This window comes from Adiantum capillus-veneris, chromosome 26 (genome assembly GCF_014529385.1).
Source record: "Adiantum capillus-veneris isolate H3 chromosome 26, ASM1452938v2, whole genome shotgun sequence".
Classification (NCBI taxonomy): domain Eukaryota; kingdom Viridiplantae; phylum Streptophyta; class Polypodiopsida; order Polypodiales; family Pteridaceae; genus Adiantum; species Adiantum capillus-veneris.
In genome coordinates this window covers 130,534,754-130,606,842 of record NC_140956.1, presented here as the reverse complement: position 1 = coordinate 130,606,842, position 72,089 = coordinate 130,534,754, and the positions used below count along the sequence as shown (strand labels likewise).

The window sequence follows — 72,089 nt, the reverse complement described above, 5'->3', positions numbered from 1 at the left end:
GACGTGTCACGCGACCTCCTGATAGGTTTGTTCCATCTATGAACTATGTCATGTTGACTGATTGCAATGAGCCTTCATGTTACAAGGAAGCAGTGCAAATGAAGGACTCCGGGAATTGGCAATTGGCCATGCAGTCAGAGATGATAGCTCTGCATAAAAACTAGACATGGAAGCTAGTTAAATTACCACGGGGCAAAAAGGCTCTACCTTGTAAATGGGTTTACAAGTATAAGATCACCGCTCATGATAGTCATCCAATGTACAAAGCAAAGCTTGTTGCCAAGGGCTTTAAGCAAGAACAAGGCATTGACTTTGATGAAGTCTTCTCTCCGGTGGTCAAGATGACTACATTGAGATGCTTTCTTGCATTGGTTGCCATATTAGATTTGGTGTTGCACCAAATGGATGTCAGGACAGCGTTCTTGCATGGTGATTTAGATGTGGAAATTTACATGCAGCAGCCAGAAGGGTTTGTTGAGAAAGGCAAGGAAGATTGGGTATGCCAGTTGTTAAAGAGTCTTTATGGCTTAAAACAATCACCGAGGGCATGGTACCATAAATTCCACAAGTTTATGCTTTCTCAAAGCTACAAACGTAGTGAGTTCGATCACTGTCTATATACAAAGAAGCCTAAGGATGGTAGTTGGTTGATCCTTATTTTGTATGTGGATGGCATGTTGATTGCTGGCAAGCACTTGGAAGAAATTTCAGCTTTGAAGTCAAAGATGGAAAAATTGTTTGACATGAAAGACATGGGTGAGGCAAGTCATATACTTGGTATGCGCATTGAGAGAGACAGATCAAAGAAGTTGATTTGGTTATCTCAAACAGAGTATATTGACAAGGTTTTGCAACGTTTCAATATGGAGAAGGGAAAGGCATTGAGTGTTCCATTGCCACCATATGTGAAACTTAGCAAATAGGATTGTCCTGTGTCTGAGGAAGAACAAACTGAAATGGATAAGATTCCATATGCGTCTGCAGTGGGTAGTTTGATGTATGCAATGATTGCTACTTGCCCAGACATTGCATTTGTAGTGGGAGTAGTAATTCGATACATGTCAAACCCAGGCAAGAAACATTGGGAGGCAGTGAAAGGAATATTGAGATACCTGAAAGCTACAAAGAGTATGCGTATATGCTATGGGAGTCAGGAGCTAAGTGTAAAGGGTTTTACAGACTCAGATTATGCAGGTGACTTAGACAACCGAAGGTCTACATCAGGGTATGTCTTTACATTGGCTGGTGGAGCAGTATCATGGCGTTCTAGATTACAAGATTGTGTTACTCAGTCTACTACAGAGGCTGAATATGTTGCAGCATCAGAGGCATGCAAAGAATCAATTTGGCTTAATCGACTAGTAACAGATTTGGGAATCAAAGAAGAGATGCCTTTGTTATATTGTGATAGTCAAAGTGCTATACAATTGGCTCGCAATCCAGTTTATCACTCAAAGACAAAGCATGTGGATGTGAAGTATCATTTCATCAGGGAAATGCTTGAGGATAAGCAACTTCAGCTTGTCAAAATTCACAACACAGAAAATCCTGCTGATCTACTTACAAAAGGACTTCCCTCAGAGAGCTTTGCGCATTTTCGCAAGCAGTTAGGTGTAGGGTAGTACATCACTTCTCTACATCTCTTGTATATTAGCTTGTATAGTAGCTTCTCTCACACTTAAAGTACCACATTGGACTTTAAGTGGGAGGTTGTTGGGGTATAAAGCCCAATGTGGTCGCCCAGGTAAGTGGGCGGGCCGCCAAGTATGTACACATATTCTTTTGTAAAAACCTAATAAGAACTCACTATGCTCTACACATTACAGTAGAGCGAGTTCACCATATCATCGTGCTCTTCTTCTCGCACTCTCTCTTGCATCGCACTTCCGCTCGTACTCCTTCAATAAGATCCTTCACATACTTTCCAAGAAAGGGAGAGAACACCTTGTTGACGCGCTTTTGATACCATGCACAGCCATTCATAAGACCAAAAGGAAGCACACAATAACAAAAGCATCCCCATGGCGTGATAAATGTGGTCTTGTTTCGATCTTCCAAAGCCAAGGTGAGCTGAAAATATCCAGACAATCCATCACATACGCTATACCTCTCATGCCCTGCAATAGAATCAAGTATGTCATCTATGAAAGGAAGAGGGTATGGATCCCTCTTCATGGCTGCGTTTAGAGGCTTAAAATCAACACATGTCCTCCACTTTCCATCCTTCTTGGGTGTGACAACAACAGGACTCACCCATTCTGCAGTTCTCACAGGACATATGAAACCTGCTTCAAGAAGCTTGTCTACCTCTTCCTTTAAAGCATTAAGTTGTACCTGTCCAATTCTCCTTAGCTTTTGGCGTACGGGCTGAGCTCCTTCCTTGATTGGAATGTGGATTTCCTCTCCCTTAAAGCCTCTAATTTCCTCATAAGAAGTGATGAATAAATGGGGAAATTGTTGTATCATATGTAGGTACTCACTCTTGTCATGACTAGTCAAGTCGGGAGACAACATACCTTGTATCAGCTCCTATTTGACATTAGGTTGAACTTTGGGTTGCATCAGCTCTTCAATTTTCTCATAAGGACCAGAGATATCCTCGTTCTCCATAAGGCCAAGAAATCTTTGTTTCTCATCATGCTCTTCTTCAAGAAACAAGGAGGAAACATCTAGATCAATATCGCTGCTATCTTCCACTTCACTGCCCTCATCCCCATTGTCTTCTTCTTCACTTGAGTACTCTTCTTCATCACTTTTCTCATCAAAATCAGCATCCAAAGATTGCTTGCTAGCCATGTCAAACCTCTTCTTATCACCCCTTCTATTGTAGAGAGTGATGGTACCATGTCCCCAATCCTATATAGCTTTGGTTGCCTGTAACCATGGTCTTCCAAGGATGAGAGGGAAAGCACCAATACCCACGGGCATAACATGGAAATTTACCAGCACTTTAACACACCTCACCCTTGATTGGTTGGCAAGCTTTATGCAAAAACCTGAATTCTTCACCATGTTGAGTCCCAACTTTGATACACAAGCTTGAGTAATAACACATACCTGTGCACCTCCATCAATATAAGCCTCTCCAATTCACTTCCTCTTATGCCATGCATCCATAGTAGTACATATATCAGGTAGCTCATTCAAAGACAAGACTCTCACTGACCCCCTTGTAGGCTCCTTCTTGATGGGATTGACTACGTGCTTCCATTGCCTCTTTAACTTGGGACACATCTCCATGAGTTGCCCAAAGGTAACATCAGCCTTTCTACCCACCAAATCAGCCCTTAAACTATAATTTGGTTGCCCTTCCCCCAAAGGAAATTCAGATGCATTGTAATGTTTCCTGGGCTTTCTCTTCTTCTTCTCTTTACCTTTACCTGTTTCAACCTGTTTCCCTCTTTTATGGCTGGGACTTGCATCACTCATGTCATGATCTCTTGTAACCCTCTTACCTACAGGCATGACCATAGCTCCCAAATCATCCTCTTTCTTCTCCAAACGGATTATGCTTACCACTTTTGTTTTGCCCTTCTCTTCTGTTGTCAATCCACTTGGTCCTGCTTCCCCTTTAATCTCAATACCATAATCTTGAGATCGAGAAGGAATTTGTGGAGGAAGAGGAAACATGTCACCACCCATTATCTTTGGCTTGTCACATTGAGGGCTTTTATGACCCCATTCACCACAATTGTAGCATTGAAACATATCCCCTCTTCCAGCCATGCCTCTTCCTCTACCACCTGTATAACCCTCATTGCTTCCATAACCACGTCCATATCCATAACTCTGACCTCTTCCACCTCCCATCATATGCACACTAATATTCTTCATAAGACCTACCACCTCTTGCATCTCCTTGCGAAAGGCATTCACATCATGAGAAGCTTGTTGATCATAACCTGTCTCCCTGATGAGGACCCTTGGTTGCTCTACCACTTTCACTTCAAGCTTTGGCTCCACATTGATTCCAAGTTGATGAAGACGCTCTGCTTTCCACTCTTTATTCTTTGCGATTTCAACTGCCTCATCAAAGGTCCTTGGCTGCTTAAGCTCTACCTTCAAGCGTAAGTTACTCCTCAAGCTTGCAAGAAACCTGTCCTTCTTCAACATGGTTGGAGGAATTTCAGCCCCCAAAGATGTACACCACTTTTCCCATAACGCATTGAATGCCTTGACAAAGTCTTCTATGGTTTGGCCTTCATCTTGTACTAAGCCTTGAATAGAGTGCCATACCTTTTGTGGGTCTTCCACCTGTTGAAAGTGTGTAAGAAAAGCATGCCTTACCATTTCATAATTCATAACTTGAGGAGGTTGGGCTGATTGTAGATCCTTTTCGTAGCCTTCCAACCATTCCCTAGCATCTCCCTTCAAACAGAAGTAGAAGATTCGTAGCACCAACGCTGGGTCTTGCTTGTCAGCAAGAAGGCAAGCAAACTCCATTCTCTCAATGAAAGCTTTGGAACTTTCATTTAATTTCCCACTAAACTCCGGAAAATTAAACGCCATGTCTTCAAAACCTGTAAACTGAAGGTAACTTGAAGCGATTCCTCGGTGGCGGGCACCAAAACACTGTTGGGAAACAAACAAACTGAAACACCTCTATAGTGATGTCACCCAAGAGCGTTGAAAGAGAACTACAAGACACCAAAAGCTTTGCAAAATCCTTTTGAAACACCACAAGTCCAATAGGAGTAGACCCTTGGGAATTTACTAGCCGTCGCCCACCCAAGAGACTATGTCACATAGGAGCAAAACCCTGCCAAAGCATGGATTTACAGCACACGCCGACCAATGCATATGAAGAAAAGAGCCTCTCCTTTCACAATCAAACATCACAAACCCACAAATTCAACATCAATTCCACAATTCATAGATACCCGTATACGTGCCGTTTGTCGATAAAGACGCTTCTTTTCTCGAGCTTCTTGGGGACACCATAGTGGAAGTCTCGGAGAATTTGATGGATCTTCCTTCATAGGATTGATAGAGCGCTGCTTGAGAACTCCTCAGTGGGGGCACCAATTTATGACGAAGGAAATTTGGAATGGCGGCCTCTACACCAAAACAAACTCCATTGCGCCACAAGGGAAATGAGATGAGGGCACCACCTAGTCTTGGAAGCGTGGACTAGGACCGCTACACAAAGAGAGAGAGAGAGAGAGAGAGAGAGAGAGAGAGAGAGAGAGAGAGATCACTATGAATGAAGCATTAACCGTAGTGTGTGTACAAGGAATGGATGACTTCAAACACTCCCAACACAAATAGCATATAGATTACCAAACAATCACTCAAGGATTAACCAAGATCACATCAAGCACTCTCACACACATATAAAACATTTCTCTTAATTAACATAAGTAAGAGGAGGAGAGGTTACTAGCATGAAACAATTTGCACTCTAGGATGTGCAAGAATAGAGTGAATGAATGAGCTTATGGGCTCATGGTGAGTGATACAAAGGCTCAATGGGGCTGAGGGAGGCTTTAAATTACAAAGGGGAAGGCCTCTTTATATAGGAAAGAGAGTGATTAGGAGTGAGGTTAAGATCCAAGTGTAATTTGTACAAATGAAGCTTGATTAAGAACATTCAACCAATGAAGAAGCTCCTTCCAAGTGATTTGTTGACCAATTAGCTCCATCATCACCTGTGTTGTCTTCACTCCTTCCTCCATAGCTTGAGTCCAAGAGCTTCCTTATTTTAAAATGTAAAGAATCTACATAAAATCAATACATATCTAGTAATAATAGGAAGGGGTTGAATGAGAACTTATGAATTACAACAAGATTAAGCATGACTTGAGAGGTGATTAGAAGAGGAACTTTGATGGGTTTTTGAGCTTGAGAGAGAGGAGGAAGGAGAGGAGGGTGAGAAGACTAATGGTTGATTTTAGAGAAGGTCTCAATGTGGAAAAGGAAGGGTGTGTGTGTGTAAAGGTAGAGGGGGTGGTCTCCACCACAGTTGAAAAAACTGGCGTCCACCATTTTGGCCATATCTCCTAGACCGTAGATGCAAAAATTATAAACAAAATATGGCCAGAATCTCCAGCTCATCAGCTACAACTTTGATGAAGACAACTTTTCTTGGATCGGAGTGGAAGTATTTTTTAAAAATTCAGCAAAATCATGTGTCTGGTTTCTTCCTTTACCAAGTCTTCCACTTGGGTCCCATTTGTTTGAATCATCATATGGCTCCAAAGCCATGATGATATGAGCCACTCATGACCCTTGAATCATGGGTGCATGGCTCCACAACCACATCATATCTTTTCTTTTCACATTTACATATTTTCCCTTCCCTTTACCACTAGGTTCTCCCTCTACCTTTCACCTCCGGTGAACTAGTCAAGAAAAAATCATTTTTTTTTAATTTTTCCAAGAGGTTGTTCTCACTCTTTCTTTTATTGTAAACCTCTAGAAGCAAGGAAAACCAACAAAATATGATAAACAAAAATTGGTGATAGGCTCGGATCACTGCAAAAAAATTTAGACAGAGAGGGCTGGAAACTAATGTTGCATGTACTGCAGCAATAGAAAACAGCCCTTTCTGTCCAAAGGAAGAGTGCACGAGCAACCGCACTCCACCTACAAGTTGACACTAAAGAGCAAGTGTATACAGATTAGCAAAACTTTAAAAAGAACAAAACCACAAAATCAAAAGCTTAATCATGACAAGTTCTCAAAAGCATATTCATAACCTCGACACCCAAACCATAGGCACAATGGCATAAAGATTTTATAGCCATAATTAAAACATGATTCAAAAGCTGCAAAACCATAAACATAACCCACTTCTCATAACATAACCATTACCATAACTTGAATGTCATACCATAACCATAACAACCATACAATCATTGCAAAACCATAACCATAACCATATTTTGATTGCCAAACCATAACCATCACATGATACCATCACTGAAAACCATAACATAATTTGATTGCCAAATCCTAACCATACCATGATTGCAAAACCATAAATATAAGCACTACAAAATTGTACTAAGTAATATTGTATCAAGAAGACCACAGCTACAAAAAAGATTGTACAAAGAAGATTGTATCAAGATGACCGAGTAAGAATAGCTCGCGAAGACCCTCATGGTAATTCCTCCGAGTCGACGTCCTCTCCCTCCTCCTACAGAGCTGGGTGGGAGCTAGGTCAAAAGGACCACAAGTCCATGCTTGTACCCATACTTCTCCTCTCGGCGTGTCGGAAGGTGCCTCACGGCAACTTCCTGCAAAATTATGGTTTAATCATGAGATAAATCTTCAAATAACATATATATTTTCAACAATGTATATATTTTCAACAATGCAAAGCATACGTATAATACCTACAAACTCATGTCGAAGTGTGTTGTAGCCTCCACCCCCAAGATGTGATGCTCCAGCAAACTCCAAACGTGCTCTGGCTACATCTCTCTACTGTTGAAATCTGTCTGGATTGTCTTGTGTCTCTCGTGCAATCCCCGCCCACTCCTCTGCATCCAACCATGACGACTTTGAACTGCTGATATTGTACCTATCTCTCGCCTCTAATCAACGATGAGACATTGTGGCGTTCGCCATGCCCAAAATCCAACCATTCAAGACTTGATCGTAGCTCTCTGCCAGCCTGTACTCTCTGTGCATGGCCTCGACTATGTAACTCTTTCTTTCATAGTCGATATTATCCCAAATATCCATCACAGAGTGACCAAACTGAAATGTAGAGAGCTGTCAAATCCTCTGTTGCGTGGCCTTTTTGACCCTATCCGCCACAACAGTCCCAGCACTGCTCTTGTACGCCTTACTAGGATAATGCTCATGTGATCCCCAAGGTGCACGTGGTGTGTCAATCAGTGAACTATCTATTGAAGAGAGTGGGGAACGCTCTCTCGGTGGTGTGGATGCATCGGTAGAACCGCTACCACAGCAACCACCACCTCTAGAACAACGCCTACCTCGTCTCGAGGATGAACCACCCATCAGTGTAGGGGACACACTAGTCCTAGGTGTAGAGGGAACACTCAACTGCGGTGTGGGGCCGGCCAGTGTAGGGACCACACTAGTCCTAGGCATAGGGTCGGTCATAGTAGGTCTAGAGGAACCTGATGCTCAAAGGTTTTGTGTCATTGCGATCTACTCTGGTGTGCAGTGTGTAAAAAAGAGACCCATCTACTCGGGTGACATACCGACCGGAGTGACAAGAAAACTAAAACTACAAGAGTATGACTCATCGTCATCGTCCATGGCTACATATACACAAATAACACTCACAAAATACATTAGTTTACAGAAGAAATGCTTAATCAATACAAATAACAAATAAACAAATCGCCAACACAAATGAATTTGAAGTCTGTGTGTGGTTTTAAAGCCCAATTGCACTTTTGAAACCTATAACTTAAACCTAACCTATAACCTAACCTAACTTAATCTACAACCTATAACCTAATCTAACCTGACCTATAACCAATTTAAACCTAACTTATAACCTCATCTATAGAATAACTTAATTGAAGTTCATTTGCGTTTTTTGAAGTACACGAGTCATTTTTGAAATCGTTTGCGTTTTTTCTACTATTTGCCGCTAGCTCTAACCTAGCTTATAATCTAACCGAACCTATAACCTAAACCTAACCTAACCTAACCTAACGTATAACTTGTAACCTAACCTATAACCTAACCTAACCGAAGTTCGTTTGCATTTTTTGAAGTACACGAGTCATCTTTGAAGTTCGTTTGTGTTTTTTTTACTATTAATTTTTTGCTAGCTCTAACCTAACCTAAGCTATAACCTAAACCTAACATAAACTAACATAACATATAACCTAATTTATAACCTAAACCTAACCTATAACCTAACCTGACCGAAGTCCGTTTGCCTTTTTTGAAGTACACGAGTCATCTTCGAAATCCGTTTGCGTTTTTTCTACTATTAATTTGCCACTAGCTCTAACCTAACCTATAATCTAACCTAACCTATAACCTTAACCTAATCTATAACCTAAACCCAATCTAACATAACCTATAACCTAAATTAACCTATAACCTATAACCTAACTTATAATCTAAACCTAACCTATAACCTAACCTAATAGAAGTTTGTTTGTATTTTTTGAAGTATACGAGTCATCTTCGAAGTCCATTTGCGTTTTTTCTACTATTAATTTGTCGCTAGCTCTAACCTAACCTATAACCTAAACCTAACCTAATCAAAGTCCGTTTGCGTTTTTTGAAGTACAAGAGTCATTTTCGAAGTTCGTTTGCGTTTTTTCTATTGTTTGTCGCTAGCTCTAACCTAACCTATAACCGACACAATCTTGCATGGTGAATGGTGTGTATTCTAATCCAACCATCGTTGTCAAGGTGTTATCTTAAATAGATCTTCCTTTGATGAAACCTTGTTGGTGAGGAGTGATACCCTTATCCAAAGTGGGAGAGAGTCTTAGGACAATTGACTTGGCAATAATTTTGTAAGCTACTTACATCATGGTTATGGGCCGCCACTGTTTCAGTTGGGAGCATCAGATTTTTTTGAACCAAAGCTATAACCTAAACATTAGTTAACTTAGCTTATAACATAACCTAACTTTTACGTACAAACTATAACCTAACATGTTGCCTAAACCAGACCTATAACCTATAACCTACCCTATAACTTAACCTAACCTATAACCTAAACCTAACCTATAAGCTAACCTAGCCTAATTAACCTATAATCTAACCTAGCCTAGCCTATAACCTAACCTATAGGCTAACCTAACATATAAGATAACCTAACATATAACATAACCTAACCTATAACCTAAACCTAATCTAACCTAACCTATAACCTAACCTAGCCTAACATATCACCTAACCTATAACCTATAACTTAACATATAACCTATATCCTAACCTAACATATAACCTAAACTAAACCTAACTAAAATCTATAACCTAAACCTCATCAATCGCATGATGATGATGAGATGGTAGCGTAATTTCAAAACAAAAATTTTCCATAGCATGATTTCGAAACAAATTTTCTTCAAAGCATAAGTTCAAAACAAAATTTCTCCATAGCATAATTTCAAATCAAGATTACCCCAAACCATAATTTCAAAACACAAAGCATAATTGCATAAAAATTTAAAGCATTGAAAGCCTAATGAATGAAATTTTATTTTGTCAATATACAATATAATTTTAATTTAATTAAATATGCATAAAACTTTCGAGCACTCACATACGGCCTATTTGAGTAAGAAAGGATCTTGTAAACGTCTTCAAACCTGAAAAAACGTACACACACACACACTATTGAGCCAGCAGAGGATCACACCCACATTTTTGCTCACACTCATCATTTTGTAACCATTGATTGTCGTAAATGTCTTTCTGACATTAATTTTGATTTGATCCATTCATTAAGTAACGGGACTCAATTGAGTTTCCAGCTTGTAATCCCGAAGTAATTTCACTTGCTGATGTAATTAGTTAGAGATGTTCTCACCTCCAAGGCTGAGGTATATAAGCCAAAGTTTTTGTAACCTAAGGGGATTCAAATTATTAATCAAAGTGAGTTTTTGAGCACCGTGACTGTGTCTGAGAGAGAGAGAGAGAGAGAGTCTTATCTACTTGCTACGCGAGCTACGGAGCCGCCATTGGAGAAGCGACACCGCCATTGTGTTAGCAACGGCGAGAGCTACGCACAGATACCAAGAGTGCGCGCTATCGGCTTCTATGTGTGGTAAGTTCCTACGAGCTTCGGTGTGAGTTTTCTTCCAACTCGTGTGTTGGAATGGAGCGTGCAGCATATCTATAGAACCACAACTAGTAGAGCTACACATTAGTACCATCGGAGTCAAGTTTCGATCACTTGTATTTTTCGGCCTGTCTTCATACGCGTTTACCGCACGGAGTGGTTATAGGTTGATTTTGCAGTTCAAGTCTTTAGGGTGTTGTTCTTACCTAGTGTATAGACTTCTCCTTGAGTTTGAGATCGATTCAATGATTCTAGATCCTGTTTCGTATAGCATTCGTTCGTAGTACGGATTTCAGTCACTTGCGTATTTTAGAACTTAGATTTGATTTCCTTAGTAGTGATTGTCATTAGAAGGTCGAGTAGGTGATTTGACACCCACCTAGTTGTTTCCATGCGTCTGCGGGTCAAGCTCCGTTCTCGTCTGACAAATTCTGTTGTTGGTTGAGTTCTCGCTATTTAGCCTCCGCTAGTGGCGTAACCGCCTTAACATTTGGCGCCGCTGCCGGGGACGAGAGCCCTAAGTAGGTGACCTTAGACTAATCCTACGAGGTGAGTCGTGTAAACTACTTTGTATACTTTAGTTAGAAAAGATCTAGGAGTAGTGGACTCCGAAGATCTCGAGAGATACTAGGAAGTGGGGTATTCCTGGGTCTTCCGTGTTGACAGTATTTTTAGTTTAGCTTAGATTTGTTTGTTGTTTGTTGGTGTTGACTAGTTGTTGATAGAAGAAGAATTTGCTAGTCCGTGAGTGACAGTGGATCTCTTTAAAATCACAATTATCAAACCCATTTTATGATTAGAAATAGCTTAGGTAGGACTTCATTTGATCTTGATCTAGAGCTAGTAATCATTGGAGTATTTGCTTGATATGGTTGATTGCATGTTAGATCACTAAACAGTCGAGTTAGTAGTGAAACTTGCAATAAACAAAAGTCAGAGAAATTTTCTGTGTATCTGGGAGTTGCTGAGCACTTGAGAAAGCTTTAGGAAGGATTCTGTGCCAAAAAACTGGAAATCTGCAACTTTAGACATCATACGCGTATGATGTCTAAATGACCAAACAGAGACCAAAACAGAAATTTTGACTTTACCAGAGTGTTCAAAAGGGGGGTTATACCCTAATTTCAACTTAAAACAAGAGCATTAACACTCAAAGAAACCCAAAAAGACAAGTCGGAGTCCAAGAAACGCAAAAAGACAAGTCGGAGTCCAAGAAACCCAAAAAGACAAGTCGGAGTCCAAGAAACGCAAAGAATATGAAATTTTGGATTCAGATCTTGTTTTTACATTCAAACCTGACAAGAACACTTGAAACTCAATTATAAACATTGGAGAAGGCTTAAAACCAAGAATAGTCAAAATCTGTGCTAAAAGACATCATACGCGTATAATGTCTTTTAGCACATCCACTGCTTATTTTTGATATCTGACCTGACAAGATTGTTACAAACACTGTAGAAAGCATAAATATCAAGTCTTGACCCAAATTGATGAAAAAGACATCATACGCGTATGATGTCTTTGACCTAATTTTGGACATATTTTGATACTTTGCCAACACAGATCCATTGTAATAGCTGTCTACAGGTTATATTTCAAGTTTCATCCCATTTGGATCACAATTGACCCAAAACAAGTCAAAAGCGGAAAATTGCCAAGAAAAGCCTAAATTAGCCATAACTTGCTCAAACAGAGTTCAAACTGAATTTTGTGAGTGGACAGAGCATAAGGGGGCTACTGAGAGTGAGCATAACCAAAATAGTCCAAATCTGTGAAAAAAGACATCATACGCGTATAATGTCTTTTTCAGCATAACTGCAACAAAATACTCACTTGATGAAACAGAAGTTGTCCAATTGACAAGATTAAACAATTGACCAAGTATCAATCAGTTTGGATCAATTCTGACCACAAAAACTTGGGAAAACAAATTGCCGAGACGGAAAAGTTAAAGTCCTTTAGGGGAATTGATGAATTTGAGATCGGGCAGGAATCTCCAGAATAACCAACCAAAACAAGGGGAACAAGCAAGTGTCATATCAACCGAGGGAAGTGTGAACCAAAGTTGGGTGCAACCATTAGAGCCGATCTTTGAAGGAAGTGTTTCTGATACTTCTTCGGAGAGATCTTACGAGATTTTCACCGAACACTTGGAACACTTGAACCTGAACAACATAGAAAATATGGCAGCAGGATCATCAAACCCTTCCGCCACAATGAAGCTATTGTTCATAAAATATCAGTACGACAATGAGCAAGGTGCCAAGATCTACAAAGATGGAATGGACCGCTATTGTGTAAAGATAGAAGATAGACCTAATGAGTTCAAGGACTTAGTGCCTGTGAGCTATAGCGGAGATAGATATCTAGATGACGAGGGTACCATGTACTTGGTAGTCCTAAACCCTAACATTGTGGACAAGTGGGGATTGATGGGCACCAAAGCCAAAGTAGATGAAGAACTTGAGGAGAAAGCACCAATAATGAACTTCCCTGATGCGAGGTTAAGAAGAGAGAATGAAACTACAAGGATCAACACTGATAACATCTATGTGGGGCTATACAAATATAATAATGGGGAGCAAGATCTCTATTATAGATGCGAAGAACCCTACACCGGAGAGTTGACAGACCAAAAAAGACTTTATGTCTTTACCTACACAGACGGATCGGAAGTGAAAATTGTCGCTTACGACAAGTATGGGAGGCAATACTCAACAATGGGCAAGAAAGAATTAGAAGGATATACATACTTTGGGGGACCACTACATCAGTATTATGTTACTTCTAGCTCACAAAGACCAGCACCAACAAATGGAGTGCAAAACCCAATGACAACAGGAGGACAAAGAACTCAGGTTGCTGACTCTTTCAGCCAACCTCAGTACTCGAAGCCCGGACCAACGGGATCATTACATTCCAGAGAGTCAATGGATACGAATCGAGGTAGTGCAGTTCCAATCCCCACATATACCACTCCAGGTCCAAGGTTCGAAGCGGAACCATCACATTTACCTCCTAGTAGTAGACTCAGGGCAGGGGAACCGACAAGGGTAACCCATGAAGTCCATGATGCTAGAGAAAGCTTTAGCTGGGACACAGGAGCAATGAGATTGGTAGCAGACCATAGACGTATGAGACCATCTCAAGTAGCCAAGTGTATGCCAAAGAAGTATGGTGGTTCAGGAGATCAGTATACACATATGTCACTCTTTAAGCAAGTCTTAAGAGCTGAGCACATAACAGATTTCCATACACAATACGAGGGATTTGGTCTTACTCTAGAAGGTACGGCATTGGCATGGTTTCAACCACTGAACAGAGGGGGATTCCATGACATTGACCATTTGCTAAGAGAGTTTGCTGAGGAATTCTCAAAACGAGGGATTAAGCACAATACGGTCTCACAAATATACGCTTTTAAACAGAGAGAACACGAAAAAGTGAAGGAAGCTTCACTTCACTTCAAACAATACATTGAGAGATGTCCAGTACGTGAACGACCACAAGATGACAGACTATCTGTTCTCTTTATTGAGGGATTGAGAAACGACACTCTCAAGAAGGACTTGCACTTGGAAGCTTGTACAAGTTTCGAGCAAGTAACAAGAGAAGCATTGTACTTAGTGGATAACTATACGGTTTATGGAGAGGTGTCAGCGGATACAGATTTTGCATCCAGTATCTCTTCCTCCATAGCTAGCGAGACTACCACTAAAAAGAATGTTCAAACAACAACCATGCAAAATGTAGAGCAAATGATAGAAGATGCTCTAAAAAGGATGGCACCATACCAAAAACCATTGCCAAAACCACTAAAATGGTGTGCTATTGAACAAAAATGGACAAACCATCCAACAGAGGAGTGCTATTACAACAAAGGGTATGTAAGGGAGCGTCAGTATGCACCTCCTGCTCAATTAGCACCACCTCAGGTACATCCAGTACCTCGATACCCAACGGGAAATGTACCAGGACCTATGGGGATAGAAAGACCGCAACCGGTATTGGGACAACAACCACCTTTACCAAGAGCAAGACCAGTGGGCATTAGATATGCACCAACCTTAGAGAATCAAGAAGAACAAGCCTTAGTGCTTGTTCAAGCCTATTATGAATAATCTGGTGCACACATGTCTCCAACTGTGTATTACCCACCAGAAGAACCCAAACAACCAGAACCATGGGGCATGATTGGGAATGTGGGAATACCAACAGTTACAAGTGCTTCCGATGAAGAGAGATACAATTTGGACGCAAGAACATTGATGTTCATAGCTCATGGAGGGTTAACAGGACAAAGACCATCCTATCCACAAAGGACGAATCAAGTAGGACCAAGACCAGCACTAGGACCCTGTTACAAGTGTGGAGGTGACCATCTGATGAATGTTTGTCCACATACGGAAATCATTAGAATTAACGCTTATTGCACTGAGTGTGGGGTTACTCACTTCATTGAGGATTGTTCAAAGAATCCAAACAAAGTGCAAAAGACGACATTGAATATGCTAGAAACTATTCCTACCAGTAGTGGGTCTGAAAATGAAACTCTGATACCAACGCAAGTTGTTACTAGAGCTCAAGCTAAGAAAACCACTAGAGAACCTGAGAATGGAAAGTTAGCGACTGAAGTGGTTAGTCAAGGACCGCGGAGTCAGAGAAACACATGGAAAGCTAGAAAAGCACGCATGAAGTTGAGAAAAGAACGTGAAGACGCTATTCTAGCTGAGGAACTAAAGCGAACTAAAGATAGATTAGAAAAACTTGAGAGTCAAAACGGGAAACGAGAGATGAGCCCGGAAAGAACGAAACAAAAGAGTATTAAAGAAACAACTAGCTTAAGCTCAGGGGGATCAGTGATAGTCGACAAAGTACACGAGCCATTGGACGCACTGATGAGAGCTTACGAAGTTAGGTTAAAGAACAACCAAACACAATAGCAGAGGTGGATGACATACCCAAACGCGAATTGGAAAAGCAGAGACTTGAAATGTGCCAGAGAATGATCGAGACTGCACAAGCCTTATTAGAACCACCAAGAGAAACAATGAATTGTGGAACGGAAAACCCAATTCAGCAAGAGACTATCATTTCACGGGTAGCTGAAAAGACTCCCAGTGCACAAAAGCCTGAAAATACACACAAGGATGACCGCATAATATTGAACACAACCGATCAGGAGATAGAGAGTTTTCATCTAGTCATACAGAGGTCGTACGGAAGAGATGAGGATTACAATGAATTTTGGAAACAAGTGAGAGAGGCAAACTTTGCAAACGAGCTAAGTTGCCAAGCTAATCAGAAAAATTGGGAAAAGGACATCAGGAATCCTCCCATAGTGGAATTTGAGGCAGGATCTCAAGTGGACTTGGATCTGCAATCTTACTGGGGAGATGGGGGCTCTGTTAGAACAATGGAGAGCAAACCTCATTCTCTGAATACCTTACTTTCATACTTAGGAGAGTATGAAGCAAAATCCGAGATTAGAGCACTTCCCTCACAATGAATCTCATCAGAAAAAGTCATGGACTCGCAAGGATTGATAGAGATCTTGTCAACACCAGTGACATGCACTATCACTCTAGCTGAGCTTTTGAGGCTAAGACCACATATGTGGACCACTGTAGGAAAATGCTTGGAGAAATTTGGGATAAAAGACCCAACATCGAGACTGCAAGAGGGTATACAAGAGCTGAGCAAACCACAAAAGGACGCTAAGCCTGTACCCTTAAACAAGGTCGGAGAGTATTGCGAAGGTGGAGAGGGGAATACAACCTTACCAGTTGAATTCCAAGGAGTGAACACGATGGCAATACTAGACAGCGGAGCTGGGGTAGCCATTGCTACAAAAGAAATCTAGAAAAAATGGGGGAAACCAGCAATAAGGAAGACTAGGTTGAAACTCCAATTAGCAGATGGACACATGGAGAAACCTATGGGGTTATTAGAGAAAGTCGTAGTGACTTCTTGCGGCATTGAATACGAACATACTTTTGCTATTGTCGATTTTGGCAAGGAGAATAACTATGATATCATACTGGGAAGACCATTCATGAGACAGTTGAAAATGGTCCAGGATTGGGGCTACGATCACATATACCTGAGAAATATGGAAACCACTACACGTGTGAACCTGAAAGACCATAGCTACAAAGATGTGAACCGAACACAGGTAGAGGAGTTTGATTCAGCTACTTTGGCGGGATCCGAATTTCCAGCTTGGTTAGGTAAGCCCAAGGAGTTATGGATGTGTGGAGCCTCGAAATGTGGAAGTCTGAGGCGAGAAGAATATGTTTTAGAAAGGGCTATCGAAGACGAAACTTATATAGGAGAACCCTTTCCAGAGGACACGCTTGAACCATTAGAATGGACACACATTCTAGCAACCCTAGATGTTTGTGCAATTCCGAATGGTCCCACAACAAAATTTTGCGACAAGGACGGGTACGATGTGGTTCCGTACTTCATGCTGAGAACTACACTCAAAAAAGAAACTGAAAAGAACGATACACTGGAAAAGGAAGATGAAGAAGAGGTGTTTCACGACATTCCCGATCATCCAGAGTGGGGAAATGAAGCAGACAAAGAGTCAACGGACAATTCAAGCGGAAACGAAGAAACTATAACGGATGTCAGATTTTATGATTTTCCGAACCAAACTAAACAACGCCAGAAACGCTATAGAGCAAAGAGAAAAACAAAGGGGGTTAGAACCAATCCGATGCCTAGAATAAGAGGAAAAAATCAACTCCTAATGCTAGTAAGGGCGGAAGATTCCAACAAAAATACATTTGATAGCCTTATCATCCAATTTTCTGCGCTACACTTGTGTCACCAAAGCATATGCCAAACGAGCTCAAGAAAACTCTGAAAGAAGTTTGGACGACAAAAATTGAGAGTGGAGAGGACGAAAACGCCAAAATCAAGGAAAACATGGATGTTCCCTCTCACTACAGGAAATTCACAATTGAGGATAGGAAGGTGGTATTAACCCAACCTATTCGAGAGAGAAAGGCGAACGAATCTTATGACGGACCGGAGGATGCAAAAAAAGTTGATTTAGCAGCTCCAGGTGAGACACCTAGACCGGTGTACATAGCCACAGATTTGTCTCCAGGCGAGGAAGAGAGACTTTTGAGTCTTCTCCGAGAGTACAGGGATGTGTTTGCATGGTCTTATAAGGACTTAAAGGGAGTTGACCCATCAATATGCCAACACACAATCCCAATAAAACGAAAAGCAAAGCCTAGCAGACAGAGACCATACACATATAATGATACGTTTGCTAAGCGAATCAAAGAAGAGATAGATAAGCTAATGGAAGTTGAATTCATATACGAGATTGAACACACCGATTGGGTATCTCCGATTGTGGTGGTACCCAAGAAGAACGGAAAACTCCGAGTGTGTGTCAACTTAAAGAAAGTGAATGCTTCAACAATCAGGGACAATTATCCCCTGCCGATAACTGATCATGTTCTAGAGCGTGTATCAGGGAAAACAACATACTCCTTTCTTGATGGTTTTTCAGGATATAACTAGCTAGCCAGAGCACCAGCAGATCAACATAAAACAGCTTTTGCAACGGAATGGGGAATTTATGCTTATCGGGTTATGCCTTTTGGTTTAACCAATGCTCCCGCAACCTTCCAGAGGCTGATGACGCATGCTTTCAAAGAATACTTAAGGTTGTTTCTAGAAATATACACGGATGACTTATGTGTACATTCTCTTCTGAGAGATGAGCATCTAGAACACCTAAGAAAAGTATTTGAGAAATGTAGGACATATCGCATTTGTCTCAATCCTGAGAAATGTGTGTTTATGGTCCGACAGGGCAAAATTCTAGGACATATTGTCTCACAAAACGGAATATCCACGGATTTAGAGAAGATAAAAGTTATAGTGGATATGCCTAGACCAACCAATGCGAAACAAGTACAAAGCTTTATGGGACATTGCGGATATTATAGACGATTCATTTACATGTACGCTATAATAGGCCAACCACTTTACAGGCTAATAGTGAACTTTGAATGGACAGAGGAGTGTGAGGAATCATTCAAGAAATTGAAAGAGGCACTCATTACTGCTCCAGTCTTGAAATCACTAGATTGGGAGAAGATATTCCATGTGCATATAGATGCTTCGGCATATGCAATAGGATGCATTCTGGCTCAGCCAGAAGAAGGAAACATGGATTTTCCTATCTGTTACGCCAGTCGACAGCTCAACAATGCAGAGAAGAATTACACCACAACAGAGCGGGAAGGATTAGGAATGATATATGCTGTGAAGAAATTTCGGCATTATCTTCTAGCCAACAAGTTTGTGTTTTTTACGGATCACCAAGCCTTGCTCTACCTAGTGAATAAACCATGCAATACCGGGAGAATAGTGAGATGGTTCATTATCTTATTGGAATTCGACTTCACGGTAGTAGTAAAGAAAGGAAAAACACATCTTAGAGCTGATCATCTTTCGCGATTGACGAATGGAGAAGACCCTATAGGAGTAGATGACGACATGCCAGACGCGTACTTGTTCAACATAAAAATGATACCGAAGTGGTCTCAAAATCTCGTTAGCCTATTAACCTATGGAGGAGAGTTTGATAGAAGAGAATACAACCAGAAACATATTGCTATTCAGCAATCCAAGAATCTTCAATTGGTTGCAGGAAGGTTGTATCAATTGGGAAATGATCATGTTTTACGACTATGCATCAATCCTGAGGAATATAATATATATCTGCGCGAAGCACATGTTCAGGAATATGCATTTCATTGTTCAAGAAGGAACACATATAGGAATTTGTTACAATTGGGAGTCTATTGGCCAGGAATGAAAGAAAGAGTACATGAATATGTCACTGTATGTATTGTATGTTCATCAAAACCGCCAGCAGAGTATTCGACATTATATCAGATAATGATCGCTCCCGAATGGAGTCAGTATATTGTTGAATATCTCACAAATAGAACTTTCCCAGAAGGAATGTCAAAAGCTCGTCAAAAATCTGTAGAGACAGAAGCTAGAGATTACGCTTTAATAGGAGATCAACTCTATAAGAGAGGTAAAGACAACCAGCTTAGGATTTGCGCATCAGAGTCTGAGTATGTGATAATCCTGGAGCAAGCTCATGGAGGAGTAGGTGGAGGCCATTTCTCAGGTGATAAGACAGCAAAACTTGTCTTAGCCACAGGAATATGGTGGCCAACATTACATATGGACGCTGAGGAATACGTTAAACGGTGTGATGACTGTCAGCGGACCAAAGTACCACTTAAAAGAGATGATATGCCGCTTAGACCAATGATGGGGGCAAGAGCTTTTGCAAAATGGGGGATTGATTATGTCGGACCCATTTCACCTCCTGCATATAAGACTCATGCACAATACATCGTTGTGGCTACAGACTATCTAACAAAGTGGGTCGAAGCAAAGGCAACTCAAAAAGCAGATGCCAGGACCACGGCACAATTTCTATATGAATACGTCTTTGTACGATATGGATTGCCAATAGAAATTGTGAGTGATCGAGGCACACATTTTATAAATGAAGTGATAGAGATCCTTCTAGATGAATTCATGGTAATCCATAGGAAATCAGCCCCGTATCATCCACAAGCAAACGGACAAGCTGAAGCAACAAACAAAACCATATGCACGGTCCTTACGAAGATTGTATCTGAGTCGAGAACTGACTGGGACCAGAAGTTGCATTCAACATTATGGGCATATAGGGTAGCATATAAAACATCAATAGGAACGACCCCATATAACATGGTTTTTGGGCTAAATGCTATCTTACCAATAGAATTCTTGATTTCAACCTTAAGGGTGGCTAAGGATCTAGAGTGGACAGAGCACGAGCTTTCTGATAGAATAGATGACCTGGAAAAGCTAGATGAGCTTCGCCTAAAAGCAGTAGCTTCTATCTACGCTCAAAAAAGGCGACAAAAAGAATTTTTTGATAAGCATGTGCGGACTAAAGAGTTTAAGGTTGGGGACTATGTCCTAGTTTACACTCTGAAACAGCATGCTAAGAAGCTTAAAAAGCAAGGGATGGGACCTCAGGTGATTAAAAATCTATCACCAAGTGGAGCCGTCAAGCTTGCTACATTAGACGGAGAAGAAATTCCCAATTGGATTAGTGGATGCAGAGTGAAAAAGTATCTTTTGCCGCTAACCCAAGACATGCTTCTCAAAATACATCAAGAAAAGCTACATGTCCAGAAAAAGAAAAAGATTGTGGAGGAAGCGCAAGCCGAGGCGAAGGAAAGAATGGAGAAAAGAAGACTACTACGTCAGAAACAGCGCAATGAAGGAGCAATACGAATAAACGCAGTCAGTATAACAGAAATGGATAATGACAAAGAAGAACCCATCATTGAATGCAAAGTAGGAACCAACCAAATCAAAGCCAGAGCACTATTGGATTCAGGAGCTCAAACTAACCTACTTTCACTCAGTTTGTATAGATGATTGACAAATAACACTAAATTACAAACTGCCAAGCAAGAGTTAAAGAGTTACTCTGAGAATTCAATCAAAACTGTCCGATGCATAGTTTTACATATACAGATTAACCAGTATGTGTATCCTCGTATGTTTTACGTGGTTGAAGACCAAGCTACACAACATCCATTATTGATAGGACAACCATGGCAGAAGCAATACAATGCAATGATTGACTGGAGTTCTAAATCAATGCTTATCAAATACAAAGGTGAAAGTCAATCAGTTAAGTTCACCAAAGGAGCAGATCCAACTCCAAAGGAAGAATCCAAGAACAAAGGTAAACAACAACCAGAGAAAAAGAAGAAGCAATGGCAACCAAAAGTTTCTATACAACTGGATTGCTCTTCGACGAGGAACTCATTGGATAAGGAAGACAAGCAATAATATAACAGCTCAACCTTGGAAAAAAACGGAGTCAAAGTTGGTATGGAGACCAAAAAAGGTTGTGCCAGAGAACACAAAGGTGGAAAACAGAGTCTTCAATACCAGACAACACAGTGATTCCAGACAATTAAGGACAGTGAAACAGATCTGGATTCCAAAGAAGTTCATGACGGCACAAAGCTATAGCAAGCAAATTTGGATCCCAAGGATTTGTAAACAGGAACTCCCTTCAGTACAATCCACGGAAACTCCTAGGTATTTCAAGGCGAGGAAATCAACACAAAGAACAAAGCAGGTTTGGGTCGCAAAGAGTTTGTGGCAAGCACAAGAGAAGCGGAAGCAGATTTGGATTGTGAAAAAGAACAACAAGGTAAAGAAGAATCCATCTACTGATTCTACTACCGAAGTGCCAAAACCAACCCAAAACCCGACCACCAATCCTTCAATCAAACAAAGAGCAGCTTTTTTGGAAAGACTGTTGTATCATCGCTCTACAATTGCATTGGGAACTTATGACCAAAACAACTACAATGCTTCGCCCACAGACACTTCATAGTCGTCCGGGAGGACTCAGACTAGGAGGGGGGGAGGTATACAAGTATACAGGAGCTACAAAGCAACTACGAGCGACAAAAACAAAGAAAAACAAAAATTATATTACAAGGACAGTGTTTTACATGATTTTGCAATTTTTATGTTTGATTGCGGATATTGATAATATTTATGCCCTTATATACCTTGTTTTGCAACAAGAAGAGATCAAATGATGAATTTGGGTCTCTAGACGTGTAAATATCACTAAATAAGAGTGTTTTTGGAGCTAAAAAGTGGTAATCCAAGTCTAGAAATCACAAATAAGTGTATATTCATATACACAGGGTTACCAGCTATTTATTGTGTATGTTTGGAATTTTTTGGCTTCAATTTGCTATTTTCCTTTATTTTTTATGATTTTCTTAATAAAAGTAAAATAAAAATAAAAAAAGCAGGTGAAACGAGAAAAAAAAAAAAGAATAGATGGTGATGATCCTAATGACAAGGGCAACCCATGGTAAAAATTGAGTACAATTCGGGAAAAGTTGCGGAAAGCCCGAAATGACAGAATTTTGGCAAAGTGGACAGATTTCTCAGAAACAAGTCAAACGGAGTCCAAATTGAGAAATTTCAAATCCTAAAGTGCATTTCACGACAAGATAGGAGCACATGTCAAATTTGGTAACAAGTGATCCGGGAAGTCCGAAGTTAAGTATTTTTCACATCACTTTCAAGCTCATTTCCACTATTACCTTCTTGGAGAGAGCAAAGAGCACACAGGAGCATCCAACCTTCTACAGCCTTCTACGACTGCTACGAGAGCTCAGAGGACACCAGACATGAGAGGTAGACTCGTTGCCATAAGCTTTTGATGCTTATCATTAACTTTTGTCGCGAAAACTGACCAAAACCAAGAAACAAGAGCAGACGGGGAATGCGGTAGAATGCTAGGTAGTGGCACAACCGCCTAACCAAACCTTGCAAGAACTTATAGGTGGGTTACCCTAGTATAGAAGATGGATTTCTAACACTCAAAGCTCGAGAAAGAACGACTGGAAAAACCCTAGGTCAACAGAGCCTGCAAGAGGCAAATAGGAAAAAGTTGTCGAAACGACACAAAACTTCTCAGGAAGCTTAACAACATCGAGGGCAATGCAACCATGGAGTATCTCCAGGTTTGGACCACCAAAAGTAGGTCGGAACAACCGATTCGGCTGCGGACACACAAAGCGTCATTTTGACATAATGGCTGAAATTGACGACTGAATGAAATGAAACTTCACAAGCAGCTTCAAATATACATGGATGACTTATGTTTGCAAGCAAAACCCAAAAGAAAGCTGATTCACTTACCGATGGTGAAAAAGACGCTTTCGGGCAACCAAAAGGAGAAAGATGGAGAACGGGGAGCCAAAGTCAAGTTCAACCAAATAGATGGCTTCACAACATATCCAATGAGCTGGAAATGCAACTCTCGAGAAGAAAAGTTGAAGAAATTCAACTCCAAGGCAAAAAGACGACTTCAGAGACTGAAATGCCTATAAGGGGGCTTTTTAGCTAAACTGATGACTTTTTAAGTTGAAAACTAGTTAGCAGGGCTTAGGGCACTAGCACAAAGCATTCTTTGCACAAAAAGACCAACATTTCAAGAAAAGACATCATACGCGTATGATGTCTCACAGCATGAATTTCACATCCATTTCAACATTTGAGTGCATAGCCTCATTCCACATGTTAATCACATCCTATGAACCAAGTATCATGAGAATTGGAGTTAGAAAACCCAAGGAAAACCAAAAAGACGCAAAGTAGGCCATAAAATTGATTTTTGGTCCTAATTTTGTCAAAATAACTCCAAACTCATTGAAACTTTGTAGGATTGTTGATTAACACATCTACAAGCTATCTGGAACCAAAAAGCACCATTTTGATACAAAAGACATCATACGCGTATGATGTCTATTTGCACTTACAGAGCCAAAACTGCTCATTTGTCATCATACATCCATTATATATATCTAATACATGCTACATTTGAATTTGGAACCATTTGGTCAAGAGGATCACCCCATTAGCCCAATTGAGGGAAAATCCTTCACTTAAAGCCTATTTTTGGCCCAAATCCAACATACTCAAGTCCAAACCAAGATTTGAGTAGAAACAGTCCTTCACTAGTACATGGGGAGTCCACAGAACCAATCCCATGCAAAATTGATGAAAAAGACATCATACGCGTATGATGTCTCCAGAGCCATTTTTAGCCCAAAATCTATCCAAACTTCATAAATCCACTGAATAAGCCTATCTAAAGCCAAATCCAAGCTCATAGAGAAATTTGATCCAAAAATACACTAAAAGACATCATACGCGTATGATGTCTCACTATGTGATTTTGGCACCTCAGGGCTTCAACCACCAAACAGAAGTGATCTACATGCCATTTGAAAGTGAACCACCAAGTTTTATCCAATTTGGATCATAAAATCCAAATCCCTTTCAAAATTTTTCCAAGAGCCGGAACTGGACTAAACTGGCCAAAACTTGACCAAATGGGATCCAAACTCAAATCCAAGCATATGATACTCATGTATACACTATCAGCTACAAGCACAACCAATATGAAGTCATTTTGACACAAAAGACATCATACGCGTATGATGTCTCCAGCATGATTTTAAGCCCATTTTGCATATTTTTTCACCTACCTTGCATCCTTAGGCCCTGAATAGCTCATGTTTCAATTTTCAATTCATTTGAATAGTTAAAAGCTTCATTTTGGCTTTCAGTACTAAAAAGACGTTAACTTTTGAAATTGGAGTTACAGGATCCATGGATTCCGCCAAGTCATCGGCAACGAAGAGAAAAAGACCGACCATCAAAGATGCTCTTGCACAAGCAGAACCATTTGACATTCCAGGAGAAACCCTCAAGCCAACCAAAACCTGGGTGGAGGAAGCAGTATTGAAGAAAGAGGGAATAAAGATCTACCAGGGGACTTTCAGAGATCCTCAAGGGCAAGCGGTGGATGTACCGATGATCCCACAGGAATTGGTAGATTATAGCAGGTCAGAAGACATAAGCAGGTACCTGGAAAGGGCAGACTTGCACAGTTTCTTCACCTCGAGACCATCAGGTGTGGATACAAGAAGAGTGTAAGAGTTGGCAACATCCATTCAAAAGGATGGAAAAGCCACATTGACAGCCATGGATGGAGAGAAAGTAGAAGTACAGATCACTCCACAGCTCATTGCAGACGCATTGAAGCTGCACAACAAAGGGAGCTCGGTCAGGGAAAGAAGGGAGGCCATAGAGGTCTATGGGCCCAAGAAGCAGAATGCAACCTATGGAGATATGGCGGACCCAAGAGCGGCAACCCTTTGCCGACAGTATAACCAATTTCTTCATGTTTGCAGTAAAAGACCGCAAAAGTATACGACACCACCCCATGCCATTGCGACCACCATCACATGGGCATTAAAGAGCAATATGCCAAAAGAGGTGAATTACGCTCAACACATCCACGAGCAAGTAATTGCCATGCACAACGAGAAGCCAAAGTACATAGGAGGAGCGGAAATTCTGACAATAATAGCTTATGAAGCTATTGGAGCTAGAGATCAGTGGCCAAAGGTTCCCTCCCAGAATGAGTGGCTTAGAGAAGCCGACGTGGAGGAAGAACAGCCCGAAGTATCCAAGAGGGCATCCACAAGAGCACGCCGGAAACTAGAAGTAGTTTCAGAACCTGAAGAGGATGTGGACGAGCCGCTTAAGAAGAAAGTAAAGAAGAAGGTTGCTCCCAAGCAAACCAAAAGTCAGAAAGCGGAAAGAATGGAAAGACTAGTGGAGCAGTTTAGAGCGGAAAGAGCTCTAAAGGGTGACTTTGAGGAAAAGTGGGTGCCAGACCCCACTAAAGTCGGAACTAGCTCAGCCAGGCCACATATTGATCAATACGATCAATATATTAAAGCTTATGAGGAGTCAGAGGCTATTCTGGAGCAGCAACCTGTCGAGCCATACACTGAAGAGGAGGTACAACAATTAAAAGCTGAGCTGAAAAAAGACGACAAGGGGAAAAGGAAAGTAGATGAGTCTCCTAAGCCTAAAGAGAAAGATGGGCAAGCCGACAAAGGGAAAGCCAAGGAAGCTGAGGACAGATATCCCTCTATGACTGATGCACCAAGCCCTAAGAAGACGGAAAAAATTGTGGAGGAGACCACAGTAGAGGTGGACACGGATGATTTGGAAAAGCCAGAGGCCGAGACCAAAGAAAAGAAGATAGATCCAGTTCAGCAAAAGAGAAATGATTATGAGGATCTGGTAGAGATAGGATACACCGAAGAAGAGGCCCTTGAGGCAGTTTATGGGATCACCCTACAAAAACAAGATGAACGGAGAGGAACGGAGAAAAAAACAAAGAGTAAAAAAGAAAGTGAAGAGAAACTGGACGAACCGAAGGTACTAGAAGAGCAAAAGCCAGTGGAGGTGGTGGCGGAAAGAGCTTTAGAGTTGACAGATGATGATGAAAAAGACATGCACATGGTGCATGAACTGCTCAGCAAGATAAACGAAAGGTCCAAGGCAAAGGACGTAGAGATTGAGACAGCCAAACAAAGGGAAGCGGAGTTGCAGAGAAAATTAGAGAATGCTATGACTGAATCTGAAAGTCATAAAGCATCACTCTATGACGCGGAAAACGAGAGAGACGTCTTGATACTCCAGCTAGCCGAGGCTTCAAGAGAAGTAACAAGTGCACAGGAAGCAAGGGAGCGGATAGAGGATGAGTTGGAGGCGGCCAAGGATGAGCTCATTGAGCTAAGGGAGAGAGTCGAGCTCCAAGAAAGAACAATCACTAGACTCAAGACTACCCCTAGAGCTAGCAGAGCAGGAACCGAACAAGAGGGAGCTATCATACCAGCTTTGGAAGACCAGGTCCGAAGCTTACAAAAAGAGCTGAGATTAGAGCAAGTGCAAAGGTTGCACATTGCGGAGGGATCATTGGCCGCAGAGGAGAGGCTCACATTAGAAAATCAAACACTACGGACAGAGAATGAGGCCCTCCGCAAACAGCTCCAAGATCTACAAGAGCAACAAAGAAGAGAGACAGAGACACCACAAGAAGAATCAGGTGGAGCAGCCATAGAGCTACCAGAAACTGGAGAGGCAACCACAATTGAAGATACAGCCCCAGCTCAAGAGGTGGCCTCGACTTCAAGAATCTCTGAAGAAGAAGAACAAAGGCTCCATGACCAAATAGAAAAGTCAGTAGAGGAGAGTACCAAGGCGGAAATGGAATGGGAGAGGAGACTCCTAATCTCCATTAGACTTCAAGGATTAGACACAAAAGTGCTCCATGAACAGTGGATGCAACCCAGTCTGCCTTTCCCTTTGATGAAATTTGAAGTGCTAAAGACGAAAAAGAGAATAGAGGAGGAGCAGTATGTTGCTCTTTACGAAGGCGACATCACAAAGGAGGAACAATCAAAGAAGATAGTAGATTCACAACCTAGATGGAGGAAAGGTTGGCTGAACAAGTACCCAGCCTACCTCATCTACTTGGTGGAGGCACCAAAGGAGATTCGGGAGGATGCAACCTTCTGCCCGGTGCCAAGAGTCAGAAACTGGAAAGAGCATGGCAGGATTGCAGAAAAGAAGCCAAATTGGCTTAATTATCCCAGGATGCCAGGAGCAAAGGCAAGAGAGAGAATAGGTAAAGCCTACATGGTGAAAACCCTAACGGGCACCATCAAGCTCTTTACTAGCTCTCCTGACCTTTCATGTCAGATGCTCAAGAAAATCTGCAGGACTCTCTTAGCTTGCATTGAAGTGTTCGCGCCAGATAAAGCCACGACCTCGAGTCTACTATCGACGGCCGACACGGTGACTGATATCATGTACGATCTTTCATTGTAGCCTTCTCCAAAAGTGTTACACCTCCTATACCAAAGAATTATGTTTTTGCCTAGCTTCCACATGCAAATATTCGAAGAAGCTTTCTACACTGGCTTTTTCACCCACGAAAGCAAAATATTCGGCCCAACCTTGACCATCGGCAACCTACGATACGAATCACATTTGCAGATGCTCAAGACGACAGGACTTTATTGACCAAGCATAAAAGTCATGTCAGGGACGACATGAACACGGAGGGGGGGAGTGTTGAGCCAGCAGAGGATCACACCCACATTTTTGCTCACACTCATCATTTTGTAACCATTGATTGTAATAAATGTCTTTCCGACATTAATTTTGATTTGAGCCATTCATTAAGTAACGGGACTCAATTGAGTTTCCAGCTTGTAATCCCGAAGTAATTTCACTTGCTGATGTAATTAGTTAGAGATGTTCTCACCTCCAAGGCTGAGGTATATAAGCCAAAGTTTTTGTAACCTAAGGGGATTCAGATTATTAATCAAAGTGAGTTTTTGAGCGCCGTGACTGTGTCTGAGAGAGAGAGAGAGAGAGAGTGAGAGTCTTATCTACTTGCTACACGAGCTACGGAGCCGCCATTGGAGAAGCGACACCGCCATTGTGTTAGCAACGGCGAGAGCTACGCACAGATACCAAGAGTGCACGCTATCGGCTTCTATGTGTGGTAAGTTCCTACGAGCTTCGGTGTGAGTTTTCTTCCAACTCGTGTGTCGGAATGGAGCGTGCAGCATATCTATAGAACCACAACTAGTAGAGCTACACATTAGTACCATCGGAGTCAAGTTTCGATCACCTGTATTTTTCGGCCTGTCTTCATACGCGTTTACCGCACGGAGTGGTTATAGGTTGATTTTGCAGTTCAAGTCTTTAGGGTGTTGTTCTTACCTAGTGTATAGACTTCCCCTTGAGTTTGAGATCGATTCAATGATTCTAGATCATGTTTCGTATAGCATTCGTTCGTAGTACGGATTTCAGTCACTTGCGTATTTTAGAACTTAGATTTGATTTCCTTAGTAGTGATTGTCATTAGAAGGTCAAGTAGGTGATTTGACACCCACCTAGTTGTTTCCATGCGCCTGCGGGTCAAGCTTCGTCCTCGTCTGACAAATTCTGTTGTTGGTTGAGTTCTCACTATTTAGCCTCCGCTAGCGGCGTAACCGCCTTAACACACACACACACACACACACACACACACACACTATGTTAAACCCTAAACCTACAAGCAAACTTGAAAAGAATCTCACCTTCATGCTAGGGAGTAGTCCACAAGCAAGATTCTCACCTTCGGCAAGTTGTTGGGCACCAGATCTGCAGTAGCTGAGGAGGAGGAGAGCAAGAGAAGAGGTGCAAAAACTAGAGAAATGCCCAAGGAAAGACCCGCGGGTTTGTTTTTTTGTAGGGTCCGTCAGTACAGGTTCTAGTGCAGGAGTCGGAAAATACATCGGAACAGACGTTGAAAGACACGTTTATACAAGTGTCAAAAAATACATCAGTATAGGCGTCAAAAATTCAAAAATGAAAATGTTTAAAATGTTCATCTCTCTCCATACTTACCTATACATATACCGACGTCCGCCATTGACGTCGGTAATTTGATGCTAGAATTTAAGTGACCGCTTGTAGTGTTAATTGTGAATTTTTGACAAATAAAATGCACCCTTTTCTTATTCAATCTGTAATTTTTTCCCCAATTTCATAAATGGTACTTTCCCTTTGTATGTGATAATGTAAGAAAAATGAAAATAAATAACCCCTTCTGCTACACTCACGTAATAATTACATAATTATTAAGTGACATCCCCCCCCTTCCTCCCCTCCCCCGAGGGAAAAAAGATAATGCTCTACAAAGAAGGACCTCTTGGCTTTAGTGGGGTTCTCACTATTATAGAAGATAGGAAGTTGGAACCCCAAGTGGTACTAAATCATACCTTAAGGACATCTTAGGCATGAGCATGAAGTGGGTGGACCAACTTCTCACCATTATTAATGTATATGGCCCTTGCAATGCCAAGGGAAAAGCCAAAGTATGGGTGGATTTCAGGAATATGTCTTTGGAAGGAGATTGGTACATCACGGGAGACTTGGAAGCTAGAAAGGACAAGATGGGATTATATAGCTTGTTGGTAGGTTCAGAGAAGTATAAATGAAAGGTGTTTGTATGTGAATGAATTATGGAGTGTGGGTCCATGGAGTAGCTTGCCTAGCTTGACTTACACAAGCCTTCACTATGCCAACACTACCTCCTACCTAGAAAACTAAATATGTCTTGTACCAAGCGGACAAGCTTTCACCCACTATGGATTTGTGAGTGTTGATACCACCTAAAGTATGTTATACCACTTTTACCTTAAGTTGATCAATAAAAAGGATAAAGATAAAGACTACTTTTTGGATGGGAAGAAGAAAAACTTATCTCTAGAGAGCATTTCTTCAAGGACCCACTCTTGAGGTCCCTTGCTAAGATGGCACTCCATAAGCGGAAGAAGGATGTAGAAGTAGTGCACCGTCATGCCTATATCCTAGTGCACCCATTGGTGCATAGCACCTAGTTAGAAATAAAAAGAATAGGGCATAGGGTGGAGAAAGATCAAAAGCTCAAAAACAAAAAGTTGGAAAGAAAAAGTGGAAGCACTCATGAAAAAAAACAGGAAGGTAGAGCTTTGGAGGAGGAGCACAGGAGATGGCTTGAATCCAAAGCAATGTTTACTTATCTGCAAACCAAAAAATAAAAAAGACTTGGTTGTTGGCTAGAGCGCTCGTCTTCAAGCCTAAGACAGCCAACCAAAGACTACTCGCAAGCAGTCAAGGATGCAAGATCACCTTTTCTTAGCAACATAAAGTGCAGTGTGTTGCTTGTAGAAGCAAAATCCTTGAATAGGACAAGGAATAGGACCTGTTAACCCTCATGCACATTCCTATCACCTACGACGGACACTGTATTATTTATTTGGTAGAGTCAGGTACCGGGCTTGTAGGTCCAATAGGAAAAGGGTAAGAGTGATCGCCGATGAGAGGTGAACTCTAACTGGAACATTCAAGGGATTAGTTGGCTAAGCATGGGCGCCCAAGTGTGAATGGGGCAAGCTCATATAAAAGTCAACTAAACCTAAAATTCACTCATTCTCTCATTTGTGCAATTGAAGAGTGCTCTTGCTCCATCTCCATCTTCTTCTTCTTCATCTCCTTGTGTGTGTGTGTATGCGTGAGAGAGAGAGAGAGAGAGAGTGTGTGTATGTGTGCGATCGAGCATTGCGGCGGCACGATGGCGGCAAGGCGGTTGGGCGAGGCGTAGTGGCGTCTCCCTCTTCTTCGCGGCGAGGAATTCTCCACAACAGCAAGCGTAGAGCGGTGAGTGACACACCATCACCATCTTTGAGCTTACTAGTTTAGGCTTGTTGTGTGCTTGGAGCCATTTGTGGCTCGCACACAGTGTATCGGTAAGTTCCTTGCATTGACACGTGCGACATACACGTACATTTTTGGCGTCGTTGCCGGGGAATGCCATATACTAAGCTTAAATGGCACTATGTGCTTCTTTTGTGGTGCAATTTCAATTGTAGGAAGGGTAAGGAAGGAAGGTGTGTGTATTGAGAAGAAGGATTTTATGTTACTACTGTGTATTTTTTTGTTAATGAAGTTTTGAAAGGTTACTGTGTTTTCTCTGTGTAAGGTGTTAGTATTAAGGTTGTTAGTTCTGTGTAATGTAATGTACATTAAGTAGGAAGTAGATCTGTGAGAGCTAATGAAGTGTGTTAGTGTGTAACAGTAGGTATATTAGTTGTAAGTAGATAGGTGAAGTGTATGTACTCGCACGCAGGTCACGGCGCCTTATCCTATTAAAAAATTAAAATTAAAAATTTTAAAAAATAAAAAAAAAAATAAAGGTAGAACCGGGATCGGGAATATCTCCTAGACCCAAGCCCAAACCCACGCCCAAGCTCACGCTCAGGCTCACGCCTCAATCGCCCTTTGAAATTACGTATTTTAGCTTCATACGTAGCTAAAAATCGACTTTTTTGAGGACCAACGGAGCTTCAGGTGACCGAACATTGTGCTGTAAAGCACACCACGACCCTTTGAGTGATATGCTCGTTTCAAGCTATCACACACTTTAATATAAAAAAACCGATCATTAAAAAACATTAAAAAACGAGTAAAAACGGACCTAAAAAAGTAAGCGGTTAACCTTCGAGGTTATTCACGGACGCTTGTAGGGTGCCAAAGACACATGCATCTGCGCTCTAGTCGTGTGATAGAGACGGAGCAACTAGAGAGAATTTTGACTTACGCGAGTTCTCAATATCCACCTACCTTAGGTTCCTGGCCCTCGGCGGGACCCAAGGTAGTACAAACCAAGACCCGAACATAGCGGCTAGTGACTCTTCCTCTGACTACGATGTCATGGAGGGTTTCCCAATGCCTAATCCCGATAGCTCAAGCCAAGACATGTATACCATGGGCCCACGGTCCGGGCCGAGCGTGCTTAGCCGCTTGAAGGAAACCTTTAGTAGAGCCACTTGCTCCGAACATGGAGCTAATGATGTAAATGAGGAGGGTGGGGAAGTAAATTCTCCATTCGCGACCAACGTAGACCCTATGCCCTTAGAGAATGTGCATGTGAATACATCATTCACTGCACCTCCTCACTCTTCAGAGTTATTTCCCTCCGAGGTCATATTACCTGATGGTAGAAGCCTTACCGAAGTGCAAGAGGTTGAGCGATATATCCTTGCAGCGAGGGAAAAGGAAGTCGAGAGCTTACGTAAGGTGGAGCAACGAAGAGAGTTAAAAGCAAAAGCCCCTATGTCAATATCCTTGCTAAGAGAGCAATCGAGTGCTCCTGACTTAGCAACCGCTAAGGGTCAACCCCTAGAAAGCAACATTGCATCTAGCTCAAAGGACACCCCTAGCACCTTAATCCTAGATGGAGCATTCTTAAATGAGAACTGGGAGTGCGAACTACAAACGGAAACACTGACCGACCTATACACAGGTCACACCTATCACATGGGTTGGTTAGATGTCCTACAATCCACAATGGGTGCTACTAGTGTGGAGGATCAACAACAAAGAGTTTGTGAGGTCATCCATAGGGTCATTGAGTTAGAGACACAGAACAAGGGGATCAACATGCCTTCAACGGGTCTCATGATATTCTTGGATACAGGCAAGGCTAAACAACCGACCTTATCGCAAATGGAGACTCCCTCGGTAAGTCAAATGGATCCTCCATATGTTGTTTCTCCAGGGGTCTCAGTGCAATCTGAGCCCACAAGTGATAGCTTTACCTTTCCAAGTTTAGCTCATCTTTCCCTTGATGACACCATGGCTACCATGCCTACCCCAATGATGGGCATGCCGAGAAACACACCATGGACCTCATTTGTTAGTAAAGCACCGCTACATGGTAGCTCAATGTCTGCAACAGTACCTACAAGTGTGTACCAATCGTATACACCCATGGGTCCTTGTACTCATGTAGTCCCCACCCCTCCCATTGTTTCAACAACCTATGCTCCACAACCACAACACCCAAGTTCTTATTTCCATGGGACTATACCGGCTAGCATTAGCATGTCACATCCAACGTCTGCTATGCTTATGGCCACACATATGAACTTTGGGCCACCACATGGCACAACATCGTACCCAACGTGGAACCCAAGGGCTTCCTATGCGCCAAGCCCAATGCCAATACCTACTCCACATGTAGTCTCTGGAGCGTCTTCACCCACGGTGCTTGCTCACTTAGGTGACTTGGCAACATTTGCTCAAGCTATTGGTTGATCTATTGTTGAGAATATGTGTAACATGCCTGATAGAGAGCTTAGAAGTAAGGTAGTACAAATAGCCAAGCTCACAAAAAAATTTAGTGGAGACAGGGATGTGAGAAAGCATATCGAAGTGTTTGAACAAATATGTGATTCTCTAGGAGAACACAATGACCTGCATAAGAGTAATGCTTTAAGTCTAACCTTAAGTGGGAAGGCATGGGATTGGTATAGAACCCTAAGGGTGGAAGAAAAAACGATTTACCCTACTCTTAGGAGATTGTTCTTGAAAGAATACATACGAGAGGGAGTGCTTTGGGGAGTAGCATCTCAACTCCAGAAAGCCCAACGAGAGGAAGGAGAGTCGGTGAGAGACTTTATTAGTTGACTGAAGCATTTGAATTTTCGTTGTAATCCAAATGAAGCGCTTCAACTTGATAGATTCATTAGGGGATTACGAGATGAGGATATCTACAATGGATTAGTCATTAGAGGTATCACCACTTGGGAAGCAGTCACCACCAATGCGATCCAATTGGAGGATAATTTAATGATTCAAGGAGAAAGAGTGTCTATTGAGCATAAATCTATTAGCTCACAAGCATCGGGGAATCAGCCAATGACCCTAAAGCCTATTGCTAAGGAGCCAAAGATATCTGAGATGACTTTAGTAGATCTCACCAAGGCTATTCAAGAGAGTCTTAGAGACAATCATGCTCCACAAAACAATCATATGTATCCAAGAAGGGAGCAACAATGGTGCTCAGTATGCTATGGACCGCATAGTATCAATGAATGCCCTACTTTTAGAGTAAAATTCAATGGGAATTGCAATGCCTATGGAAGGTATGGTCATCAAGCTAAGGATTGCATAGTATTTAAGCACGCGATGGCCAATAGACCAACCTTAGCATGGACAGACACACCTCGAGTGCCCCAGTTCAAAGACCAACATAGGGGCTGGTGACGACTCCGTATATATGAACGACGCTGAAGAGGATTTTGATTCAGGTGAAACCATGGAGACCAAACCGACCACTAAGATAGAAACCAACAAGGAAGCTCTTCATGAGCCACAATGGCCAGGATCCAAGAAGAAGATAGGAACTTATCCAAACCCTACAGAGGAGATTGAGCGAGTCAAGCAATTAAGGAGTTTGTTAGAAGATACCCAAAGGCATCTAGAACCAGCACCTAGGTAGATCCAAATTACAAACACCGTGTTCCCTACGCAACAACAACCTCACCAAGTCCATAAACCCTTAGCCATACCTAGTGTCATCCAAGAATAAAGTGACTTAAAGTCATGGGAAAGTGGGTGTACTCACTTCTTGATGGAAAGAATGTTTACAGAGGGACTACCTGATCCTATCGAAGAAATGGAGATCCCATCTTCCCCACGTCAAGGGATTGAAGTCTAAAAGGTGCCGTTAAACATTGCCTAATTGATGGATTTCATGTCTTCAGAAGTTAGAACCACCATCATGTCCAAACTATATAAAGACCCTGAGCTAGTCTCAGCTCTTCGAGCCTTCCTCAATGGAGAACTAAAGTTTGGGCTACGACAATTTGCACAGATGGATGGAGCTGGGGAGATGCCAATACAGGAGGAACACTCAAATCCACAACCCAAACTAAATGAGAACCTTGTTATAGAAATACATGTTAACAAGTTGGGACAATACTTTGAGGGAGATGAATCCAATGCGACCATACCAATCACTACTAAGTGATTAACTATGAAGGGAATCCTTGATGGTGGCGTTGGGGTTAGCATTGTGACTAAAAATTGCTTGGAAACTATGGGAAGACCTTGTTGACCGTTGGGTCAACAACACAACATAACTCAAGTTTCGTACCAAAGTCTTATCTTTTGCGAGCTATGAAATGCTGCGGATTATGGCTATAAACGTCATTTGTAATGAGTAGTTATTCTAGTTTCAAAAGCCGGGGTGCAATGGCACTTCCATATTGTAAATACAAAGCCATTTAACCCTTTCAACCCCATTTTTGGTTAAACCTAAGGTAGCCTTAGTATATAAGGTACCTAGGTCATTTTGTAAAAAGACTTTTATCATAATCAAAACTTAGCGTTGCTATCTACTGTGTGTGAGAGAGAAAGAGAGTGAGTGTGAGCTTCATCCTCTCGCTACGCCCGGCTCGCTCAACACATTGGATATCCGACTGCGCCATTGTTGTAGGCTCGAGGAGAGCTACGCGACGACGCCAAGCATTCCACAAGAGACAAAGCGCACACGCCGACGCATCTACGAGCTATTTGTGGCCATAAGTGTATCAAACGATGTCTGTTTTCTGTGTGCTAGTAGTCTATAGAATCGTGGTGACATAAGCTACACATAGGTACTCATAAATTTCAGTTTCGGGCACTTTCAAAATTCAACTCTGTCATCCTACGCGTTTTTCGCAGATGGGTTTTGAGTGAGGGTTTTGAGTGTAGAAGCTTAGGGACAGGTGTATTGTAGTGAGGGGATGGTGTTCCTTAAGTTTCGTACGAATCTGGCATGATTAGGTGAGTTACTTTACGCATGTGTGTATGTGGCTAGGTGGTGTAGTGGAGAGCAGTGAGGTTCTTGATTGTGGTTTAGTTGGCCTTCCAGAGTGTTGTATGTGTAGGATGGTGTCAGCTTGACAAGATTAAGAGATTTCCTCCGTGTGCTTATCGTGTCATCTGTGTCCTCGATTGACATTATGTAGTGTTTGCATGCACTTCATGCGTGTGTGAGTCTCTCTCGTCCAACATTGGCGCCGCTTCCGGGGACACAAGGACCTAAGTAGGTTTCCTACTAACACTCGTGTGATGGTTGCTTGATTTAGTTTCGGCTAAAGAAAGCGTTTTTCTTAAGTGGATCCGGAAGAGGATATTCCGCGATCAAGTGGATAGCCAGGAAGCGTGTGTCTTGCAGAGGGTCTGTGACTAGATAGGTTTAGTTAGGATCTGAGGATTAGAGTAGTTGCTGGTGGTCGAGTGATTTGTGAGGTGATAAAAGCGTTTACTAGTCCGTGTGTGACAGTGAAGCGCTTTTCTACTCATAGATGCAAAACCCCATATGATTTGTAGGAGTAGCTTTAGGTAAGTGGTCCGATTTTGATCTAGAGCTATTCAACATTGAATTATTTGCTAAAGTTCTTGATTGCATTTGAAATCACGGAAAAGTGTGCTTTTGAGGGTAAAAATGCATTAAACAAGCTTTTGTGGATATTTTTGTATGACTGACTGATGATGTGCATATAAAAGAGCATTTGCAAGGGTTCTGTGAAGAAAACTTGCAATTCTGTAAACATAGACATCCTACACGTAGGATGTCTCAAGGGGGTTCTGGAGACCAAATTTGAAAATTCTGACTGCACCAGTGGGGTCAGAGGGTAGGTTTTACCCTAGTAACATATTGACTTGGGTGTTTTTCCCTATTTTTGTTGACCAAAAGCCAAAAGGCGGAGTCAAAAAACGTAAAATTTCAGAAAAGGCTTAAATTGAGTGATTTTTGCATGTTTTTGCAATTGTGAAGCATACTTGCACTTGCTGAGAGCATAAGGAAGCATCAGGGACACTTTAGTCTGAAAAAATCAGCAGTAGACATCCTACGTTTAGGATGTCTTCAGGGTGATCTGGTGGAAATTTTGAAATTCTGAGGTTACCAGTGTGTTTAGAAGGTAAGTTTTACCCTATTTTCACCTGGAAAGTGGAAATGATCAAATCTAGGTGCCAAAACGTAGATTGTGTTCTTACCTGTCACCTGACCCATGTAAGCCCAATCCTGTAGCTCCAAAACACTACAAGAGGTTGTAAGCTCTTGTGACGCTTTTAGCGACGGAAATACATTGGGTTTTTATAACCCCCGACATCGCTAAGAGCATCGCTACCAACGTCAATACGGGGACGTCGCTATGCCAGTCACTATAAACATCGCTATATAGCGACGCCTATAGAAACGATTATAGCGATGCCTATAGCGACGATTATAGCGATGTTGTAGAGCCATCTATAGTGACGCTTATAGCGACGCTGCAGAGCCTTATATAGCGACGCCAGAGAGGAAAAAGTTTTGGTGGCAGAGTATTCAAATTGATTGTTTCATACATATTCTTCACCTTTGAAAAAAAGTGCAAAGGTAGATATAGACCCAAAATAGTCACCCACGAGACAATATAACCATTAACTCCATCATCCATAGTATGTATTGTTTGACAAATAAAAATACAAAGTGACAAGCGTGAATTGATGAAACTAAATCAATGACAATTGTACACATAGGCAAAATCACTTGATTGTTAAACTTTGCAAATGTAATAATTACAAACCATTGTCATTATTTAAAAAATATACATGGTTTTCAAAAAGACGTATAAAAGTTGTCTCATGATACATAAGCTATGACAAAAAGAAACTAATGCTATCTAGCTATGGCTAAACTGACGTCGTATAATCAGACATCTCATCGCATCCAAGTGGCGTATCTGTCGGATTCTGCAAACAAAAACAATAAGACAGCTTTTTGTAAGTATAAACATATAGCGACGTTTATAAAACAATACAACAAATAGAAAAGAATAAACCCTAATACTAACCATGCCGCTGCGAGAACTCAGAATATCTATAAGGGCGTTTAAGCCCTTCCTGCCTGTGTACTCAGGCTCGTACGGTGTGGGATCATGTCCTGTAAACAATCACTATCAAAACATACAAAGAATCCATTATGTTAGAATTTAAAAACCCATAAACCCTAAACTATCAAACATAGAGAGCAATGCGAAAACACTTACAAAATTGGCCTCAAATGATGTCCACCCGCCGCTCCCCAAGTGGTGCGAGCTCCCTGCCTCTACTCCCGCTCTGGCTGCCTCCTTTTGTTGCTTCCACTTGTCAGGATTCTTGCGCGCTGCTTTCTTCGCATTCTTCCAATCTTCTTTGGCCAGCCAATCTGGTCTGTTCCACCCATGCTTGATTGCTTTTTGCACTTCGGAACGCTTGTGCTTGCAGTATTCCCGCATTCGAACCTTCATCACGTCTTCATTGAAGCGGTCCTCCTGTGTTGGAACGGGAAACTCATCATGAAACATGCTGATGATTCTGTCTTTTAAATCATTCAGTACTTCACTCCACGTGTTTAGTATCTAGTGTCTAAACACCTGAGAGCAAAGGCCGCGCATGCGTGAAATCACCTTCTTGTCTTCATCATCCAAGATGATGCCTCCGTTGAAGTTGACGGAGTAAGGCAAGCCCTCTCGCCGCTGACGTGTGAACCTGGGTGTCCCGACAGGGGTCTCTAGCGGCGTGTCAACGGGGGTACGGACGCAGGTGTCTCCACTGGAGTCTGAGCCCCAAAGCGAGGAGTGTCCACTGGAGTGACTCTTGGTGGAGTAGCTAGTGGTGTGTAGCTCCTAGGAACGGCAGTCGGCCGCGCAAAACCTAATGTCGATGGCGATGATGTGGCTGGGACGGGCAAAGAAGGGGAGGGTAAAGAGCCTCATCGAACACGAGGCGGTGTCGAAGCATCGATGGCGGCACCCCCACAACAACTGCCACCGCCACCACTAGAGCGCCGGTGTCTAGACGAGTGTGAAGATCGTCTCGTCGACACAGAAGCTTCGGAGTGCGCTGAGGACTCCGAAACAGAGGGAGATGTGGATGGAGTAGGAACACGCGATGGTGCGCCAGAGCGATGACGCTCCACGTACCACTGTCTCTGCTGGGGTGACAAATAAGAAAGAAACTCCTCATCATCCATACCTGCATTAAACACACGAACATTTAAACTTAATATTGAATGAATGGAGTAGAAAACATGGACAAGTAGATAGATAGAGAGAGAGAGAGAGGAGGAGGAGGTGCTCGTCGTCCCTGCTTGTGAGAACATACCTAGGGCATACGTACCTGGAGTGGACGCAAAGACCATTAAATACAATGACACAATGACGCGTTCTTCTTCTATTCAACTTGAGTGATGGAAGAGGCAAGTCGATAACTTAGAATTTTCAATCGAGAGAGAGAGAGAGAGAGAGAGAGAGAGAGAGAGAGCGTACACAATCAAATCTTGCAATCGAAAAACCAGGTGGTGGAGCTGCATGTGGCCATGGATTGCCTAGGATGTGAGCGCAAAAATCAAAAGAGCGTTATACAACATGGAAGGTACTTAGAGAGCCAGAGTTTTTACAAAACGGAGCAAAATTGTTCAAAATGGAGAATCGTACAAGAATCCGAATTATCTCTTTATTTTTTGATGTAGAACTTGAAGGTGCTTGTAGCTTTGGAATGTTCAAAGGCTAGCAGCAACAGAACGCGTTCTTCTTCTATTGAACTTGAGTGATGGAAGAGGCAAGTCGATAACTCAGAATTTTCAATCGAAAGAGAGAGAGAGAGAGAGAGAGAGAGAGAGAGAGAGCACACAATCAAATCTTGCAGTCAGAAAACCAGGTGGTGGAGCTGCATGTGGCCATGGATTGCCCAGGATGTGAGTGCAAAATCAAAAGAGCGTTACAATATGGAAGGTACTTAGAGAGCCAGAGTTTTTACAAAACGGAGCAAAATTGTTCAAATACAATATTTATGGCTTTAAAAGATCTCTCTCTCATCCTCGTATAGCTCAGCATAACTTCCTATATCTATATAGAGCTCTCCGTTTAAACAGATGTCCTCCGTTTCATTTTGTAGATCCTCTGCATGCACCCCATAGAGAGTAGCAGCTTGATGTTCGTCTAGCACCACCTCAACGGCTTCTGATTGAGCATCTTCTCCGATCTCCTCCATTAATGCTGTTGTGATTGGCACATGGTAGCCTTCATACGTCCGTGCACTACGAGGGGCTACCTCTATGTCGTACCACCAGTTTGATGCAGACTTTGTAGGATGAAATATCACCTGCCAGAGCCACATAACTTACATAAGAGCTTCCAAGCACATAAATTCTAAAATGGGATGTTAACTATTTACATACTTACTTGTTCACAATGCTCGGGTAGTACGAAAGTGTCTCTTACGTCAGTCCATTTCTTAGTTGAATCCACCTCAAGAAAACCAGACTCTCCTCTACGCACAGTAGCGTTGCAACCCTCCATGATTATCTTGAACCATTGCACGTCGAACAAGTCGACAAAAAATCGTCTATAATCGATCCTCAAAATCTCTTGTAGCGTGCCGAAGTAAGTGAGTTCCACCACCACAGGATCTGCATCAGAGAACCGTCGTCGACTAGACTGTTCAAATTTTGCCATGATTCCACAATCTTGAGTAAAACGCTTTTTGTCGATCCGTTCCACTCTAAAATGTCGACCTTTACACCATGCTGTTGTGTATGACTTATACTACAACCAACAAAGATTATGAGTGGCCGTTCAAACATCTAGAAAGTAACTAGTAGTACATTGCAAACTTACCTTGGTCACGCAACCCCGAGAGTACTCCCACTCTTCCTCAGTCACTTCTTCACCGCACTTGTGCGCTTTTCAATTGGTTGTGCAACCATCTTAAGCTCATGAATGTTGGTAGGCTCTCCAGACCCGTCGGATAGTGCATCGGTGGTCGTCTTCCCCGTCTCCACTCGATCCGTGCCCTTTGTCGCTCTTGCTTTGCATCCTCATATTATGAAATCCACTTTTGCATGACTGGATTGTGAAACATGCAAAATCGGTTGATTTTAGCCTCTAGATCTTCCGTCATCTTCTTCTCAACACCGAGATTGCACATGAAAATCCCAGATATGCGCTCATCATCTATGGTTCTCCATAGCGTGTCCCGGGCTTTATCAAATCCGTCTAGCCACTCTCCAATGTACACTAGGGACTCTGATACCAGCCAACCTTCTGCCATGCTACCCTCCGGACGTGCCTTCTGACGCACATATCCCTTGAGCGTTTTCATGAAACGTTCTAAAAAGAACATCCATCTGGAATGTACTGTGCCAGCTATTTCCACCTCATCAATTATATGAACAAGAAGATGCGCCTGAATCGTTAGCATGGTAGTAGGAAACTGTTTCTCAAACATGCACACAACCTCCGCAACGTTTAGTTTGGTGAATGGTATGGAGTCTACGTTGATCTCCTTTTGTGAGATCCATTACACCAACTTCGCAAGTTTGTAGATTGTGTTACGGACATCAAGAGACAAACATCCCTCAACTGCAATCGGTAAAATAAACTGCAAAACACGTGCAGCAATGATATTAAAGTCCACACACAAATTTCTTACACAATTCCCACTATGATATATTCCACTATGAACATACCTGACACATTTTATGCCAGTCGTGTGACTTCAAACCGGTAAGCTTTCCTTCTTTACTAAAACACGTTCGGAGCGAGTGCATTACACCAGTGGGGGTCCGCAAAGATCGAATGGTCTCTTTTACTTTGCGTTCTTGGGCTCCTGTGAAAATCCATGGTGCTTTAGGGAGTTTTATCGATCCATCGAACGCTGTTTGCGGCCAATATTGCTCCATACGATCCACATTTCTAAGGTCAACTCTGGCTCCCAAAGTATTTTTTTTGACGGTCAAATGGTCCCATAGTAGATTACCCACATTCTTGAATATGTGCATTGGATCGAGCAAGTGATTGATCATGAGTCGGGGCCAGTATGGTAACTCGTACCATAGAGATATTCTCTTCATCCCTGGGGGCAATCCGTCATCACACATCTCCTTCTGCTCTAACCATGCTTGTGCAGACATCCTCAGTGGCTCTCTTCCCAAAAAGCCGTCGCGTAACACATGATTCTCTAGAAGGTGCACTTGATGACCTTCGTAGATTTGCTTCTTCAATGAGGGCGCCCTACGTGCATTCAGTCTAGGTCCACATGTGACACATGCTCTGTATCCGCTTGTTTGAAGCCCTGCATGTATACACATGATAATAGATCAGCTTGAGAAAAACCAAGATTTACAGTGTCTGAGTGAGGAGTGTAAATAGATCACATGAGCATTCTGTTAGTCCGGGATAGTCATGCATGGTCCACATTAGAATGCCTATGATCAAAGCATTCCGTCGACCTGTGTGTCGGTTCATATCCACCACTTCTATGCCAATCCACAATTGTTGTAGATCTTCCAATAGTGGACGAAGATACACATCCATATTCTTCACTTTATATCACCCCGGCACAATCAAGCTTAGCCATAGGTGCCCCTTCTTTGTAGTCAACCACGGGGGAATGTTGTAGTTGACGATGACAACGGGCCATACACTGTAAGATGTTAATCTTTGACCAAATGGATTTATGCCATCCATAGCCAGGCCTAAGCGTAAATTTCGAGCTTTCCTGGCAAAATCCGACCATGTTCCATCTATATATTTCCAGGCTGCACAATCTACAGGAATCCGCAGCACACCATCCGAAGATTAATTCTCCTCATGCCATGATGCTAGGGCAGCCATGGACTTACATTCGAAGAAATGCTTGATGCGAGGAAGCAAAGGAGAATGTCACAAAACATTTTACGGAATTTTGGTTCCGTGGAGATGTACTCGATATCTCTCGGAATCACATTTCGAACACTTATCCATGTCTATGTATTCCCCTCTGCAAAGAATGCAGTCATTAGGATAACCGTGGATCGAATTGTAATCCATCCCCAAGTTTTGCAAAATCTTTCTTGCTTCCTCTCAGGAATCTGGCATCACATTATGAGCTGGTAGTATGTTCTCTTTGAGCAATCTACACAGCATAAAAATACGGTACAATTGTGTAAAAATCTATCAGATCATTATACATTTAGAGTTTTATTAAAGTAAACTAATTGTAATAGATCACCTGAAAAGCGTTGTGACGCTAGTGTCACTCCATCCAAACTTTGTTTGCATGTTGAGAAGAACCAGAACCGCTTTCAATCTAGACACACATGCTCCATTATACAATGCCATGTCGGCTTCACTTTTCATATCATCATAGATAAGCCTTTCTGAATCCATGATCGTCTCGATCATTTCATCAATCTTGGGCTCAAACATTGCCTCGTTGGGAATGTGGTCTGCATGATCATCCCCCGAGCTTTCAGAGGCTACATATTGTGGCCTCACATATGCTGCTTGACCAAAGCGCCTACGAACACGTCTATTGGGTTGCAAGATTGCTGTCTGTTGGCCAGCGTCAGAGTCCGACGAGTTATAATTGGCAACAACTCAATCTATAATAGATGGATCGAACTCGCCAAATTCACGAACATGCTGCAAAGAAACGCATTTTGTCCGTCACACAACATGCTTGCATTGATTACAAGGACATAAGATCCTCGTTGACGGCCCCAAATCCTCGTTTCGGTTGGACGGCCCCACATCCTCGTCACTACTCATAATGAGGGAAAAAATCTTATAACCTTGACAACAAATTTAATCTTCTATTGGCATTCTTCGTTTTATCTCTCTCTCTCTCTCTCTCTCTCTCTCTCTCTCTCTCTCTCTCTCTCTCTCTTTGTTCACACTGTAAACTACCTCACATTCTCTAGTCATGTTCAATCCTCGCACACCTCGGTCTAGAGGTGCACGGAGATCATAACCACCGGGTTATAATCTCATCTTTATTGATCAATGTCTATATTTGTGGGTACAAGAAATCTACACACCCACGTCTACATGATAGTGCATGTAGTGGACAAAACCCCTTCGCCTCTTCTCTAGCTGTAGCATTTCACAACAGCTTAACATCTTTTCACAGTAGATCTTTTCACCGTTCATCTAACTCTAATTTTTTTACCGTAATCTCGAAATTTAGAGAGAGAGAGAGAGAGAGAGAGAGAGAGAGAGAGAGAGAGAGAGAGAGAAAAGAGATTGTGTACACTATGTACATCATTTCAAAGGGCAGTATAATCCTTCGGTGTACTCAAAATAAACTTAAATCTAATCTAATCTAACTTAAATAAACCTAAATCTAATCTAACGTAAATCTAAATCTAACCTTATATTAAACGATAAAAAGAGGAAAATGGTATAACCTTTCTATCACCCAAGTGTGGTAGATTGGTTATGCCATTTCCCTCTTCAATAATAGGTAAATAACGTAAATAAACTTAAATCTAATCTAATATAACGTAAATCTAAATCTAACATAAATAAACCTAAATCTAATCTAATATAACGTAAATCTAAATCTAACGTAAATAAACCTAAATCTAATCAAACGTAAATCTAACTAAAAATAAACATAAATTTAATCTAATTTAACTTAAATAAACATAAATCTAATTTAATGTAAGTCTACATCTAACCTAATCTTTAACGTCTTTTGGGATAGTTTCCTATGACGTTAAAACTCTCTTCTTCTTGTGTGTGTGTGTGTGTGTGTGGGTGTGTGTGTGCGCCAATAAAAAGAGAAAAATGGTATACCTTTCTATCACCCAAGCGTGGTAGATTGGTTATGCCATCTCCCTCTTGAATAATAGGTTTTGAGTTCAACTCCTCATCGGCTAGATCTTTAGGTCTCTTTAATTAGTTTCCTACATCGTTAAATTAAACTCTCTTCTTCTTGGGTGTGTGTGTGTGTGGGTGTGTGTGTACGCCAATAAAAAAAGGAGACAAATGGTATAACTTTTTTATCACCGAAGTGTGATAGATTGGTTATTCCATTTCCCTCATGAATAACAAGTCTTGAGTTCAACTCCTGTCGACTAGATCTTTAAGGTCTCTTGGGATAGTTTCCTACGATGTTAAGACTCTCTTCTTCTTCTTCTTCTTCTTCTTCTTCTTCTCTCTCTCTCTCTCTCTCTCTCTCTCTCTCTCTCTCTTTTCCTCTCTCAATGTGTGTGTGCGTTCTTTGTTTATGCATGTGTGTGTGCATTTTTGGTGTATGCATGCTCTCTCTCTCTTTTCCTCTCTCTATGTGTGTGTGCATTATTTGTTTATGCATGTGTGTGTGCGTTTTTAGTTTATGCTTGTGCTCTCTCTCTCTCTCTCTCAAAAACAGAATGTGTGTGTGTGAGAGAGAGAGAGAAAGAGGGAGAGAGGGAGAGAGAAAGAGGGGAAGGGAACATGAGAGTGAGGAGAGGGAAGGAGCATACCTGGCTCTCCTTCCTCTCCTCGTGTGTGTGTGTGTCTGTGTGTGTGTGTGTGTGTGTGTGTGTGTGTGTGTGTGTGGAGAAGAAAGAGAGAGAGAGGGAGAGCGGTGTTAGCTTGCTTGCTTGAGCACACGCTGAAAACTCAGATCTGAGATCTGAATTTTCGAACACTGTCGATTATTTTTTTTAGCCCTGACGGCGTCGCTAAGTTACTTCTAACTTAGCGATGCTCATAGCGACACCTATAGCGACGCGGTGGTTTTTCACATTTGAGCATCACAGTACGAGCGTCGCTACTATTAAGTACCTCTTGTAGTGAAATGAATCAACGATCGCGGAAAGAAAAAAATCACAGAATGCTACACACCCGCTCTAGAGCTAGTTTGGGTACCGAAGAAAGAACGATTTGTTCCACCTAGCTCAGGAAGGGGGGAGTCCCATGAAGCTTCTAGCTCCTCATGTAATGCATCCATAGAGGTAAAAGCTTCTCCACAGGCTCCACCTATAATAGTGGACCTCCATGAAGCTACAAAGGAATCCACACCTCCTAGTGTTCAAGAATCACCTAATGAACCACTTCAAGTTCGATCCTGGGAGAGTACCTTACCACCCTTGCAACTCAACAAGGCACCTAAGGTAATAGAAAACTACTGGCAAATATCCTCACCTATTACCAACTGGAACAATTGGTTTCAAAGGGTGACGAGCACATTTCAAACAGTATGATCTACCCAAGGAAGGGGGAAGTGTTTGCTGACAGTCATCATTCACTCACTCCCCTCTCAACCTTCTTTCCCTGACCTCTCAATCACCAATCTTAGGGAATGTATATATAAAGCCTTATACTCACAAAAAAATAGAAAAATAATAAAGAGCAAGAGCAATTAGCAAACGAGTATGCACAATAAAAGTCAAAACATTGACCCAGACCTACACATTCACATCCTGTACCCTGCAAAACAGAAACCTATGTCATAAAACACCTTTGATCCTCATCACTCAAGTGATGGAGGGTAGGTAGGATTAGTACGATAGGAGTGTTTCTGTTTTAGAGTTTAGTGATTAGCAAAGTTCTTTCTTCCCACTGATGTGCCTCCTAGAGGTATTCTTTGTGTTTCCTCGTGTGTACAGGAACACATTGCTGGGGTTAGGATTTGGACCTTCATGGAATCTTTCTCTTGTTCACACTTCAAATCAAGCACGACCATCAACACAAACAGGTGTTTCTTGTCCATTAGCAGTGCCCCTTATCTTTTTTGCATCCATGTTTGTCTGCTTTAATTATGATTGGTAGCATAATATTCAGTGCCTTTGCTTAGTACCAAACATTAAATTCAATGCACTTTTTGTCATAATCACTTGTCTAGGTTTAAAAAGCAAGCAGTCCGACTACGCTAGTTTGAACAAGCTAGGTGTTAGAGATCTTCTCTTAATACCATGGGGAATGCCTTCCTAATAATTAATGGTTACTTAGGTTCTTAATCTGATTTAGGCAGCATTGTGTGAAATGTACTAGGGCTTTCTAGTGGGCTTAGTCCATATTGACCTTTAGCTTAAGTATTATAAAGGGAGTTTACTAGTGTGATGAGCCTTGGGAGGGTAACAGTGTTATATGACCCCCCAAAGTTACAAAATTAAAATGTTGAAAATGAACAAACAAAAAATCAAAGTGCCACAATGTAAAATCTTAAGCTGGAAGAGAAATCTCAACTTGATTTGGTACTCCACTCACATGTATCGCCTATGGTACTAGAGCCCTAGAGGCTCCCAGTGTGGGCGCTTTTCCTTGAAAAGAAAAAAACCAAGGGCATACAAAATAAGCACACACATCAAATTTGAAACAATGTGAAAAGAATTTGGGGAGTCAAAGAAAAGGTAATCAGACAGGCGATGATTTCATGAGAAATTCCTTTTATCGTAGCTTAACTACAAGGTCTTCTAGGTATAGCCTCTAGTCAGCCCTCGAACATGAAATACTTGGCTCTCTCGATTAACAACTTAATTGACCAGAGAAAATTGAGAAGCTTACCCATGGTATTAATATTCGATCTTTAGTGCCTTTTGACCATTGAATTAGGGACCCCGAACTTGTTTAGTTTTTTACCTTCCCAACTGTTTATGCATTTGATTATATTGAAATTTAATGTTTAATGCTGACAAATGGCTTAGAATTATGCTACCAATCAATTTGTCTACCTAAAATTGCATATGCTTTTTAATTGTATATAAGAATGCAATTATTGTGCCAATGTTGTGTTATTTTGCAGTGACTGAAGAAGGCTAAGGACATTCATCTCAAATGCTCTTCCACCTCAACGAACGAGCTTCAACTCAATAGCTTCCGAGGATGGAATCTACATCAGGAAGGGGGGCATGTTAACCCTCACGTACATTCCTATCACCTACGACGGACATTGTATTATTTATTTGGTAGAGTCAGGTACCGGGCTTGTCGGTCCAATAGGAAAAGGGTAAGAGTGATCGCCGATGAGAGGCGCACTCTAACTGGAGCATTCAAGGGATTAGTTGGCTAAGCATGGGCACCCAAGTGTCAATGGGGCAAGCTCATATAAAAGTCAACTAAACCTAAAATTCACTCATTCTCTCATTTGTGCAATTGAAGAGTGCTCTTGCTCCATCTCCATCTTCTTCTTCATCATCTCCTTGTGTGTGTGTGTGTGTGTGTGTGTGTGTATGCATGAGAGAGAGAGAGAGAGTGTGCGATCGAGCATTGCGGCCGCACGACGGCAGCGAGGCGGTTGAGTGTGGAGTAGCGGCGTCTCCCTCTTCTTCGTAGCGAGGAATCCTCCACGACAGCAAGCGTAGAGCGGTGAGTGACACACCATCGCCATCTTTGAGCTTACTAGTTTAGGCTTGTTGTGTGCTTGGAGCCATTTGTGGCTCACACACAGTGTATCGGCAAGTTCCTTGCATTGACACGCGCGACATACGCGCACAGGCCCATTTCAAACAATGAATCAAGTTTCGTTAAAATCAATGGGGAAGGAAGAGGGCCCTAGGTGGAATGGACTTGTAGCAAAATTCTTGAAAGAATTTTGAGTGAAGCATAAAATCCTGCTAATGCAATTAGAAAACAAGGCTCTATTAGAAGGGTAGATGGATCCTAGCTTGAAAAAAGGGCCAATCAAGCCTATTCCCAAATTGGTGTGTTGCTCGCTCCTAAAACATTGGTAGCCTATTTCAATAATAATAGTACCTTACAAGATCATTGGCAAGGTTATAACAGTGAGGATGAACTCAATTTTAGACAAAGTAATTACTCCCCATCAATATGAATTCATCAAAGGTAGATATAGCTATGGCAACATTCTAGCTACAATGATTGGCATTGAGTATGCTAATTTCACCAAGCCAAATTTTATCCTCGTTCAACTCATCCTGAAAAAGGCTTATGATTGAATTTCACGGTCTTACATTATACTTATCATGAAGGCATTGGGATTTGAGCCCACAATGTGCATGATTGCTCACACCCTGGGGAGAGTAGTTTGTCTCAACTCCTCTTTAACAACAAGGTGGTTGGAATGTTTGAAGCAAAGAGATCCATCAAGCAAGGGTGGCCCCTTGCGCTTTGCAATTGGTTCACACCCTCTTGCAGCTTTAGCCCTTGCTTGACCGAACGCTTGACAATGTTTATATCTAATTGATGTACATTCCAGCCATTATAAGCTTACAATGCCCTTGTTTTGACTACCCTCTTCTCTTCTTGCATGCCATCTGTTAACCCTCACGGCTCACGGACACCCTCTCACCTACGACGGACGTTGTATTATTTACTTGGTAGAGTCAGGTATCGGGCTTGTTGGTCCAATAGGAAAAGGGTACGAGTGATCGCCGATGAGAGGCGCACTCTAACTGGAACATTCAAGGGATTAGATGGCTAAGCATGGGCGCCCAAGTGTGAATGGGGTGAGCTCATATAAAAGTCAACTAAACCTAAAATTCATTCATTCTCTCATTTGTGCAATCGAAGAGTTCTCTTGCTCCATCTCCTTCTTCTTCTTCTTCATCTCCTTGTGTGTGTGTGTGTGTGTGTGTGCGTGAGAGAGAGAGAGAGTGTGTGTGCGATCGAGCATTGCGGCGGCACGACGGCGGCGAGGCGGTTGAGTACGGCATAGCGGCGTCTCCCTCTTCTTCGCGGCGAGGAATCCTCCACGAAGCAAGCGTAGAGCAGTGAGTGACACACCATTGTCATCTTTGAGCTTACTCTTTTAGGCTTGTTGTGTGCTTGGAGCCATTTGTGACTCGCACGCGGTCTATCGGCAAGTTCCTTGCATTGACACATGCGACATACGCGCACATTTTTGGCGCCGTTTTCGGAGAATGCCATACACTAAGCTTGAATGGCACTCTGTGCTTCTTTTGTGGTGCAATTTCTATAATAGGAAAGGTAAGGAAGGAGGGTGTGTGTGTTGAGAAGAAGGATTTTGTGTTATACTGTGTATTTTTTTTTGTTAATAGAGTTTTCAAAGGTACTGTGTTTATTCTCCGTGTATTAAGGTTGTTAGTTTTCTTTGTTAATGGACTTTTCAAAGGTACTGTGTTTATTCTCTGTGTATTAAGGTTGTTAGTTTTCTGTGTAATGTAATGTATAGTAAGTAGGAAGTAGATATGTGAGAGCTTATAGAGTGTGTTAGTGTGTAGCAGTAGGTGTATTAGTTAGAAAAAGGTAGATAGAGTGTGTATGTGTGTGCTCTCGCGCAAGCTGCGGCGACCTTATCCTTTTTTTAAAAAATTAAAAAATTTTATAAAACTCCCAAACCCAAGCCCAAGCTCACTCTCAAGCCTAGGCTTCAGTCGCCTTTAAAAAAACGAACTTTAGCTTCACACGTAGCTAAAAATCGATTTTTTGAGGACCAAGGGAACTTCAGATGCCCGAAAATTGTGCTGTAAAGCACACAGCGACCCTCTAAGTGATACGCTCCTTTATGGCTATCACACACTTTAATCAAAAAAATCAAACATTTAAAAACATTAAAAACATAAAAAACACGAGTGGAAACGGACACCTAAAAAAGGTAAGCGGTTAACCTTCGAGGTTATTCGCCGACACTTGTAGGGTGTCAAAGGCACATGCATCTGCGCTCTGGTCGTGTGCTAGAGATGGAGCAACTAAAGAGAATTTAGACTTACGCGAGTTCTCAATATCCACCTACTTTAGGTTCCGGGCCCTCTGCGGGACCCAAGGTACTACAAACCAAGACCCGAACATAGCGGTTAGTGACTCTTCCTCTGAGTACGACGTCATGGAGGGTTTCCCATTGCCTAATCCCAATAGCTCAAGCCAAGACATGCATACCATGGGCCCGCGGTCCGGGCCAAGCGTGCTTAGCCGCCTGAAGGAAACCTTTAGTAGAGCCACTTGCTCTAAACATGGAGGTAATGATGTAAATGAGGGGGGTGGGGAAGTAAATTCTCCATTTGTGACCGACGTAGACCCTATAGCGTTAGAGAATGTGCATGTGAATACTTCATTCACTGCACCTCCTGACTCTTCAGAGTTATTTCCCTCCGAGGTCATATTACCCGATGGTAGAAGCCTTGCCGAAGTGCAAGAGGTTGAGTGATATATCCTTGCAGCGAGGGAAAAGGAAGTCGAGAGCTTACGTAAGGCGGAGCAACGAAGAGAGTTAAAAGCGAAAGCCCCTATGTCAATATCCTTGCTAAGAGAGCAATCGAGTGCTCCTGACTTAGCAACCACTAAGGGCCAACCCCTAGAAAGCAACATTGCGTCTAGCTCAAAGGACACCCCTAGCACCTCAATCCTAGATGGAGTGTTCCTAAATGAGAATTGGGAGTACGAACTACAAACGGAAACTCTGACCGACCTATACACAGGTCACACCTATCACGTGGGTTGGTTAGATGTCCTACAATCCACAATGGGCGCTACTAGTGTGGAGGATCAACAAGAAAGAGTTTGTGAGGTCATCCACATGGTCATTAAGTTAGAGAGACAGAACAAGGGGATCAACATGCCTTCAACGGGTCTCATGAGATTCTTGGATACAGAAAAGGCTAAACAACCGACCTTATCGCAAATGGAGACTCCCTCGGTAAGTCCGATGGATCCTCCATATGTTATTTCTCCAGGGGTCTCAGTGCAATCTGAGCCCACAAGTGATAGCTTCACCTTTCCAAGTCTAGCTCATCTTTCCCTTGATGACACCACGGCTACCATGCCTACCCCAATGATGGGCATGCTGAAAAACACGCCATGGACCTCATTTGTTAGTAAAGCACCGCTACATGGTAGCTCAATGCCTGCAACAGTACCTACAAGTGTGTACCAATCATATACACCCATGGGTCCTCGTACTCATGTAGTCCCTACTCCTCCCATTGTTTCAACTAGCTATGCTCCACAACCACAACACCCAAGTTCTTATTTCCATGGGACTATAACGGCTAGCATTAGCATGTCACATCTGACTTCTGCTATGCCTAGGGCCACACATATGAACTTTGGACCACCACATGGCACAACATCGTACCCAACGTGGAACCCAAGGGCTTCTTATGTGCCAAGCCTGATGCCAATACCTACTTCACATGTAGTCTCTGGAGCACCTCCACCCACGGTGCCTGCTCACTTAGGTGACTTGCCAACATTTTCTCAAGCTATTGGTCGATCTATTGCTGAGAATATGCGTAACACGCCTGATAGAGATCCTAGAAGTAAGGCAGTACAAATAGCCAAGCTCACACAAAAATTTAGTGGAGACGGGGATGTGAGAAAGCATATCGAAGTGTTTGAACAAATATGTGATTCTCTAGGAGAACACAATGACCTGCATAAGAGTAATGCTTTAAGCCTAACCTTAAGTGGGAAGGCAGGGGATTGGTATAGAACCCTAAGGATGGAAGAAAAAACGATTTACCCTACTCTTAGGAGACTGTTCTTGAAAGAATACATACGAGAGGGAGTGCTTTGGGGTGTAGCCTCTCAGTTCCAGAAAGCCCAACGAGAGGAAGGAGAGTCGGTGAGAGACTTTATAAGTCTCTTGAAGCATTTGAATTCTCGTTGTAATCCAAATGAACGCTTCAACAATAACCAATTGCTTGATAGATTCATTAGGGGATTACGACATGAGCATATCTACAATGGCTTAGTCATTAGAGGTATCACCACTTGGGAAGCAGTCACCACCAATGCGATCCAATTGGAGGATAATTTAATGATACAAGGAGAAAGAGTTTCTAATGAGCCTAAATCTATTAGCTCGCAAGCATCAGGGCATCAGCCAATGACCCTAAAGCCTATTGCTAAGGAGCCAAAGATATCTGAGATGACTTTAGCAAATCTCACCAAGACTATTCAAGAGAGTCTTAGAGACAATAGTGCTCCACAGAACAATCATATGTATCCAAGAAGGGAGCAACAATGGTGCTCAGTATGCTATGGACCGCATAGTAGCATTGAATGCCCTACTTTTTGAGTAAAATTCAATGGGAATTGCAATGCATGTGGAAGGTATGGTCATCAAGCTAAGGATTGCATAGTATTTAAGTGCGCGATGGCAAATAGACCAACCTTAGCATGGACAGACACACCTCGAGTGCCTGCATTGACGCTGGCCCCACCTCTTGAACAAACATCACAACACATGGCTTCTAGGGCCCAAAATGTTGTTCAAACAACACCTTTACCACCTCCAGTGCTAGGACCGCAACCACCACATCCGAGAATCACTTCTGTGAATCAAGTGGGTTGTGAGTCATCTATTTCTTGTTTGGAAGGCTGTGAGGAAGATATAGATCCTAATATTGCCTATGGGATGGATGTACTTGAAGAAAGTCCACAATACTACATGGAGGACTATTGGGGACAAGTCAAACCTATATATCAAGTAGTTGCTCTTGCGGCAAGAGGCCAATATATCAATTACACTGCTAAGAGACCACCTCTTCAATGCTATGAGTGTGGAGGTCCACATCGTGTAGCCGAGTGTCCAATTAGGCTACAAAAGAACGCAACACTAATGCAAACCAAACAAGCAAGCATGTCTAAAATGCCGATACTCATGTGTAATCGATGTGGCATAGATCATTTGATTGCCCAATCTCCAAATAATCCAAATGCACCGAAGATCACGCCACTGAATTTGATTGAAGTTACCGAGGAGCCATCACCAAGTACACCTGTGGTACCAGTAAACGTACTCACACGATCGATGCTCCAAAAACAAAATTATATTCTTGAGGAAAGAGACACGGCATCAATTGCCCAATCTCAGAAAAAGAAGAAAACACGAAGGAAGAGATCGCAAAAAGCAGCAAAGTCAGCAGACCCCAGTTCAAAGACCAACATAGGGACTGGTGACGACCCCGTATATATGAATGACGCTGAAGAGGATTCTGATTCAGGAGAAACCATGGAGATCAAAACGACTAGTAAGATAGAAATCAACAAGGAAGATCTTCATGAGCCACAATGGCCAGGATCCAAGAAGAAGATAGGAACTTATCCAAACCCTACAGAGGAGATTGAGCGAGTCAAGCAATTAAGGAGTTTGGTAGAAGATACCCAAAGGGATCTAGAACCAGCACCTAGGCAGATCCAGATTACAGACACCGTGTTCCCTACGCAGCAACAACCTCACCAAGTCCATAGACCCTTAGCCATACCTAGTGTCATCCAAGAAGAAAGTGACTTAAAGTCATGGGAAAGTGGGTGTACTCACTTCTTGATGGAAAGAATGTTTACAGAGGGACTACCTGATCCTATCAAAGAAATGGAGATCCCATCTTCTCCCCGTCAAGGGACTGAAGTCCAAAAGGTGCCGTTAAACATTGCCAAGTTGATGGATTTCATGTCTTCAGAAGTTAGAACCACCATCATGTCCAAACTATATAAAGACCCTGAGCTAGTCTCAACTCTTCGAGCCTTCCTCAATGGAGAACTAAAGTTTGGGCTACCACAATTTGCCCAAATGGATGGAGTTGGGGAGATGCCAATAGAGGAGGAAGACATAGATCCACAACCCAACCTAGATGAGAACCTTGTTATAGAAATACCTGTTAACAAGTTGGGACAATACTTTGAGGGTGATGAATCCAATGCGACCATCCAATCACTACTAAGGGATTACCTGTGAAGGGAATCCTTGATGGTGGCGCTGGGGTTAGCATTGTGACTTAAAAGTGTTGGGAAACTATGGGAAGACCTCACCTTGCGACCACAACCATAGTAGTGAAGATGGCCAATGGTCCATTGTTAAACCTATTAGAATGCTAGAAGATATCAAGATTAAGGACTTTGGACATAAAATAAGGATTACCTTCGTTGTTATGGATTTCTCCAAACGCACTATGGCATCGAAAATGATCTTAGGACGTCCTTTCATGAGGGAAGCAAAAATGGTGCATGACTGGTCTAAAAACCATGTCTACTTGCAGTTCCAAGATTCTGTCATTCGAGTGGATCTTGTTACTGGTCGAGCACATCCCCTAGGAAACAGGATTATAATTGATCATAGATTTGACACCACCGTTCACTCAGCCCCATTGCAGTATTGTTACACGTGTAAAGCAGACACTAATGTTGGGGAAGATTCTCCTTATATGGATGTACTACCTGGGATGACTGAGTCGGACAATGTGGATTGGTTCCACTTAGCAGCAACCATAGACACATGGGGAAATAGGGGGACGACATGGGTAACACCTGAGGGGGATGAAATGCCACCACTCGTACCCTTAAATATCCTAGAAGCAATGCATGTAGCTTTTGACAAGACTCATCCTAATATAACGAAGAAAACATAGAAGTGGGTCCTTAAATCTTCTTTAGCGACCATGGCTAGTACTAAAAAACCGAAGCCTTGTAAGAAACGTACCACTCGCTCCAAGAAAAGTAAGAAAATGTGGCATTGGATTCCTAAACGACTATTGGAAGCCCAGGGCTACTACCAAGGAAATGATCAAATCTGGGTGCCAAAACCTAGATTGTGTTCTTACTTGTCATCTGACCCATGTGAGCTCAATCCTGTAGATCCAAAACAAATTGACAATCGTGGAAAGAAAAAAATCACAGAATGCTACATACCCGCTCGAGAGCTAGTTTGGGTACCAAAGAAAGAACGATTTGTTCCACCTAGCTCAGGAAGGGGGGAGTCCCATGAAGCTTCTAGCTCCTCATGTAATGCATCCATAGAGGTAAAAGCTTCTCCACAACCTCCACCTACAATAGTGGACCTCCATGAAGCTACAAAGGAATCCACACCTCCCAGTGTTCAAGAATCACCTGATGAACCACTTCAAGTTCGATCTTGGGAGAGTACCTTACCACCCTTGCAACTCGACGAGGCACCTAAGGTAATAAAAAACTACTGGCAAAAATCCCCACCTATTACCAACTGGAACAATTGGTTTCAAAGGGTGACAACCTCATTTCAAATGGTATGATCTACCCAAGGAAGGGGGGAGTGTTTGCTGATAGTCATCATTCACTCATTTCCCTCTCAACCTTCCTCCCTGACCTCTCAATCTCCCAATCTTAGGGAATGTATATATAAGGCCTTATACTCACAAAAAATAGAAAAATAATAAAGAGCAAGAGCAATTAGCAAACGAGTTTGCATAATAAAAGTCAAAACATTGACCCAGACCTACACATTCACATCTGGTACACTGAAACAGAAACCTATGTCATCAAATACCTTTGATCATCATCACTCGAGTGATAAAGGGTAGGTAGAATTAGTACGATAGGAGTGTTTCTGTTTTAGAGTTGAGTGATTAGCGAAGTTCCTTTTTCCCACTGATGTGCCTCCTAGAGGTATTCTTTGTGTTTCCTAGTGTGTACAGGAACGTGTTGCTATGGTTAGGATTTGGACCTTCATGGAATTTTTCTCTCATCCACTTTTCAAATCAAGCGCGATCATCAACACAAACATGTGTTTCTTGTCCATTAGCATTGTCCCTTATCTTTTTGCATCCATGTTTGTCTGCTTTGATTGTGATTGGTAGCATAATATTCAGCGCATTTGCTTAGTACCAAAATTAAATTCAATGTAATTTTTTGTCATAATCACTTGTCTAGGTTAAAAAATCGAGCAGTCCGACTAAGCTAGTTTGACCAAGTTAGGTGTTAGAGATCTTCTCTTAATACCATGGGGAATGCATTCCTAATAATTAATGGTTACTTAGGTTCTTAATCCGATTTAGGCAGCATTGTGTGAAATGTACTAGGGCTTTCTAGTGGGCTTAGTCCCTATTAACCTTTAGCTTAAGTATTATAAACGGAGTTTACTAGTGTGATGAGCCTGGGGAGGCGTAACAGTGTTATATGACCCCCCAAAGTTACAAAATTAAAATGCTAAAAACGAACAAACAAAAAATCAAAGTGCCACAATGTAAAATCTTAAGCTGGAAGAGAAATCTCAGCTTGATTTGGTACTTCACTCACATGTATCGCCTATGGCACTAGAGACCTAGAGGTTCCCAGTGTGGGCGCTTTTGCTTGAAAAGCAAAAAACCCAAGGCATACAAAATAAGCACACACATCAAAATTGAATCACTGTGAAAAGACTTTGGGGGGTCAAAGAAAAGGTAATCAGTCAGGCGATGATTTCATGAGAAATTTCGTTTATCGTAGCTTAACTACAAGGTCTTCTAGCTATAACCTCTAGTCAGCCCTCGAACATGAAATACTTGTCTCTCGCGATTAAACAACTTCATTGACCAGAGAAAATTAAGAAGCTTACCCAGGGTATTAATAGTCGATCTCTAGTACCTTTTTTTTCCGAGAAAGAGATCCTTCTATTAGTTAATGAAAACTGCCCATAGGGCTACATCCACCTCTGCAAGAGAGGGCTACAACAAGCATGATCGGGAGACTCTCCCAATGAAAAAATAGCATATATACAATGAGGCTAAATCAAGAGATGGGAGGAGGGAAGAGCCACACAGGTGGACAGTAGTGCCATCTGAGCACCCCCTGGACTATGGTGTAGAAAGGCCCAGGGCGCCAGAGTCGAAGGAAAGCCTCGCGGCGTTCTCGCATGCGGTCAGAGCTACCCTGTAGTCCCTGAAGCTGTCCTCTGAGAGTATGGATCAGCGCTAGCCAAAAGTCACGAACAGTCTCTGCTGGTGGCACAGGGCGAGCCTCAAAGATGCGGAAACAGCGGGCCCGCCAGATGAACCAAAGTGTCAGGCCACTGATGAGCTCCCAGCACTCCTCTCTCTCACTGCACCACTCTTGTGGAGTAAGCTCTGTAGCAGGTTGGAGTGTAGGTCATCCCCCCTGCATCACTATCATCCTGCTGGTGGAAGATAGCTCAAACTGAAGTGCCGGGCCGGTGAGTGTGGACCAAGCCGCTGCCCCCCAAGTGTATTGTCGAGCCATGGAGAGAGCAGGCATCAGCCGAAGAACTCTGAGCCACACCTGCTGGGCCGAGGGACAGTCCCAAAGAATATGACGCTGACTCTCCACCAATGGGTCACAGGATGCACATGCGGCCGAGAGACCACTATGCACAAGCCAACTCCCTACTACCGTGGCTCTGTGTGCAACCAACCACTGAACAAAGTGACGCGCCTCGGCTGTCTGGAGTCCCACAGCCTCTGCCAAAAGTCTGCCAAGAACTCGACTGTGAGGCCCTCCTCCTTCCAATGACGTGCTACAGCGGGGCGGGCATTTCTCTGTGCTGCAAGTATATGACGTCCAAGCCGAACAGTGTACTGAAAGAAGGGGACTCTTGGGCGGTCTACAGAAGAGAGGGGGTCCCTCCATAGCCACTCACCAGGATCCCACTGTACTCGTGCCAATGGACAACACTCCCAAGCCCATAGCCTCCAGTGTCCAGTCTCAAGAGCTGCTGGGTCAGGGTCTATGACGCAAGTCCTCCCACAGATGCCCACAACTTGGATCCTCTAGAAACAGCACTCTGCTACCTGTGGGGCCTCTACTGCAACTCGCTGTAATCGTCCCCCACCCTGAAGCTTGAAGAACAAGGCTGGGACAGTCTCTGAGGTGGCTCAACTGAAATGAGAACCTCCAGTCGTGTGAAGGCTCCCATCCACCGGGGTGCTACTGGCTCGAGAGGCGTGAGCCACTCAGCTGGAACTGACTCTGAGATGTCTTGACACATACTCTACACCCCTCTCATGCCCTGTAGCTGTAAACCTTGCACCTCCTCTGACAAACCTGTGAACTCTAGCCAGTCACCTAGAGAGCGCGTTGGACCTGTTGCCATGGGACCCCAAGAAACATGAGGCCGACTCCCAACCAAGTGGCCTCTCCGAGTGCTAACCATGGGGTTCCAGACGAGGGGCTGCCGTAGGCGCTCCTCCGTGCACGTTGGCTGTCTCTGCTCTAGGCCACGCCGTAAGAGCTCCCAAGATCGAAGCAAACTCACAGCGAAGCGGTCCTCCAGTCTCCTGCTCAAACCAACTCGGCACAACTCTGTAAAGATCCATCTAGTCGAAGGTTGCCAAGGGCCTCCTGACTGAGGCACCCTGGCACAAAGCCTCTGCAGCAAGAACTCCTTGCAGGGCTCCTCGCCTGGAAGAAGTCCTATGACGACGAACTTCCCAAGAAGGGCTCTGCTCTGCTGTGCTAGATCAATGATCCCAAGCCCTCCCTGAGAATAAGGAAGTGTGATGACCGAACAAGCCACCTTGGCTCGGGAAATCTAAGTGTCACAACCTGACCAAAGGAAGTTCCTGATCAGCCTCTCAACCTGACTGATACAAGAGCTTGAGAAGATCCAGCAAGAAGTGATGTACCACATAGTCGCCAACAACACCTGGTTGGCAACTACTACTCTACCAGCCAGCGAAAGCTCCAATGTAATAGCTTTCTCCTGATGGACAGGAGAAGAGGAGCAATCTGCTACTCAGGGGACAAGTCCAAACCAACCTGACAACCCAAGTACCGAACTGCAGTCCCTGGGGGAATCCACCTGAAACCCTCTCCTGGCATCCAATCTGGCACAGGAACACTGCCAACCGAGAAAGCCACTGTCGTTCTCTAGTTGATCAGTGCGCCCGATGCACAACAAAAGGTCTCCAAAGCCTGCTCACATCTGTATAGATTGGCCTCCTGGCCCTCTAAGTGCAAGGCTGAGTCGTCGACAAACTCAACGTCTAGAAGCTCATCCCCCCGTATAGGAAGTGCTAAGCCCCTCAGACCAACCTGCTGTGACACCAAAAATCTGCTCATCGCCTCCGCATAGAACAGAAAGAGAAAGGGGGCAAGACAAAAACCCTGTCTGACCGATCGTGTGAGCATGAAGTGCTCACCTCTACCTCCTACCAAAAGCACCTGACTGTGAGCATGTTTGTACAAAGCTGACACCCCTTTGATCCAAGCATCTGAGAAGCCCATCCTACGTAGAGTGCCCTCTAGAAAGTCCCAGTGAACTCTGTCGTATGCCTTCTCAAAATCGAGAAGAAGAATCACAAGGTCCTCCCCACGGAGCCGTGCCAAGGCAGAAGCCTCCCAGAAAGTGAAGATGTTGTCAAGGATACTGCGTTCCTTGACAAAACCTGTATGAGTCCCATGTATAAGGCTCTCCAAAAGTGGTTGAATCCTCAAACTCGGAGCCTTGGCAAGAATTTTGTACGCTGAGTTGAGGATGGTGATGGGGCGCCACTGTCGAATCTCATCCAAGGAGCCACCCTCCTTTGGAATGAGGTAAATCAAGCCCTCATTCATGCTATCCGGCATCACTCCTCTGTGCAGAATGTACTGAAAGTCACTACAAAGATCTGGGCCAAGTAGGTCCCAGTACTCCAAGAAGAAGCTGGGAGTCAGCCCATCCTCACCTGGACAGGTACCACGAGGGAGGGCCCTAAGAGCTGTGTGCATCTCCTCAAGCTGAAGAGGCATCTCTAGCCTCTGGCGTATCTCCTCAGTCACAAGACAAGGCATCTGTGCCCAAACCTGCTCCCTGCATGCATCCTGTCGCTCTGACTGGGGCTCGGCCGACAGTAACTCACGGTAAAAGTCAGTAGCAACTGAACGCATATCCTCGGGCTCACAAACAACTGACCCATCGGGTCTCCTCAACTAATTGACCTTGGCATGCGAGTGCCGAGGTCCCACTGTCTCAAAGAAAGCACATGTCACTCTGTCGCCCACCTGAGTCCACTGAGATGCCTGTCGGTGAAAGGCAAACTCGTGACGCCTCTCCCCTGTGCAAGCAAGCTCCTGTCGAGCCTACTGTAACTGCTCCTCCAACCATGGACTGTCTGGATGCTGCTCCTTCATCCTCAGTAGTGAAGCAATGCCTCGTCTGAGACGCTGCTCCTCCTCTCTTGCTGCAGCCCGTCGAGCCAGAGACTCCTTGAGAAAAAAGTGGCTAAGATGAGCTAGGCCTAAGGCCACTCTGTCTGTAGGTAGAGCCTGGTTGTCCATGCCCTCTATCCAGAGAGCCTCTACCCTCTCTCTGAGTGCTGAGTCCAATAAGACCCGCTCTGGGATGCGAAGCATCGTGCTCCCACTCCTCTGCCTATCTGCCACTGTGAGGATCACTGGTGCATCGTCCGAGAAGGATGTCCCTGCCAGGATGCCCATTGATCCCCCCAAGTCACTGAAGTGGTCACTAGTGTAGAAGCGATCTATCCGTGATAGATTCACTCCTCCCACTCTGCGGTCCGATCTAGAGAAGGCAAGACTCTCTGGAGGCCTCACAAAGCCAGAGTGCTGCCATGTATCCGAGACCCTCAAAGTCATACACAACCTCTCCCAAGCTGCTAACTCAACTCCATGCACAGTAGCATGGATGCCTCCGATCCTATCAGAAGGGTCCTCCAACATGTTGAAGTCCCCTCCTACACACCAATGGTCAGCCTGTGGCAAAGACTCAACAATCTGTGACCAAAACTCTGCACGAGCACTCGCCACATTGGGCGCATAGATGTTCAGGAAGCCCACAAGGCCACCCTGAACCTGCATAGTAATCCACTGAGCCCTGCCTGGCACAATAATCCCTCTGCCCACAATGGCCTACTACAACGAGTCCGCAATAGTCATACATACCCACCTTGGATGCCTCCAGGTCCAAAAGCAGCTGACCAAAAGGTATCATATCGTCCACGCAAAATCTGACCACATCGCCAAATGCGGCTCTCAGATAAGGCAACGCTGAAGGCAACGTTGAAGCTCCTGACGTAATCGGCCCCGCTATCACTAAAATTGGGGCCCACCTAATCCCTGCACGTTCCATGAGACGATCCTCATGGGGAGCGAGAGAAAATAGATGCTGCCACAACAGCAAGATGGGCTATCTTTGAGGCTGGCTTGGATGGGGAGTAATCTGCATCCGAGCATCCTCTAGATAGACGAGACTGCAGTGAGTGCCTAGCCCAAGCCCAAGCAGAGCGAGCCGTGCGTAAAGCAACCTCCTCTGTCCAGGAGTCCTCATGAATGTATACATAGCAAGGCAAACACTGTGTATCAGCAAAAAAGTACACCACAATGTGCCTACATCCTGCTGAGTCTGGGGGTGTCACCGCAAACTTGGCCAGTGGCCACAAAGTCTGCAGCAAATCTGTAACTCCAAGTTCTCCCATGTGGTGAGAGAACTCGAGAACCTGTGTATGCAACCATCCCACCACTGAGTCGAGGGACCACTCTATCTCAATCCTACCACAGAGGGGGAAGGAGAAACCAACTGCTGAGTCCAAGGCCTCTGTCCCCCTAGCGGCGGCGAGGAACAAAGCATGGACCCTAAAGCAAGCTGCCTCGTGGTCTGCTGTGGAATCGCCGAGAAAGCGAGTGAACCCGTAGTCGAAGAAATCCCAGCGGCGTCAGAGGTCAATGCTCGTCAGACCACGAGGGATAGCTGCAAGGGAAGATGTCTGAATCTGCAGGGGGGGCCGCAAGAAGGGCTAACCCTCTCTCGCTAGGCGACTCGTGGAAAAGGCGCTGCCAAGAGATCTCCTAGCCGTCGACGAGGGACCAGTCTCCTGAGTCGAATGTGGTACTAGACCAGGAGGGGGGGGAGAAGGATCTGGGGGGAGCGGGGGGGAAGAAAAGTGGGGTGGGGCGACAGAGGTAGAGGGGCGACAGAGGTAGAGGGGCGAGGTGGGGAGTGGACGGGAGTAGAGGGCGGGGGGGAGGATGAGGAGGAGGAGGGGAACTCTGAAGGTGGGGCGACTGGCGAGGGTGAAGCGGAGGTGGAGGGTGGTGTAGGGGGCTCCTCCTGCTCAAGAGGACCAAAGCGGTTCCCAGTGGGAACCCACTGCTGCTAAGTAGGCACCTGAGGACCACTCTGAGTACCAGGCTGTCGTTGTGGCCCCTGTCGTCGGCGGCCACGAGCCTGCTGCCACCCCTCCTCCACTGGAGCCCCAGGCTCGGAGGGTGGCTTTGAATATGTGCGTTGTGCCGCTGGCTGAGGCTGCGGCCCAGCCTTGGCAGGCTAAGGCTAAGGCTGAGGTGCAAGTCGTGGCCTCCTCCGTGGACAGGCCTTCGCTAGGTGGCCCATCTGTCTGCAAATGAAGCACTGGTTCGGGAGACCCGAGTACTCCACTTTTTGTCTAAACCAACCCCCACTCACCCGAGGCAAAAGGATGACCTTCGGGAGCGTGTGGGTATCTCTGACCAAAACTCGAATTCAGGGGATGCCAGCCGCCTTGGTAGCTACTGATGCTGCCGTACGAGGTGTCTCCAGGACAGTCCCGATGGCGGAGCCAATCCTAGAGAGAAGTGGTAGGTACAAACCCGGAAAGCAGACTGAGATGGGGATGTCTGCCTCCTCTACTAGCACATCCGAAGTTGGGTCAAAACCATGTCTCCACTATCGAAAGTTGGCGCGCGATGCTCGGATGGCCAGTGGACTCATAGCTATGACCTTGGAGGCCATCTCGGAGGTCTCGAACTCGATCTAGTAGTACCCTCGTCCGAGAATCTGGACATCCAAGATCTTGCCCACCTCTGCGAGAAGGCGGGCCTAGAGAAGGTCTCGCAGCTCTCGTCTGCTAGGTCGGGTGCCGAGAACCTTGCAGATGACAAAGTCCTTGAGCAGTCCCTTTTGTAGCACTCCAACTTTCTCTGCTCATGTAGTGCTACCCTTTTGTAGCGTAGTGCCTTCTTGCAACATGCCCCTAGTCAGTAGTGCTTCCTTGTTTTTCTTGCTTTGCTCTTTGTATCTACAACTTCCACTTTTTCCCCACTTTCTCCTTCTTCTTTCTCCCCTCAATAATGCTAGCTTGTTCTTCTTTTGCATAGTCCCCCTTTTTATGGCATCTGCCACCTCCCCTTTGTACATAGCACTAAAAACTCCAATGCAGTAGCACACACCTTCTTCTCTATTGCGTTGACCTTTTGTTCCCTTGGCATTTCTTTTTTCCTACAGCCTGCTCATGGCTCCCCCTTAGCTAGTAGCACCCTCCCTTTTCTAATGTAGCACTCTTTTTTCCCTTTTACTTTGACCTCTGCATGGCACCCTTTCCTCTCATGTTAAAAAAAAGATCTTTTTTACTCCCACTTCAACCGCTTCCTCATGCAAAATCCACCTCACCTTTTAGTAAAAAAAAATCCAAGAGAAATGTTGCATGGCTATGGCTAAATCAAGGCCGCCTCACACATGAGAGCACAATCAAAACCTCCTTCATTGCTTCTCCACACCTTGCACACCTCCTCATAAGAAAAATTCACCATTTTCTTCCTCTCACTCATCCAACTATCCCCACCATAGCATCATCAAAACCTTTTTTACCTATGTCAAGTTTGCATGAACTCTTGTGAGCATATTCCATTCTTCAATAATGGTTCACGAATAGTAGCACTACACGGAGAATAGTACAACCACCATGACCGCAGTCAATTATGAGTCGCAATTGCCTACGATAGTACCCGATTGGAACTAGATACTTGACTTCAAGCACATAAGAAATCTTTGAAATGCTGATCTTATCCATCCCTTTGGTATACAAACCATGATAGCATCACATGTCATGATTACCAATCCGCAATCGGAAGCTTCACTTTTCTCCCAACCACTCCAAATGTAGAACCATAAAGACCTAACTTCAGTGCACATTAGAGGCTACAAAACACTAGTAGGCCTTGCACTTTAGAAACCTTTAAGCTTTCTGACCAAAAAAGATTGAAAACCATAATGACCTACTAAAATATACCATCTAACATACACATCTTTATGGAACCTACTACAATTTGCATCTAGCATATGCTCAAACACTCTCCCATCATTCTTGTTGCTTCCTTATACCTTCTTCGTGCCTTTTCGTGGGTAGACACGGTTTGGGTGCACCAACGTGGAGCTGAGTCAAGAGGGAATGAGGGGCTAGTTTTTCAATGCCAGAAAGTTGTGAAGTCTTTTTTTTCTTTTCAAATATGGAATGTACCTTGAAACATGAATATAAGATCTCATGAGTTGGAAGAATAGGTGTTCGCAAAGGATGTGCATGTAGCAAGAATAAGAAACCTAGAATACCTTGGAAGAGAGTCCCTTCATGAGGAAGAGCATGTATTACAAACGGGTTCTACAAGAAGATGATTGGATTCTCAACAAATGCATGCAATCATATGAAGTGCCTTGAGATATCTCTTTGTATCACAAGGGGAGTGATGGTGTTATGATAATAGTACTCTACCATGATGAGATTTTTGTTGCTTAATAGCTTGTCATAAGGAGGGATGTCGATGTCATTTTGGGGTGGAGATTACAAGAATAAAAGTTTTGAATGTGCATCTCATGTGGCCAAATATGAAAAGGGACATTGTGCATTGGTGTAGAGGCTGTCATGGGTGCCAAGTGTATCAAAAAAGGAAGTTGATTCCTAAGCCATTGAGGCATATTGTGGGGTATGGACCTTTTGAAAAGTGGGATGTATATGTAATAGGTCCTCTTCTAGGTAGCAAAATGGGAAGCACTACATGTTTGGAGCAGTGGATTACATGACAAGATGGCCCAAAGAAAAGGCTAGTAGAGGAGCTACAAGCAAAGATGTATGCAAATTTATCTTTGATTGCTTATGTTGTAGATTTTGAGTGTTATTAGAGCCTAGAAGTGATCAATAAAAAGAGTTTCGAAATAATCATATCACTAAATTGGTAGAGAAATTGGAGATCAAGCATAAATAGAGAATATATATTTGGAGAGAGAATTGTGCATCTGTAGAGTGAATAAAAAATCAAACACATGTTTGACTCCATTTCATTTAGTTTATGGTGAAAAATGTGTTATGCTAGTTAGTAGGATGCTTTCTTCATTGAAGTTCATTTTGAAGCATAGTTTGGTTGAAGAGGAGAATGTAAAAGAGAGACTAACATCTATGGATAGCCTCTTGTTGGATAGGAAAAGTGATAAAAAGTAATATGAGGACTTGGGCAAAAGAATTGTGTAAGGGCATGTTGGTAATATGGAGAAGACAATGGGAGGGTGTTTGTAGCAAATGGTTATCCAAAAATTGAGGAATTCATCCCACTTTCTCACAAAAAATTTGCCCAATTTCATTTTTTTTGTTTTCAAAATTGGTGAAACAAATGAGATTTATGGGATCATGAAGGCGTTAATCACCATCACTCTGCTTTGAAATGTTAGGGTTCAAGCCAATTGGCTAGGCACCCATCACACTGATTGTACCAACCTTATCTATTTTTTGGTCATATAGAATGATAAGGAGAGGTGAGTGGAAAATCTTCATGCACAGATACACCAACGAATTGTGTGCACTCATCCCCTCCTTTTCCCGCATCCACACTTTGCATGCAACACATGCGCACTCACAAGTGGTATCACACTTGCAGCTTCTCAATTTTCTCCTAGTGTGTGCACAGACTTTGAGGTGAGTTAAGGCATGGATTAGTGTGCAGAGAATTATCTCTTCTCAGCTTGACACTTTGTTGAATACACTCTAAGCAGACTATGGAGGCTTTTTCAATACATTGTGTAAAGGAGAGGGAGGAATAAGCTCAATCCAGAGAGCTTATTTTGAGAAAATCTAGCAATGAAATAGTAGCACTGATAAAGATAATTGCTATAGAAAACAAGTAGCACTGATGTTTGGCTGCACAATAGCAATACATAAAAGAGAACAGAAGAGAGAAAGAAAGTCAGAGTTGTTTTCTTCTCTAGTAAGCAATGGAGAAAGAAGAGCGCACGCGCGCACACACACACACACACACACACACACACACACAAAGTTTGGAAACACAAAGGGGGGGGGAGAGAGAGAGAGAGAGAGAGAGAGAGAGAGAGAGAGAGAGAGAGAGAGAGAAATGTGGTGGTGTTCAAGTAGTTTGAAGCTTACATTATGGAGTTTCATTGTGGATTTTTTAGAATGAGCATCGGACATAGGAGGAAAAACTACTGCAATTCAAAAGTGGCATAGGAAACAAAAGTGTTTTTTGAAAATCTCATGTTCTTTGTAACCCCATTGGGGTGCAATTCTTGAGGGAACATCAGGTGGCTAGGGAATGATCCCATATGTGCAAAGGAGTGTGAGGGGTATGTATAGTGCATTAAGGCCCTCCATTTGTTCATCCAAGAGGGAGAGAGAGAAGTTATGGCTCCTCTCCCACTCTTGTTCGTGGGTGCTATTTGGGCAAGGTTTGTGTGCACATTGGCAATGACCGGCATTGTTGTGTTGTTGTGTGTTGTAGTCGGTGGATATCAATTAGTGGTTGATCTCATCATAGGCGGAACTATGGTAGACGGACCCATGATGGAGAGTTCACAATGGGGGACCCGCGGGCCCTCCCCCTTTTGGTAGAAGATTGAGTTGTGCCACCACCCCACTAGTGATATTACTAGTGCTCCCCGAGGGGGTGCGCTCCCCATGAGAAAGAGGAGGAGGGAGATCATCAAGGCATTTGAAAGCTCATCCCAAGATAAAAGGGCTGATGCATGCAAAGCTCAAGAAAAGGAAATCGAAATAGTGCACACCCACTTGCTAAAAATGAACAAAAAAAACTTATAAATAGCAAAGTAGGGCCAATTTTGGGGGCTTTTTTCCTAGAGCAGAAGGAAAATCCATTGGTTCTGTGAAGGAATAGCTTGTATGATTTTCTTAAAGATCAAGCTACCATAGCCGTTGGCAGTGTGATTTTCCCCTGCCCCCTTTCTCTCCTTCTTCTACTCTTTTGTGTAGTGGGGCTAGTGTGTGTGTGCACCTCCCCAGTCCATCTGAGGTGTGAAAAGAGAGAGAGAGAGAGAGAGAGAGAGAGAGAGAGAGAGAGAGAGAGAGAGAGAGAGAGAGAGAGAGAGAGAGAGAGAGAGAGAGAGAGAGAGAGGTAATGTGTGTAGTGGTGGCCTCATGAATATTTTCACTGTAAAATGTGTGTGCAATGTTGATCTCAACAGGTGTGTGTATTAAACAGTGTGCAACAAAGTGTATGCTAGTGGAAAAGTGGGGGTTTTTTAAGTTGTTTTTTAGAGGATTAGGGTGTGGTGGATTCCCTAGGCTATAGAGAGGCATCTATGTGTGTGCTAGGTGTGTTCCTCATTCCCCCTCTCCATATTCTAGTTACCCCATGGAGGAGAAGCTTAATTGCTCGTTGGTCGAATCAAGAAGGCGGTTTTTTGACAAGAGATGGAAACTAGAAGCTACAAGCCAATCTTTATCATTGAGGAGAGTCCAGAGGATTGGATAGTAGATTTTGAGTTGTATATTCTATCATTGTGTATGCCAAATGAGGATAGTAAGATGCACACAATTATATTGGTAATGTGTGGCAAAGTAAAGGTATGGTGATGGATTAGAAGGTGAACCAAGGCATGCATGGTAGGCCCTGCAAGCTTGCCTCTTGTAGAATTTCCACAAAGAGGTGTCTCCTATCAACATGGATGCAAAATTGAAGGCTCTAAGTCAGGATGCAAGTGAAGATTCTAGTGTTTTTATTAATCATTAGAAGAGTGTTGGGTAGCATTAGTGACTACGATGTAATTGGCCAATGGTGAATACTTTAAATTGCCAAGTTCATGGCACATTTGGATCCCAAGGTGCAAGAAAATGTATTTCAAGAATCCAAAGAACTATAATGGTGCAGTCACAATTGCATGGGCAAAGAGCACAAAACCAAGAAGAAGATCAAGCAAGGCACACTAGGGTATGAGATAGTGTCTCCCAATTCTCCTCAAAGTCCAAGGGATGAAGTACAAGGAGAGAATCAAGTGAATTGAGTTGTGGTGGCAGCCATTCCACAAAATTGGGTAGGTATTGTTCAAGATTTGTTAGAGAAAATGCAAGAGCTTCATTTAAGTGTGATGGATAGATGCAGCCACAAGCAGGTAATGGCAGAGTCAAACTAGCCGATGTTACAAGTGTGGGGAAGACGGACATTATGCTTTGGATTTTACAAATCCACCTACAGCTAGGAGACATATGTTCCTATTGTTTGGCAGAGGTAGAGGTCAGGGGCCACTCAATGGTCAAAGAAAGCAACCAGTTAAAAATCCAGCACCGCTGGCTCCACCAGGTAATGGTGAAGTACATAGAGTTAATATAATTGGAGTGGACAAGCACGATGTAGATGTTTTGGCCAATACAAAGCACCGAGAGAAAGGGAAATAGAGGTTGAATGAGAGACCAGAGCTTGCAAAGGAGAGGAGAAGATGTATGAAGGTAGAAAGCTGCTAGAGACTAGCAAGAGAAGGAGGCATCGTAGGATCAAATAGTCAGATTTTCAGCTTGGACGGGTCATCCTAAATATGATCGGGTGAGTGATATAAAAAGTCAGAAGGTAACATTCATTTAGGTAGTTGTTATCATTGAACCCCAAGGTGAGGAGGCGATGGTCTACAAGCATCAGTACTAGGCTTCCATGGGTTTGAGGAGATATGCATGCTATGCAAAATTTGGCCTTGAGGGTGGGAAATCTAGTGGATGTTCTTTCTCTCATTGATACAGTTATTGAGAACAAGATGCAAGTATAGGCATACATTGATGGTGCATCTCAAGTTTATGTTATGACAAAAGCTGCTATGAAGGAATAAGTTGTAGTCAAGTCAAACGTGCAAATGAGGATGGACAACCATGCCAAGGCAAGGTGCTTGGGGAAAGCTGAGCATGTGAAGGTAAAGGCGATAGAAATTGAATGCCTCCTAGACTTTTTTGTGATGACAGCAAGTGATAATACCTTTCGTACTATTCAAGGGATACCATGCTTACTTGCAATAGGAGTCAATTTTAGGATCATGGAATAAGGGGGCGACTTGAAAGGCACTCATATGGCTTTACTGCTAACATCCCCCCTTCCTAGTCTTTACATGCCTTCGTGCAAACTGCCTTGGTTTTCTTGATTTCTTTGCTTTGCTTGGATAATTGTTGACTACTGGATGTATCTTCTTTAATAGTCTAGCTGTCGCTTTTCCAGAGTTTGTTTGATCTGTCTAAACTTTTCCGCCCTTACTTCTATCTCTACTTTTGCTACCAGCTCTTTGAATGGATTAATGCTCAAACTGCTTTGATATGCAATGTGACAAGCAGGCAAATTCTTTGTCATGGGGTTGAAGATGTATGAATCTACTTCAAAGAACCCGATATCATGTACGCCTCTTCAAATTTTTTCATGTACTGAGAGGGAAAAAACATAATGCGGGCGTACATCCCCAGGATGATGTTTCGACTTGGAATCTTTGTCTCTAGATTCTAGCATAGCCCTTTGCTTCCTTCCAAGAATACTTTCCAAGGATGTTCCACTGCTTCTATGTCTTCAAATGTTGTGATACATGTGATGATCATATTTGAAATTTTCACCAGCATTTGGCAAGCCAAGTTCGGAACATCCTTCATCTGATTGATGACGCCTCTTAGATTATGGACCATATATTTCTCAGTTGGTGGGAAGTTTCCTAGTGGCTTTGTGAGAACTCAGTACTTCAGCACTGCCGATCTCTTACCTTGCCAATTGTAGAACATATCCTAGGATCACCTTCTATTGATTAGGCAAGAAATCAGATCGCCTTCTATAGATGTTGTGGCACGTTTTTGTAATATGTCTCTTCGATTGGTCGCTTTTCAAACCATTTCCTTCTCCACGGGGTTTGGTTGTCGAGGATTGTTTGAATTTTTCTAGCAGTTATAGGGACATCCATGTAATCCCCTTTGTGGTTGGATTCAAGACTAGGCAACATTTTATTTTTCCATAAGAGAGCCTCTTGTCTCATTAATGGCAATGCAATCATATTGCGCCCATGGTTCTTGACTACTTCATCATTAAAACTGCAACCGACTCTAGTACCTTGAGTTTGTACTGCATATATTCTTTGTGAGAGGAATCACGCACTTCTAAGATCCACCTCTAAATTTCCTCTTGGGCATCTGCTGATCTTCTTTATCATATGTATCTTCAAATTCATGTAATCTTGCTTCTGTAGAAGTGATAGGCAGTTCTACAGGAGGAAGATCTATGGTCCTCTATTCCTGCCCGGTTTTCTGAGGAACCTCTACTATGGCTGGCTGGGCTTTCATGGCACTAATGGCCAGATCTTTTTGTTGTAAATCTACGGCATGTGCGAAGCTTTGAGAAGACAGCTCTTCTTTTGCCTTTGCTAGTTGTTCATGTAGCATTGCAATGTCATCCTCTTTTTGCTTTTGAATGGCCTTATGCTCAGCTTTCATGATTTTCTTCTCATATTGTTCTTGAGCTAGGGCCACCTTAACATCCTTCAACTCCTGTATAGCTGAGGTGGGCGTCATTGAAGTAGAATCAAGGATTGGCATGTCTTGCATTGCTAGGAGTTGTGGAAGTGTTTTGCTGACAACCCCACAGAATTTTTTCTAATATCACATTCTTTTGCCTTTCTTTTTTCACGTATTCTTCTAAGCGTTGTTGCTTGATCTATAAACTTTTGTTAGCCTCATTAAAGTCTTGAGCTTCTTGGTAGAAATGAGAAGGAGTTTCCTTCTCCCTTTGTAGCTCAGCTTGAAGCTCTCATTGGTTACCTTGTAAATCTTCAATCTTTTGTTGTAGCTCTTGATTGACCTTAAGCGCTTAATCTACTTCTCCTTTGGTATCTTCTAGCTCCACTCCTCGTAGTTTGTGGAGTGCTCTGTGATATTGGAAATGTAGCTTTATTTGTTTTAGATGATCGTCAATGTCAAAAGAGTCTATCAACTGCCTTCCTTTTTCTATTATGGCCTAAGAGTGGGGTGACCTCGTCTTTGGTTGTGTCCTTTGAGGTTGGCTAGAGGTGTCAGCTTCATGTTTTTCTTTGGCCGCCACTTCCCTGTCCTTATTACTTTGCTCTTGAGGTGTCGATTGAGCCT

General features: G+C 43.1%; 1 pseudogene; it reads right to left on the bottom strand.

Annotated features, from left to right (window-relative positions):
• Positions 1–38,298: 38,298 nt before the first annotated feature.
• Positions 38,299–71,519, bottom strand: LOC147424210 (uncharacterized; annotated as a pseudogene).
• Between the last annotated feature and the right edge of the window lie 570 nt (positions 71,520–72,089).